Source organism: Arachis hypogaea, chromosome 20 (assembly GCF_003086295.3).
Source record: "Arachis hypogaea cultivar Tifrunner chromosome 20, arahy.Tifrunner.gnm2.J5K5, whole genome shotgun sequence".
Lineage (NCBI taxonomy): Eukaryota > Viridiplantae > Streptophyta > Magnoliopsida > Fabales > Fabaceae > Arachis > Arachis hypogaea.
This window is the reverse complement of record NC_092055.1, coordinates 27,738,169-27,809,638: the sequence shown is the minus strand read 5'-3', so window position 1 is coordinate 27,809,638 and position 71,470 is coordinate 27,738,169. Positions and strand designations below refer to the sequence as shown.

The following is a 71,470-nucleotide window of genomic DNA, read 5'->3' as shown; positions in this document are numbered from 1 at the left end:
AATTCTCTCAAGTGTAGTATAAAGAGGTTGTTATTTTCATTTAGTTAACCCTTACTAAATAAAGAAAAGTCAAGTGATTGAGCTAACTCTTATTCGCAAATTCTAGTCCTCTCCCTTGGGAAGGACTGGCGTTAGTAAATAGAGAATTAGCTAACAACTTCCAGTTTAACTAATCACTTGAGCATTCCAACTCAAGTGTCTCCTTTTAGTCAACCACATGTCAAGTTGGGAGTCTACTTTATCAACATGAATACCATCTTCCTTGTTTTATAAGAGAAGTAAAAAGGGAACATAATAATTAAAATCAATTGGAAGCAATTAAACAAATAATAAAATTTAAATAGAAAAATACCTCTTGCATTAATAAATTATAAAAACAATCCAATTGTAACTCTGAACGAAAATTAAGGATATGGAAGGAAGAGTAAGAGAATAAGAAAACAAACTAAATAAGATAAATGAAAATTAAATGAGTAAGGAAATAGGAAACAAACTAGAATAATAAAGACTTCACGGAGGTAGTAATATCCAACTCAACAGCATAAAACTAGGAATCCTAAATCCTAGAGAGAGGAGAGAGCCTCTCTCTCTAAAAGCTACATCTAAAATCTAAATTGTGAATAATGAGAAGTGTTCCATCATTTTTCCACTCTGCAGCCTCTAATCTGTGTTTTCTGGGTCGAGAACTGGGCCAAAAACAGCCCAGAAATCGCTGGGGCGAATTCTCATGTGCTGATTTGCGTAGATCCACGCGTGCGCGTGGATTCACGCGTGCGCATCACTTATCTTCAGGGAAACTATGGCAAATTATATATCATTTCGAAGCTCTGGATGTTAGCTTTCCAACACAACTAAAACCGCCTCATTTGGACCTCTATAGCTCAAGTTATGGTCAGTTAAGTACGAAGAGGTCAGGCTGGACAGCTTAGCAATTCCTTCAACTTCTTGTATTCCTTCCACTTTTGCATACTTCCTCTCCATCCTCTAAGTCATTCCTGCCCTGTAAACCATGAAATCACTTAACACACATATCATGGCATCGAATAATAATAAGAGAAGATTAAACATAGCAAAATTAAGGCCAAAGAAGCATGTTTTCAATCAAAGCACAGAATTAGGAAGGAAAATGTAAAACCATGCAAATTCAATGAATAAGTGTCAGTTTAGTAGATAAAATCTACTCAATTAAGCATAAAATGTACCATAAAATAGTGGTACATCAAGTCTCCCTGAAGAGGGCCAACAAAATCATGAAGGAAAGGCCTCATACAATTTACTAACACTTTAGTCATCATCTTGTAAAGAACGTTACACAAGCTAATCGATCTGAACTATTTTATGCGGCTAGGATAATCAACCTTTGGAATTAAGAAAACAAGAGTATCAAATAAAGAGTGGTCAATTGGCCTACCAGCAAACGCATTCGCGACCAAATGGCAAATATCATCACCAATAATACTCCAATACTCTTTGTAGAAGAAGGCTTGAAACCTATCCGTACCTAAATATTTAAAAGAGTTCATATCCATAATATCTCTCCCCATCTCTTCCTTATCCACTGGTTTAATCAACTCTTCACAAACTTTTTGTGGCAGTTGGCGCAGATTCTGGTAACCTATAACATCCAGCCTCACATCCTCATCAACACATAACAAAGTCTTAAAAAATATGATGGCTTCATTTTCCATGTCCTTTTATTCAGTAATTCGATATCCATCATCAAGCAAAAGCCCATGCACTTTATTTCTCTTTTTTCGGATCACAGTCTGCATATGGAAGAATCTGGTGTTTCTATCACCAAAGCGAACCCACTGCTCCCTATATTTTTTGAAACAAAAAAATCTCTTCTTGGAGGAGGAGATTTGCATGATCTGCTTGCAGCTCAACCTCTTGTTGTCTCAAAGAAATAGAATCCATCATCTCCATCTTCAATTGAATACTAGATAATTGTTTCTCTAATTCGCTCTTTCATCAGAAAACATTTCCAAACACTTCTTTATTAAACAAAATTGCCTCTTCCTGGACTTTAACCATGCTCTACAATGGATTAAGTTGTCCATCATTCTAAGCCTTATAAACAACACACTTGAAGGAGGGATGTAGGGTCCAATCAGTTTGAAACCTAAAAGGTCTGTTTTCCACGAACTTGTCAAGCTTCTAACAATGCAAAAGAACCGGGCAGTGATTAGACTGTAATCTCATTAAGTTCTCAACATAAGCATAAGGAAACCCCAAGGTCCATGACGTCATAGCTAGAACTCTATCAAGTTTCTTAGCAATATCTCTATTCCCTTGCATATGCCTAAACCATGTATATTTATGCCCTTTAGTTCCAAGATCCAGAAGGCTACAATCTCCAATCATATATGCAAATCTCTAGGCTCTTATCGACACAAAGTTCCCACCCTTCACTTCTGAGCAAAGCAAAACCTCATTAAAATCACCAATAGTAATCCAAGGACTGATATAAGTATGAGCAAAATCTAACAAAAAATCTCAAGCCTCTTTTCTCCTACTAGACACAAGACTAGCATATACCGCTGCACAAGTACAAATAGACGTTTCCTGAGAAATTCCAAAACAAACAACCTGAGAATAAGACTAAAGCACTCTAGAACTGACACCTTGATAAGAAGAAAGAACCCAAATATCCTTGGTCAATATGAATAGGTTCATAACCAAGCCTATGCTAGAAACGAATTCTTTGAAAAGCATAATGAGTTTTCAAAATGACAAAAATAGATGGTTTATTCGACTTAATTAACTACTTAATATTACAAAAATCCCGGGGAGAATTTTTCCAGCAGAAACGAAAATGGGGGACAAAATTCCCTTGCGGGGAACCGAGCGGGGATCTTTGCCCCATCCCTGTTAATCCCTGAATACATAAAATTACTCAAACACACTTAATAGTTTATTTCTCACTTTTGTTTTTTAGTCATTTCATATTCCATATATATAGAAAGTGAGAAATCCTAATTCTCACTCATTACCACTGCGCCTCACCCAGTCACCCCTAAGCCCTCGCCACTCTCCCTTCTCTGTTCCCTCCATCCTTGATTCCTCTTTGTAGCTAGCCAGCCACCCCCTCGCCACTCTCTCTACCCACCGTGTCATCCCCCTCACCACGCTATCACCAGGCACCATGACATTCTCTCTCTCCCCGCAGTGTTCTCTCTCCCCGCGGCATTCTCTTTCCTCGCACCGCGTCGTTCTCTCTCCCGCACTGTGTTGTTCTCTGCCTTGCTGTCATGTCTCCTCAACTTGTCGAAAGAAGTCACCATTGCATCCCCCCAACTCGTCGAAAAAAGTCGCTGTCGCGTCCCCCAACTCGTCGAAAGAAGTTGCCATCGCATCCCCTACTGTAGCCACCAGTTGTCCATCCCCTCCTCCTTGACTTTCACTTGACTTCAGGTTTGATGCTCTTTTTCTCTCTGTAATCTGATTTGCACTTACGGTTTGAACTATTGTATGTTTTACATACAAGTATGTATATTGATTTGTAGATTTATCCATTATAGGTTGAACGATTTGGTGTAGGTGTTATCTGTAGAATGTTATTCGTGCAATAATTATGCCTTAGTTTGGGTTTCACTTGTTATTTTTATTTTTGTATGGGATGGATAGTTACAGCTCTACTCTTATGAAAAATAATGATCGGTCAGAACCAACACAAGGTGATGAGGGTTAAGCAATTGAAGCAAATATTGAAGAAACACAAGAATGAGGACAAGAAGAAACACAAGAGGAATGACAAGAAGTCAGTCAAAGCGTGCAAAGCAGTCCTAATAAAAAAGGATTAACTTCCGATGCTTGGAAGTATTTTAAGAGGGAGCAAATAAATGAAAAGTGAAGGACAATATGTAAATATTGAGAGCAAAAGCTTGGAGGTGACACGAAGCAAGGAACTAAGCATTTGATGATCACATTAGAATTTGTTCGATTCGTATTGTCAAGGGACCAAAGCAATCAATATTAAAAATAGTGCAATAATCATCAAGTTCAACGGGAATGGCAAGGCCAACGAATACACTTTTGGTTGAAAACTTCACATTTAGTCAAGAAACAGTACAATGAGCACTTATAAGATAGGTTATTAGGGACGAGCACCCTATAACATTTGTTGAACAAAGAGTTTTCATGAGTTTATGGCTGAGACTCAACCTTTATTCAAATTTTATATAAGAAATACGTTGAAAAGTGATATCATGAAGATGTATGAAGCTAAAAAGGCAAAGATTAAGAAATTGGTGGAAAAAAATTCAAGCCGCATTGTTATAACTACTAATTAACATGTGAAGTGCTGATTGTCAAAACAAAGGCTATATGTCAATTACAAATCACTTTATTGATGATGATTGGAAATTGTAGAATTGGCTTGTAAGGTATTATTTTAATTTATTCGTGCTTAATTGTTTTAAGTATCTTTGTATATTTGAGTTGCAATATTATGATTGTTTATTGTATTTACATTACTTAGGTTTGCATACGTGCCTACGCCCCATGCTAAGGTTCTTAATGATGCTTTGGTGAATTCTTTGTATGATTGAAAAAATTGTCAACTTTAATGGTTGATAATTGTAGTACAAACGATGCTATGATTGATCTCATACTTGATAAGATTTTACCATATAATTTTATTAAGAAAGGAGAATTTTTCACATACGTTGTTGTACTTACATTGTTAATTTGATTGTGAAAGATGACATAAATGCAATATATATTTCCATTAAAAAATTAGAGAGAGTATTTCTTTTTGGGTTGCAACACAGAAGAGGGAAGAAAAATTTGAAGAGGCTTGTAAGCAATTGAATATTAATTGTAGGAGAAAACTTGCACTTGATTGTAGAACTAGATGGAATTTAATTTATCTAATGCTTGCTTCTGCATTGCCATATAGAGAAGTTTTTTAGCGTTTAAGACAACGTGAATATTTGTATAAATGTGTACCATCTGATTATGAGTGGAAAATGGCGATTAAACTTGTTGAAAAATTGAAAGTCTTTTTTTGTGTGACTGAGTTGTTCTTTAGTACTTTATATCCAACCACAAATTTATATTTTTTCAATGTATGTGAAATGAGATTGACATTGGATGAGTGATTGCTTAATCCTAATGACATGATTCATAGAATGGCAATAAATATGATTAGTAAATTTAAAAAATATTGAGATCAAGTAATGAAATCAAAACTGTGGGAGCTATTTTAGACCTTAGATATAAGATGAAATTGTTGAATTTTTTTTTTTCCTAAAATATATAGATCTCAAAGTGAGAATGAATTGAGCAAGGTCAAGAAAATTATGAAAGAATTAATATGCGAATATCAACAAAAGATTAGGGTTAGAAGATGAACTCCAAATGATGTTGATGGTTCAGCTTCTACTTTAAATATTAGAGATGATGAAGGGCCTTCAAAGAGAGCAAAATTTAGTTCTATCTACTTACAATTTGTAAAAGATACATTTGAAGACTATAACATCTCAATTTTTTTTAATTATGTTTATTATTTAATTAAATAAATTTATAATAATTTGAATTTTAATCTCATAATAAAATATTAAAAGATAATACACTTAAAAAACTAACCTATCTAGTTTAAAATTTGAAAATATGAAAATACTAGTTTTAGTGAATTTCTAACCGACAATAAACAACTTTTTAAGATATAGTCATAATTAATTCTATATTTATTGAATTTGAATGATCTTTAGTCACATGAAAAGATAAGAAAACTAGATTTATTCTTTAAGTTCAGTACAAAATCAAATTCAAATTAAATTAGGTAGATAAATATATTACAAGTTCATAGTAAAAAATCGTGCTCTAATCAACCATTTTGATATACTAACAGTATTTGGTGAATATTTTAAGCCATAATTATCTGATTGACTTCGTTCAAGGTTTGTTTTCAAGCTAACATAATTCTCTATAAATTTTTATCTGATTGCTATTTTCAAATTTCAAACGTAGAAAAATTTATAGCGTTTGCAAAGTGACAATTCAGAATAGAGATTTCACCTAAACGCAAGTTACATTCTCCTAACACAATCTGTACATACCTAAGAGCTATTTGAGTCCTTCTTTTGTCATTCTATTTCCTTTTTTTATACAAAACGTTCTAGGTAATCTATCTTTTCTATCTTCTATTATCTCTATAAATTGTTATTCATATACTTTCTCCACTTCATTATAAGAAAAATCATTATCTCTTCTCACTTTCTTACTCTTACTGTAAACCCTTTGCCAAACTATTCATAAATTTCACTCATATATTGTTCGAAAAGATATCCTCTTTGAACTATGCAAACTACGAAATATGGAGATTTTTTTTCTATCCCTTAGTCAAAGATTCATACCTACATCAAAACATACACAAAGTTTAACCATAGAATAAGTCTCTCTTCGCTAATGAATCGTGTCTATTTGCATTGGACTATATATAGGATTTTTATAAATGTCACTGGAGGTAGAAATTTTATACGACTTTTTTATATGTTATATCTTAAATATTTTTTAATATAGATGTTAGTATTACATGTCTTGATATAATGTCTCTTTATTTCATACACATTAAACATTATAATAACCATTTTATGTGAATTAAAAAACTGAGGGAATGTTTCTTCAGTAAGGGAAGGTGACTCCCAAAGACAAGATATCGAAATGATCATTCAGTAAGAAAAAGTGATCGATCGAGATGATCCTTCGATAAGAGAAGGTGATCGCCAAATTTTTGGGATAAGAATCTTCGGTAAGAGAAGGGAACTCCTACCTTTTTATATCGGTTTGAGCTCAATACCTTCTAAATTCAAAATAGTGTTAAAAGAATGCTTAAAAAAAGTTAAAGTCTATTTCATGCATTGCATAAGAGTTTTTTGGTTAGCCAGGAATTGTTTTCTTTTCATGTAACGAGGAGTCAGGAGAATGTCAAGAGAAACCAAGTCAAGATCCATGTGTTTGCATTATATATGATTTAATGTTATAGGCATTCAGTCATAAGTCACATGTGTCATAACATAAGCAAATAAGAAGCATCTAAAAGTAACACAACTCCGACTATCAAAGAGTTTTGAAAATAATAATTGAAAAATATTGCATCATCATTGTTTTTATTTTAAAAGCTAGGAGTGACTGGGGATAGATACGATAACACCATACAGATAAACTATTGAAAAATTTTTCCTTCTCGCCCTTCTCTTCGTACCATCTTCAAGAACAACGCGGGATAAAATGATACACTGCTCGATTGAGCTGAAAAGACCAGTGCACAATTAAGAGTGAGATATCAAGGGCGTAGATAAGGAACGTTAAGTATTTATCCAAATTCATGTTAAGGAGGAAGAATAGGTGGTTGTTTTAGTCATAGTTATGCAAATTAAGAGAATTAGGATTTCTTGTGTGTCTTGTTTTATCTTTATTGAGTGGCTACAATTGTGGCTATGATGTTTTTTTATGATTATTTGATATGAGTAAAGTTTGTCAGTGTTTTTGCCTTTATAGTTTAGTACGCTCATTTTTCATGTTAGTATCTCTAAATCAACTTATAATTTTCAACTAGTAACAATTCTAATAAAAACTAGCTATCTATTATTTTTTTATATATAAATTATTTTATATAAAGATTTTATTTTTTCAAAAATATCGTAAAGTTTTAATATTAATGACTAATATAATCCAAATGAGACTTAAACCTAGTTTAAAAATATTAGGGTGTTACAAAGACTGTGCTGTAAAAATTGAATTGGATATCTATTTAGAAGAGAGTATTATGGTAGATAAAACAAATTTGAAAAAATTTGATATTTTAGACTACTGAAAAATATTGGAGTGAAGTATCCAACCTTACAAAAAATTTAGAGAGATTATTTAACCATTCTAATTTTTACTATTGTCTCAGAGTCCGCTTTTAGTACTAGTGGTCGAATTATACATCCACATCGTAATAGGCTGTATTATGAACTTGTTGAGGCATTATTGTGCACTCAGCATTGGATACACTCTTCAGGTAAAAGTATTAATAACTCAAGTTTTTATTTGTTATAAAAGTTTAATTTCATGTCAAATTTAACTCTTGTGAATTGTTGATTGATATAATATAGGTAAATTAGGATAAATTTATGATGGATATGGAAGATTTATGGGTTTAGAAAAATTTTTTTATGTCAATTTTTTTATTTAACATAGGATATCTTTATTTATGATGTATGTTAACATATTTATGTCTTGTGTTATTTTAACAGAGAATATGGGGTTGTTTGTCAGAAGTTGTACTTTGGTAAAGAAAAATATTTGATGTTGAAGACTTCATTTTATGGGTTTTTTTCTAAAATAAAATAAAAAAAATATTATTTTTTAAAACTCTATTTTTCAACTTTAATTTCCCAAATACGATTTTTTTTTGTTTCAAAGCAAGTTTGCCGCACTCCTGGCGAACCCTATAATTTTTATAGAGTTCGCCTAACTTCGGCGAACTCCACTTCAAATTTTTAAAAAAATGGCTAACTCAAATTTTTAAGTTTGACAATGGACAATGGCAACCATTATCATCGTCTCTAGAGTACATGGGAATACACAAAAGTACACAGGAATAAGTCATATTTTTATTGGGGAAATAATAATTTTTTATTTATAATGGAAAAAAATTCATGTTAAATATGGATTATTTCCGTGCATCTGTGCATTTCTGGAGACGATGAAAATGGTTGCCATTGTCGCTAGCAATGTTGAAGAAGCCATGCTTGTTGCCTGTGTATTTTTGTGTACTCCTATATACTCCTTTGTACTCTTAGATACGATGATAATGGATTAAAAATCTAAGTTTTGTGGATTTTAGAAAAACTTGAAGTGAAGTTCGTCGGGGTTAGGCGAACTCTATATAAGAAATTAAAGTTGAAAAATGGGATTTTCAAAAATAATAATTTTTTATTTTATTTCAATGAAAAATCCTCATTTTATGTTTTTTTAGATTGGAAGTTACATTTTAAGACTTTGTTTTATATACTACGATTATGGTGTGTTATTTTATATTTTTGTACTTGTAATCTTGGACAAAATATATTTGTGCGTTGTAATAATATTTTGTATTTTTTTTATTTTTTTTAATTTTTCATTAGAATTTTCATATAAAACATAAATATAGGGAGACAAGAAATAGGGCCCCACGGAAAACGCAGAAAATGCGGAGAATGGGAATGGAAGTAAATATTTACCCATGACGAGATCAGAGAGAAAATTTGGATTCGAAAACAGGTAGTAGAGAGGCATTCCCCTCTCTGCCTTGCCCCGTTGCCATCCAGCCAATTCCTACTTCGTATGCATACAAGCTAATTTACTACTAGCTCTTTTTACAATCCAAAAAATAATATTATTTAAATTCATTAAAATACATAATTTGAAATGGAGACCACCTTTGTCATTTATTGTTAACCTCCACATTGATCGTAATTTATTATTAATTGTTATATAGCTCATTTTTTTTTTTTTAGAATTTTGATAACTATTGTATCTAAATATGGAACAACAAAGACAATCTATCCTTCTTCAGAAATTGTCATTTTAGGAGGTTCCTTATCTCTTTGCTTACCTTTAACTTTGACCAAGCGTTCACCTCCTAAAAAAGGATCTTTTGTCACGAATGGATACATGTTTGATCTAAACTTGAATAAAATCACCCTCATCTCTATAACCAGCCTCCTTAACACTTAATGCATCTCTTCTCTCACTCTCTCCCTTATTTCATCCACCGGACTCACCGACCGCCTCACTAGATTTTACCCTAACACACTCGTCTCCGCTCTCACCTCCAGTCTCTCTCATCGCTAATTTTAGCTTTCCCATTACAAAGTTATTGAATGATAAAATTTAAAATGATAATATTTTACTTTTGTTATTATTCAAAATTTACTATTGCAGTTTATACGAATAGAAGGTATATACATATTATTATTATTCTAACAAATTATTCATTTGGATTTTAAACAACCAACTAACAAGCTAATTAAGCTCCCTTAATAGTATCATAAATCAACTGCGTCACAATTACACAATTAAATTAAAATGATTTAATGCTTAAAATAGTTTTTAAATGGTTACAAAAAATTAATTTGGTTTGTAGAAGAATTGACATTTTAGTATAGTATTAGAGATATAATCATTTATGTTATCTTCTCATATCAGTTTAAGTTTTTGAGATGAGTGGTTTCATATGGTATTAGAATACTATGTCCAAAAGATTTAGAATTTGATCCTTGGTTAACCAAAAAAAAAAGCATAAAGCAAAAAACAAAAGGAAAAAAAAAACTATACAAAAATCAAGCAAACCCAAAAGAAGTTCTTGCTTGAGGGAGAGTATTAGAGATATAACTGGTAAAACTGCTAGAACTTGAGAAGGGGCTTGAATCAAGTTGAATTCAGAAGTGAACTTTTTTTACTCTATTTTTTGCAGAAGCTAATTATGCAGGAGAATTTTTTTTTTTGGTCTCTAAAATCAAAAAGAAACAGAGAATGGGAGAAGAGAATGAGGCCAGCATGTATTCTGATTCGGTTTCCTAGTGTCATGAAACCTACATCCAATCTCCACCACAACTATAGTAAAATTTTCACTATAATAAACCAGATTACATACACCAATACCAATGAATTACAATCCTAATTCATCTAGTATCAAATTCTAAGCTTATACCTAAGCCTAGCTACCACCAAGTACTGTCCCAACTTGACAAAGGAGAATCCACTAGTTCAATCAACCACCAAGTGCTATCCCAACTTGGCAAGGAAAACTAAACCTTAGTTAAACAAAACCAAATTACACAGAAACTGTATTGGCTTTTTCATGCATCTCTCTTGCCTCTTCTCTCATGAATTTTTCATATTTTTATACTCACAATAACAAGCATTTTTCTCAATTACAGAAAGATAACATTAGATAACCATAAAACTAAAATTTTGAATGAAACTCAAGGTTGAAGGAAAATGGTTTCTGCTCAAGTGTGAGGAATGATTCTCTAATGGCACTCTCTTTTTCTTGTCTTCAAAGGATGTTGTGCAGACCACTTTATAGGATGATGCTTGCTCTTGAAATTTTCTCAATTCCTCTTCAATCTTCCTCTTGATTCTGCCCATTGAAGTTGTCTCTATCGGTATGCAATATTTTTTCATTTTGCTCCACTATCTTTGTTGTCTGAGGAGCTACTCCACCTCCTCTGCAACTCTTGTATTTGCTGCAATGTCTCTTTACTGTCCTTAAGGTTTCTTCTTTTGCTTTTGCATGTTGCATTTGCTCTTCCACCCTTTAAATTTTTTTTTTTACTGATGTCCTTGGAATAGTAATATTGTCTTTGTGTCTTTGTTGCTTTCTTAGAGCCCTAACTGTCCTATAATAGTGTCAAATGTCCCTTTACCTTTTCTTCTTTTATTCCAAGCATGAATGTTTAGAAATCCTCTCTCTTGACTTGTATTTTCTGAACGGTGCTTATTAGGTATATTGAACTGGAACCTTGAGTTAGTGCATCGAAAATGTGCTGAAGCAACATTGATTTGGGCTGAGAAGTGAAACACTGGATCTGCACTACTAACACACTCTTTAAACCAAATTTGGAATTTTAATCCAAAATAAATGTTTATCATCATATATATGTTCCAAAATCAATCTTTACTCAACATTAATCATTCATATTATCTTTACCTATCAACTTAACTTTTTGAAATGAATAATTTTCATGACATCTGGTCGTTTTAAAATAGAATCACATATATTTATTCTTTTGTTGTCATTTAACTTCTCAATCATTGATACCAAAATCCATGCTAATATGACTGGTTAATATAATTAACACCTAGACTAACATAAAAGATTACTCTAGCTAAATATGTTTAAAAAATAGCTAACTTAAATTAGTCTAGTGATTACCTCACTAATCCATTTAAATAAATATTAAAAGTTTGTACATATAACAATTTATTAAAACAATAAAATAGAACTCCAATCCGGAGCGAATTAATACTTAAGAAATATCATAAAAAAAAAAAAAAAAACATGGATAATTTAATTTTAAATATTTTAAATCACACAGGTATTCATAAAAATTCAACCATCAATTAATCTTGATATATAGATACACATTTATTATATTTAGGGTTAAGGTTGATTATGTATTATGGCATATTTGATTATCATGTTATTATCAAATTTAATTATTTTAATCACCGATTAATTTGTTAGAAAAATTATTATATAATATCTACAAATACATTGTGCTAACTAATTTTTGGTATTTATAAAACATTTAAAAAAATTTTTTATTGAACTAGAACTTAAGACAATAATTAAAAATATACTTCAATAAAGTTTATCATTTTCCTTTCAACGATAACAAACGAGTGAGTAGATGAAGCCGATGAACCATCCATCACGCCAAAGAAGAATAATAAGTTAATAACACTACTAAATATTTCCAATTTGGTATAAGAGATATTTTTTTATCGGCAAGTAGACAAATGTCTTCTATTTATGCTTAATTGGACTTCACGTCTTGGTACAATAATGAGAAAATTTTGGTATAACTCATATTTAATATTCATGTTGATACTAAACATATTTTATATATAAATTAAATATTTGTTATTAGAGAGAGAAATAAACATATATAATTTATAAAAATAAAAATGAACTTATATGCTTAAAAGATAGACATTTATTATCCAAAGAAATAAATATACAAAATTATTAAAAAATAAAACTAATTTTTGTTTATAAATTACTTTTGTTATTATTTTTTTCGCCTGGATGTGTTATTTTTTTTTTAATGTTTACTTTTCCGTATAAAATGTGTTTGCTATTAAAGTGGATCATGTGCATGTAGCAAATGTCTAAACTAATAGGCGGCTACCTCTTAAATTAAATTATTCAATGTTCTTTCTAGTCTAAAAATTCTCAGTTGATTATTGTTCCTACAAGGTTCTTATGATTAAGGAAATTAAATGCTTGTTAAATTGAATTCACGATTCAAAGTTTACCTTTACGTGGTTTTGATAAGTGATTGATAACATTAGCTTGCTAATAATAAGATCATGCATATATGTCAAGATCCTTTCTCTCACATTATCGTCAAAAAATTTTGTATTTTTTAATTGATTGAATTGTAAACTATGAAAGTGAAATTAAATACATATAAAATATTGGTTTATGAAAGATAAAAGTAAATAAAGATAAGATAAGATAAAATAATAAAGACTAAAATAATAACTGAATTTATCTATTTTATTAGGCTGAATTTGTGAGTCACGAGATTTTTTTTATTATTTGTTATGTGCTATGGTGAAAAAGTGGTTTAATAAAAGATAAGAACATATATATCATATCATATATCAATTTGTTGTAAGAATGCATGACAATTTATCTTTTTCTTTTTATAAAGCCGAAATATCGGTGTCTACATACAAAAAAAAAAAAAAAAAACATATCTCATAGTCTTAATTAACTTCGAAACAATAATATATAATTACTTGCTTCATATATAGTTATTTAAATCATTGATTTGTATTTCAATTCAGATTCCTTAATTACCCGAAATAATGATTATTTGAGGTTTCATGCGAGTTAAAACTCACATAGAAATGTGCATGTGAATAATACAAAATCATGGTTAGAATATAACTTTTTTTTAATCTTAATTATTTAATCATGAGTTGGATATAAAACAGATAAAATTAATAAAAATTCGCAAAAATGATAGCTCGCTAACTATGATATCACATAGGACATAGGTTACTCTTAGCTTCCACAAATTCTTACACCAAGACTAACTATATATGCTATATTAACCATTAATAAAAAAGGTAGTTCGAATGCACAAATATTCTATGTTAATGCAAAATCCAAAAAGCATATTAGGAAAATTAAACCAACTACTAAAACATTGGGATTGGACCACAGTAATGGAAGAATGGCAAAAACAAATGTAGAAGAAACCAGATAATTGAACTCCATAACCATATGTACATATATATGCATCTACATCATGATCACCTTCAACCATCTCCATCCAGAAAGAAAAAAAAAATATCCCATTAATAATTCCCAGTACAGGCATGTCTCCTATCTCAGAGATCCATGATCTTAAATTGCAGTTGCGATTTCGCTGATGAGATATCCAAAATAAAAAGGCAAAACATATATAACAATTGTCATTAAAATCAGAATCCGTAGTTTGCGGATCGGTGTTACGCACTGCAATTTAAAACCATGACTTGATCCAAACCCGTGTTAAAAACTTCCTTTCAGTTATCTTTTTGTAAGGTTGATAGTTGAAGAAGGTAATGCCCGTAATACACGTTTTCTTGATACTAAAGAAAATAAGAAATTAGAGAGAGAGAGAGAGAGAGAGAGAGAGAGAGAGAGAGAGAGAGAGAGAGAGAGAGAGAGAGAGAGAGAGAGAGTTAAGGCATGGAGGGTTAAAAAAAAAAAAGAAGTTTGATATCATCATCGTTGTTTTTCAGAAGTACGATTCTCTGTGATCTGAGCGAGAGAATGCAAGTTGCAACGAACGATGGTGTCGACGAACACGCAAGTCTCTTCCTTCGTGTTCCCCGGCGGCACGTCCACCACATACGACTCCACCACCACCGTCCCCTTGCCGCCCTCCACGGCGTGTAGCGTTGTCACCGACCGGTAGTTCCTCAACCGGTGGTCCCCACCCACCACACTGAAACTGATGACGTGGCGCTCGTCGTCCAGTATCTCCAGCCTCTCCGTGCTTGATACCGCCGGCAACCCCGACACCACGCGCACCTCCCTCACTGTGCCCACACGCATCGGAGTCTCGCCTCCGATGACGTGGCAGCTCTTCACGAAGTTCTTGTACCCCTGCGGGTTGTCGAAGCGCCGTACTACCTCCCACACCGTAGACACCGGCGCCTCTATCGCCTGCGTCATCACGGAACAACACTGGTTGGAACCAACCCGGTGCGCGTGGTGATGCAAGGCGACATCAGAGCCGCTGGATAACGGAAGTGGAACCGCCGCTAACGGCTGCCTAGGACAGTTTAAACCGTTAGCAATAATTGCGGTTGCGGTTGTGGTTGCGGTGAAGTTGAATCGATCTAGTTGAAGAGAAGAAGGCATTTTCTCTTTTATTTTTTTTCCGGTTTTTAAATGTTTAATTTTGATATGTAAATGATATATGTATATACTATGTCTGTTTTTGTTGTGAATGTTTTTCAGATTGTGTTGGAATGGTGATAGGATATATATGAGGGTGTTGGAGACGGCAAGGATGGGAAATTAATTAGAGAGAGTATTTTTGAAGTGCAAGTTGCATTAGTTTTGTGTTTGCATTGGAGGAGTGGTTTTTATTGATGAGTAGATAGAAAGAGGGGAGGTTAGAAGGTGGTTGTTATTTGAAAGGAAATTTGATTTGGTTGCATAAGAAAGGGAATTGAAGTGCATGTCATGAGATGCTTACGCTAAGCACAGGGGGGTTGCATTGCAGTTGCAACTTGCAAGTGGATCCTCAACTTGCCCGTACTCTATTTCTCTATTCTGTATTTGGACTCGGTTTTTTCAATGCACAATAGTAACCTGCTGTAACCACCCTTTTCCTTTTTTTTCTTTTAAATATATATTTTCTCATCAAACTTTATGCAATTTGCCTCATTCCATCCATTCTATATTATTATTTGGAAATTATTTAATAAGTAGGAAATTTTGTAGAATGCTTACCAAACTTATATTATGTGGCGAGATATGACTAGGGAAATTTTATTCTAGATTTTAATCATTTATATAGTTTATAATATTTTTTCTAGCTACTCAAACTACGCTACGTATATATGTGACAATTATATTCGGAAATACTAATTCCAAGTGTTAACGATTAAATCGATACTTAAAAAATTTAGAAATTAAAAAAAATATTTTTAAAAATATTTTTTTATACTAAAAATAGTAATCAGAACTATTATTTTTTATCTGATAAAATATTAATTTTTTATTATTGAAAATAACAGATAAAACGGCTGTTTTTACTAGTTACGAAGACTATTTTTATTTATTTTAAAACTGCAATTTTTATAGTTATTTTTATTTAATTGAAATGATAATTTTGATTATTATTTTTATTTAATGTTCCGGCCAGCCCAGTTGGTTCATTGTTCGAATCTGACGTACCGGCCGACCCGATGGGACAACATGACCCGAATCGGGAGGCGACCCGGATGTCACCTCTCCTCTCGCGAGGTATCTGACAGTTGGGGAGGAAGCTTCTTTGAAGGTGAGCCTGCTCCTGTGGGACCCGCCCTAATGTAGACTACATAAGGAAATGACCCTACTTCTCTCCAAAGGTACGTCACCTAACCTTGACCCTAATTGCAGCCTGTGTATGGACACTGACTAGAGCGTCGGAGTCCCTTTATAGGTGGCATCCCCCCACTTCACTCCACATCGCCAACCCGGGAAGACCTCGAACTCCGACCTTCTCCTCTACACACTGGTCTTGGAAATCCAGACGCACGAAGGTGAATCGAACCCAATTTTTCTATTATCTCTGGGCATTTAGCACATCCGACCCATTCGATACACGAACAACCGTACACTTAATTAAAATGATAATTTTATACTATTTTTATTTATTAAAATAATAATTTTTACTTGTTCAAAATAACAATTAAAATTGCTATTTTGACCACATTAAACCAATAATTTTTTTTTAATTTTATAATAATTAAAAGTCATAAACCATAAACAAAACATTAAATAAAACATAATTTTATAATTCATACATGGTATCAAAAATTAAAAGCCATAAGCTATAAATAAAATAATAAATATAACATGATTTTTCAGTAATACATGTTTTAACATATAATTGTTAGACAGAAAGTCTTTATCAAAAAAAGATCATGTTTTTTGTTACTCATTTTAGAAAATCTACTTTTTAATTCTCTTTAAAGTGTAACCTCATTCCCTTCATACAATTTTTATGACAAAAGTATAATAAACATCAAGATTAATTAATAAATATATTAAACAACAAAAGATAATTTTGTTAGTCTTAAAGTAGAAATTTAAATCATAAAAAAAAGAAAAGAAGAAAAAAATATAAAAAAATAAAATTAAAAATTAAAAATTACAATAAGCATAACCACAATAAATAAAAAGTGCAAAGAAGGAAGAACAGAAATAGAAAAATCAAAGTGATGTTACATGGCATTGCTTTTTCCCTTCCAATGGAACCACATTCTACATAATTCTTTCTAACATTCTTATGTTAATCTCAAAATAATCAAATAAATTAATAGAAAAATTAAGACACTTTGGAGCTTCACAAACACTATACACAAAATAGAATTATGTCAAATATAATACGAAATATTTTATCTTAAATTTCTGCTTCACTATACTCGCATTGTTGATTGAATACAAAAAATTCTTGACATCCTTGGCATTGAAATGTGTAGTGTATTGCAAAACAAAGCAAAGCAATACACAAACACAAAATTAAAGACAAATTAGCAGCAACATGTTTATACAAAGAACTGCACCACATCTAAAGAAGGACATAATTATTATCAGAAGTGAACTGTTGAATAGTAAAACAGAACATTTATAATATAAGAATGAAAACAAATCAATAATCATGGATTCACCTTTTTTTTCCTTTCTTAGAAGAATTGAAGCAAATTTGAGATGAATAGACAAGAAAACCAGTGTTCCCAAGCTTTAGTGATGGTCCTTTTATTTCAACTTAAAGAAAGAAATGTTTTCCTTAACTCCTTCCATGGTTGTAATATCTCCAATTTCCTTAATTTTGTAAGATGAATGAGAACATTTTCTTTTGTCATAAATGAACTAAGAAATGACAAATTAAAATGAAAATTGACACTTCACTAACCAGGACTTTCTCCCAAAAATTTTCGGCCAACTTCATGAACAAATAGAACAAATTGTCAAGAATTTAAAGAATGTTTTTTACAATTTATATTTGAAAAGAATTTGATTGTTAACCTACTTTTTTGGGGCTATAATGAGTTGAGCATTTGCTTTAGCATAGGATGACATGTTATTGATTGCTGCATTCACCTTCTTTAGTGTAAATCTACCTCTCATGTGTCTAATATCAGTCACAAAGCGTTAGATAGTGTAAGAATAAAATCTGGATAAATATAAATTCATTACCAAATGCCAAAGCACAAAGGTATCATCAATTAATCAAATAATGAGAAAGGAAAAGAATTTCAAACTTGCTGGATTGCTCTAAGAGATTTTCATTTAAAAATCAGAAACAGTGGAAAAAAATTAAAAGGATTGAAGCTACATGGACTTATAATAACAATGGCAACTAATTTTTTTCTTCTTTATTTGAGCATGCAATTTACAAAAATATTAAGATAAACTCAAATTACTTACGATGACAAAAAATTTAGTTCACTTGAGTAACATGGCGCATGTTGGTGAACTAAGTTATTCAAGGTAAGACCAAATACCATATTTTGAATTAACAAACTAAAATCAAACTCTAGGTAATTATTTATTTCTAGTATGAAGTGTATATACATGCTAAATGAATAGAAAGCAAACTTATATGTAAAAATATTCAAAATCATAATCAAAATAAGCACTCTAGAAGCAAATAATCAAGACAAAAGAAAGGTTGGAGTGAGAAACAGAAATTGACATGACAAAGTGCACCAAAAGCTATATAGAATTAATTTTCTATAAGATCCAATTATATTCTTACGATTATATTAGCAAATGCATATAGAAAGCAAATTAGGCAAGTTTTTAACTTTTAATTACTAAATCAAATATCAAAACATAACATAAGATCTTCTACTTCAGCAAACAAAAATGCTCAGAAGGAATAATACTTTATTTGCCTAATTTTAAATTGAACCAATCTTCTATAATCATAAAATTTAATAATACTTTTAAAATATTTTTAAGCTAATAAGGTATTTTGGTTAGATTTTTGAGTAAAATTTTTTTTAATCTACTTTGACTAAACTAAATCACTATATAATTAGGATGATCTTATACCTTTAGTAATACTAATGTAAATCCTGCGTAATTAGTGAATAATTAGCTAATAAATTAATTATTAATCAAAGAAATTATAAAATTGAATTTTATAGCTTAATAAGGTAGAATTAATTAAAATATAAAATTTGACACTAATTTTAAAGATTTTGGCCCAAAATTGGGCCAAACGAATCGAATCGAGCCCAAACTGGACTCAAGGCCCAACTAACAAAGCCACCTACACTTAATGAATCTCCTTCTTCCTCATTCATTCAGCAAGGAACGCTGAAGAGAGAAAGAAGTTTATGAACCCTAACTCAAATTTACGTTCAATCTTCAATCTTATATATCTTCCAACTCCGAGCTCTGATTGCCGCACCGTTTGCAGCCATACGATCACCGCGTCAAGCTCTAAAAAGACCACTAACTAATTTGATAAGAAAGTCTCAATCTCAATCTCAGTTCTCTCTTCTCTAATTTCAAAATTTTAATAATTTGGGTGTTGAGATTCTTGGTTATTTTGATGTTTAGGGTCAAATTAACTTGAGAAATTAACGGGTTTTTGTTCAATTGAGACACGATCAAGGTAAAAATTCTCAAATCCTAGTGAATTCCTTGATTATTTGTGGTTGAGCATTGAGTTTGTGTGTATGGATGTAATGGAATGAATTAGGTAGTGTATATGTGACATTGGAGCATGATTGAGGAGATTGGAAACTTGATTGAGCTTTAGGTGTTGGAATCCTGGAGGTTGGAAACGTTGGAGACTTGAGTTTTGTGCCAATTTGAGGTGTCTTTGGCTTAGGGAGGAATCGGCTAAGGTATGGTTTTGGTTTCTCATAGATAACATATAATGTTACGTGAAAATATAGGTTAGACGACAGGATAAGATGAATTATGTGTTGGTGCAAATTTAGTGATTTTAATTAATGCAATATGTATTGAGTTGAATATTAGGTGATATGGTTGATGTGGATAGTATGCTGATTTTGATGATTGATGTTGTAGAGAGAAAGATGAACATGAGTTATGATTTGTTGATGCATTGATGGATTATGTTGTTTGTATATGGATTGTTGGGTTGGGATTGATGAAAATGGTGTATCGTGTGTTATGGGATGAATGAGAATGTTGAGATAATAGTTTGAGTTGTTTTGGTGCTGTGTAGAGTTTTGAAATGGTGATAGTGAATTGTGTAATTGGTAAAACTAGAGGTTTATGTTTTTGATGAAAATCTAATTTTTGACCAAACTTCGATGGGTCATAATTCGCCTTTCAGACCCTCTAACTTTTTCAAATTTGTTTCGATTGAAAATTGAGTCTGTGAAGTTTACACCGTTTGAAGAACAGATGAAAAATAATTTTTAACGAAAAAGTTATGCGCGTCGAAAGTTTGGTGTACAAAAGGCAATTCTGAAACACTTAACAGCTTTTTGGCATTTTGAGGGACTCGCGTACGCAAGTGCACACGCGACGTGACCATTTGGTTCTGTCCAGACATGTCCGCGTACACGGAAGTGTGCCACGTACGCAAGAGGTAAAAATTTATATGCGCACATATGCGGGCAAGTACATGCAACGCGAGCAATCTATTCTGTCCAGGGGATCTCGCGTACACAGACAGAGGGTCGCATACGCGAGTAGGAAAAATGATACTCCCGCGTACGCGTAACCCATGCGTATGCGGGGCCCTGTTTTTTAGCAATATTGTGTTTTTCTGATTTTAACATGATTTCAAACTTCTAAACCTCTATTTTTACTTTCTAAGACCCAAAAACTTAGTGGTAATCAGTGGCGGAGCCACATACAAGCCAAGGGGGGCAATGGCCTCCCCCAACTATTAAGTTTTCTTTACAAATTATGTATAAATTTTAATTTAGCCCCCTCTTAAAATTTTTATTTTATTTTTTGTTAGTTATAAAAATTTTTTTAGCCCCTCCCTAAAAGTTAATCTAGCTCCGCCCCTGGTGGTAATCATGGTGAAGGGGTTTGAACTAGGAAGGGATGGTAACTTAGAAGTGAAAAAAGTTTAAAATATGATGAATTATGATTAAGAAGTGCGGAAATGCTATATAATTGATGAATATTGGCCATAATGATATTGAATGAATGAATATGAATGATATATTGGCTTGTGCACTTCTTTATATCTGAGATACGAGTTTTTCTGGGTAGATGTAGTGGCTTGCCACCACTTGTTCCAGGTCGAGACTCGATACTCTGTTGACCCTACGTCGCAAGATGTGGCCGAGTACTTTATCTCCCCGGAAATTCCCCCAATGAGCTGAATTTGATATATATGATTGTGAAAAAGCTATGCATAGACTCTTGGGGATGCGCACATGAAGAACTGTCCAGAGTTAGCTACCGGACATGTCGGGTTGGCTTGATAACCAACAGATGAGACTCATCAGCCATAGGGCAGGCATACATCATATGCATATGTTTTTGTTTGCTTGTGCATTAATTGGGTTTGCCTTTGTGAATCACTATGCTTATTTTCCATACTTTCTATCTGCAGTAATTGTACTCTACTTGTATTTTTCTTTGTCTATTTTGTTTGTTTATGTGGTTCTACCGGAGTTTTAGAGGATTGGAGGAAGGCACAGAATTGAGAGTTTTAGTTAGAGTTTAGTTAAGATTAAGAACCATAGATAACTACCTTGCTTATGGTTTTCTGTTTTAATCTTTAAGTTTTAAATCTGAGTGCCGAAGTTCTAGGATCACCTCTGACTTTTCTGAGACCTTATATATTATTTATGTTGGCACCATTACCTTGCTAAGAACCCCCGGTTCTCATTCCATACATGTGTTATTTTTTTCAGATGCAGGTCGATAACCACCTCATTAGGCGTCTGGACTTACTCTGCAGTGAAGTGGGACTTTCGGATGTTGTATTTTACTATGTTTAGATATATCTATATGTATAGAACTCTCCTTGTATATATGTTTTACTTTTGTGCCTCATGGAGGCTTGATGGAGACATAGGGTTTGTTTTGAGTATTTTGGATCTTTGGATTGTATATACGTATGTAAATATCCTCCAGCTAGCCTTAGCTTCGCAGGTTAAGCCTGGAGATTGAATATTTAAATCCTTGACACTCTGCTCTTATCATATATGTATATCTTTACTTTTCTTCGTATGCAAGTAAATGTTATCTTGAGAGTTGTGCTTTTATCTTCATGTTTTTGCTTAACCAGCCTTTAAGGCTCCTCGAATATTATATTTCTTTCAATTATATTATGTATATATGTTTTTATTTTAGAGGTTGTAATTCCATACCGCCTCTGTTTTACGGCTTAAGCGTAAAGTTTTGTGTGGTAGGGTGTTACAACTGACATTATATATCTAAGAGCAATTATACTGAGAGGTTAATTTGATGTAGGAAAATTTTATCAAAAACCTAGAAACCAAGGAAATTAGATTTTTAATTTGACATTGAGAAAAAACAAACAACTATTGATAGAAAATTAGGAATTTAAAAATCCTAAATTTTAGAAAAAACTGAAAAGAAGAAAGGAAGACCTAATGTGGTGCTGGCGGATGAGGACCTTGGCATGGTGGATTGACTTGGCTATGCCGGACTTGAAGACGAGAGTCTGAAGGCGGCACTTGAGGAAGTTTTCAACGGTGAGAGCAAGGATGTAATTGCAAAAGTGAAGAGAAGGCGGAACCAAATTGCAGAAGATCGCTATAAGCAGTAACAATGTTGCTTGCAGCGGCAAGGTGATAAACAAAGCAGCAAGGAGATGAGAAGCGATGACTAACCTTCAGATTGAAGCCAGAACAAGATCGTGGAAGCTCATTGAAGGAAGTGGTACAGTAAGGAGATGAATGATGGAGCTAAATTAAGCGACAGCAACAAATCTTCAGATCGAAGCCAGATCGTAGAAGCTCACTGAAGGCAGCAACAACAACGTTTCTTGTAGTGGCAAGGAGATGATGGCAATGATATGTGATGAATGACAATGGCGTGAGACAAACGGTTGCAAGAGATTAGGGTTTGTCATTCATATTACATGCACTTTCTCATATGCAGCAACACTCATCACCCAAATTAATAAAAGAGAAGCAGAAAATGGTAATGACAGTTTAAACCGCCAAAATAAACTAAAACCGCTACAAAAACCATGAGAATTTTGGCAAAGACTAAAACCGCTGAAATTAGCGAAAAAAATGGTAGTTCTGTATAACTGCCGTAAAATTAGTGTCTTTTTAATTCTCTTTTTTTGTAGTGATACTTTTAAATATTAATGACTAACCGATAGCCAAAAATAATTAATTTTGATGGCCTTCTAGCATTTTTTTTTTTGTCAATTTATAACTTGAAAATAAAAACCCCAAATCAATGGACTCATGTTTTAAACATTAGTAGTTCAGTTCATAATTGGTATTCTCCCAAATTGCTAGTGTCGAACATGTAACAGAGAGTGTTGCATACAGGAATGGTTTAAGGTCAAACCCATCCTCCTTTGTTGTTGTAAGAACTTGCCGACAACATCATCACCCTCAAACTCTTCCTTCTTTGTTCTCTTTGCTGGAGGGACTGTTTGTTGCTCGAGGAAAAATCGAAGAGGTCGTCTGTAACAGCCCAGATCACCCGCTAGCACGATATTGTCCGCTTTGGCACACAAGGCCTCACGGTTTTGCTTTTGACGATAGGGATGCTAGCCGAAGCCCCCACACTCACTCGTCAAAACGCGTCATGCTAGGGAGAGGTATCCACACCCTTATAAGGCATGCTTCGTTCCCCTCTCCAACCGATGTGGGCCGAGTGAGTGTGGGGGGCTTCGGCTAGCATCCCTATCGTCAAAAGCAAAACCGTGAGGCCTTGTGTGCCAAAGCGGACAATATCGTGCTAGCGGGTGATCTGAGCTGTTACATCGTCGCAGCATCTCCACTACAACATCACCACCGTTGCTAGTTAGCCCTCCTCCTCTCTAGGTGGTCTTCTTTCCTAACTCTTTCTTCTCTCTCTTTTTGAGACTTTGTTGTTGATGGATGGTTTGGCAAGTGTACCAAATTGTTTTAAGTAATACCACAGTGAGTGAGTATTGTTCCCACGAGGACTAAAGGAATGAACAAAACGGTGTTTATTAGTTGAACTTCTAACTAGATCCACGAAACTTTTTGTAAGAAGTAGGTACCGGACATAAAGTAACAACAATGATGTATGCAAAGCATATGAATGAGAGAAACAAATAATGGATGGAGATGTTAAGGTTTCAGAGATGTTTAATTCTTATAAAAAGAAATATTCATATTCATTACCTTGATTTATGCAAATATATTTTCACGACAAATTATATATAATCAAACCTTAATCCTTTGGCAATTCAATTTCTATTTATCTCACGTAATCGCCAATTTCTTGGTCAATTAGTTGGCAAGAAGAGGTTAAGCGCAATTCTGATTTAAAGTCACAATTTTTAAAGCTATTCCTAGTCAATTGAAAAGTTATAAGAATGAATTTCAAGCTAACCCTAATATTAACTTTTCCAAGATAATAAAAGAATTCAAGATAGATTTAGAATATTCTCCAATACTTCTAATCATTGAGAATAAAAACAAAACTCAATTCTTGAAAAAGTATTAATGCATCAATCAATTACCAATCCATAAAACTAAATAGAGCTCCTAACCCTAACAAAAAGAAATTAGTGGCTCATGGCAAATAAACAGAAGATGAAATATGCTAATGAATACTAGATGCTGGATTATTCCAGATGGATCGTCGCTTGCTTATTTATATCCTAAAATCTAACCTAAAGTTCAAATTCAAACCAAATCTACTCTTATCTTTTTTTAGAGGAATAAGATAAACCTGACAATATTTTATCTAGTCAACAAAACCTAATCGTATCTAGTCAACAACTTAAACTAACTACATTCAGATCTTGAATTCTTGGAGTTTGTAGACCGAATCGGATGTCTTTGAATTGTTAGGTTTATAATCGGAGGTGGATCAAAAGGCTCACAAGTTTCTTAATATAGTGTTGCTTCTGATCTACAATAACTGTCTTCGAAGTCCTTAAATCTAGGTCCAAAATTGTTCAAAAAGCTTGTTCTACTTAACATGCTATATGCATATGCTTACCAATTTTTGTCTATATCATGCTCCATGCGCTTCCAAAGGCACGCAGTTTTTCTTTGAACATTTATTGTTTCTTCTATGTAGCTGCTGTATTGAGTTAATAAGTAGCCAATTGTTGTTTTTTGATGCCCGTGTTGATACAAAATACTTGGGCATGGCAAGAAAAAACCGTTCTTCCATTAAGTACCAATATTATCATCTGTTATTAATTTGTGATAATTCGGCTCCAAGAATGTTCTCCATCCATGCAAATTGTATGCAAAGTACAGTAACTCCTTTTCGTATCGTATTGTTAGAATCAACGTTCATAATGTGCGTTCATTTTTCACTTGGTCTCCATTAAGCATTTGGCTATCTAGAAAGTCTAACGAACAATATCAAATGAAACCGTTCGTTGGTGTGTAACTTGTAATGTACTATTATTTTTACTCAACTATTGCTACATATGGTACAGCGATTATAATTAGTAATTACAATTATTAGCCCCACTGTGGCATCCATCTCTTCCAAACCTCTATTTGACTATTTCTCCTCCAATTATGCCATCTAAAAGTATATCTTGTACTCGTGCTAGTCGTTACACTTCCATGCCATCATGGTAAGCTATTGTTAATTCTTAGTTGTTACTGCGAGTATCTACAACAACTAGGCCTTGTTCCACTATGTGGGTTACTATGTGGGTTGGACATATCGGACAACACCATATTTCTTGTCATGTTATTGTAAGTATATATAATCAAGAAACACATGTTCATTTATTGTGATCAACTCAAACTATGATAAAACAGAAATTATGAATCTAGCTAAAAATATTGGTAGCATTTCCGGCAACATACTTTTATTTACACTCAGTTCGCATATAAGGGAAAAAGTTGTAGCCAAGAGTTGTTCTCAAAAAAAGCAGCTCAGTCATCAACTTCAGCTTTGATTTCTTTCATCAACTCGTTCTTGTAATCATCGAATGTTCCAACCGAAGTCCTGACAGTACCATCCTCGACAACCCAGATTTGACTCCTCTCTTCATCCTCACATACACGAGATATCAATCTTGAATCATGACTAACAAGAACAACTCCACCAGTGAACTCGTCTAGTGCATCGGCCAATGCATCAATACTTTGCATGTCTAGATGATTAGTGGGTTCATCCAACAACAAAATATGGGGCCTTGACATGGATATTGAGGTGAATACAACCCTGGCCTTCTGCCCTCCTGATAGTTTGGCAATAGGGGTGAGATGGTTATGACTAGGTAGCCCAAACTTACCGAGTTTTGCGCGGACAGCCTCTTGCTTGCTAAGTCCCTCCTGGTCTGGATGGAGACGAAGAAGATACTGAACAGGGGTTTCGTCCATAGTTAGAAGGTCCACAAAGTGTTGCGAGTATCTTCCTATCCGCAACTTCTGACTCCTCCTAACTTCACCCTCAGTTGGAACCAAATCACCAGCCAGAAGGTTTAGTAGTGTAGATTTTCCAGCTCCATTAGGCCCAACAATGGCAACACGAGTTCCCATATCAATGCCAACATCAACATTTGACAGTCTGAAATCCTCACGATTCGGATAACTGAAGCTCACTTCAATAAGCTGAAGAAGTGGAGGTGTGAGCTCGGTAGGTTCAGGAAAGTGAAACTCAACACTGTAGTCCCTCCACTTCTGTGGAACCTCTGGTGGGGCCTCATCTTCATCAACCTTGCCCTTGCCCTTGCCCTTGGCTTTAGATGCTTCTTTAGCTGCCACAAACTTTGCTCGGTCCTTCACCTTTTCTTGCTGAGCTCGGTTACCACTCCTTTTTGCAGCTTTCAGTTGCTTGTCATAAATCTCATACTTCTTGTTCATCTCTTTACGACGCTGTTCATACCCACTCTCAAAGTCATCAAAGTTTCCACGATAGAAATGGAGTTTCAAGTCATGAAGATGAATAATCTCGGTGCAAACTGTATTGAGGAAATCCCTATCGTGTGAGACAACAACCAAAGTCTTCTTCCAACGGCACAGGTACTCTTCCAACCAGAGAACAGCTCTCAGGTCAAGGTGATTTGTGGGTTCATCAAGCAATAATAAAGTAGGCTGCACAAAAAGTGCTCGAGCCAAAGAAATTCGCATTCTCCATCCACCACTGAAAGATTTTGTTGGTCGGCCCTGCATATCCTTCGTAAAACCCAAACCCGCTAAAATCTTTGATGCTTGAGCTTCAGCAGCATCAGAACCCATCAGTTGTAGTTTCTCGTACAGCTCTGCTAGCTTCTCCCCTGCATCATCTTCCTCATCACTATTATCTTTCTCAACACTTCCTTCCGCAGAAGTTGCATTTTGCAGAGAAGCAACTTCTTGTCGAACTTTAACCAGTTCTTCATTAGCTGAAACAACAGCTTCAAGAGCTGTTTTGTCATCACCAACTACCTCCTGCTCAACTAGAAGGACATCAATATTCTTAGGTACTGGTATCTTCCTCCAAGCAAGAAGCTTCAACAGTGTGGACTTCCCCTTTCCATTGGGTCCAACCAAACCATACCTCTTCCCATGAGATATCTTCACTGATGCATTCTTCAGAAGTTCTTTACCCCGAGCAGACACCGAAAAATTCTCTATTGTTATATCTTTGACATTAGCATCAGCATCATCGTCTCCATCAAGCACTGAAGTCCGACTTCCAATAACCACAGTGAAAGCATCATGATCATCCTTAAGAGCTTCCTTCTTTGCCTGCTCAACAGCGTGAGCTGCTAAAATATCCTTCTTCTCACGCTTCTTCAACTCTTTGTCTGTGGTTGATACTTCAAGTGCCTTCAATTCACTCCTCTGGTGCCGTTTGGAAGCATTCTCTTCCTCCTCCTCCAAGAGAGCTTCATCTTCATCTTCGTCGGATGGAGGAAGATCAATACCATCAGTATATGCAGAGGGTTTTGGAGCAGCTTTTGCTTTGGGCTTAGTGGAAGAGGGCTTTTTGGGTTTATCAGGCTTTTCGTCCATGCTGGCCAGCATGGCAGAGATGGAAATTTTTTCCTTCTTAGGGGCATCTTTGCTATTTGCCTTCGTCTTTGCAGATGGGCCTGCATCCTCTGACTTTTTTCTAACCATTGTTGAAACCTAGCAACACAATTGAAAACCACATTGATTTAGTCACCTCATCACATCTACAGTTTTGTTGTGTTCTTTTCTCATAAAATAAATATTTCACTTATCCTACAAAATAGACAACTCGCATGCTAGAAATGTATCTAAGACATGTAAAGTTGAGCTAATCAATGCTAAATTGAATATGTAAACATAACAAGGTCACAATGCATACTTCACGTAGGATAGAATACATATAAAACACACATAGTTTTCTTAATAAAAGAACAAATATTATTAAAAATAACAGTATTACAATATTACATTGAGATTAGAGAGATGCATCCATCTATACGAAACATGTGCCTTGAGATTTACCTGTGTAATCTACTTGGTGCAAGGCACATGTTTCGTTTAGAGGGATGTATCTCTCTAATCTCTATGTAATATTGTAATACTGTTCCGTTATTGTTAATAATATTTGTTCTTAAAATACCTATATGTATCATATATATTCTATCCTACGTGAGGAATGCATTTTGATATTGCAACATTCCAAAAGTGCACCACAAATTGGAAACTAAACCAAATAAAAAAGAACAATTAAACATAACATAATAAAAATGCCCACTTGCATATCAGCCATTCCAGAAAATTTTGCAAGTAACTAAATATATTCATATCTAAATTTAAAATAAAAAAAACTACACCAAGACCCAGAAATAACCAGAATTCATATCAGAACCAGAACCTATTGATATCTAAATATTAAAAAAAAATTACAGAACCTATTGTTTATTCAGTAGTTTATAAAAGAATTAAACCACACCAGAGAAGAATCATACAAAATTGATGATATCTAAATTTAGGAAAAAAAAAATTAACAAGTCCAGAACCAATCAACCTATTGTCTATTGATATCAGTAGTTTAGAAAAAATAATTAAACCACACCAGAATTTAAACTAAAAAATTCAAAAAGTCCAGACCAGAACCAAAATGGCAGAATTCATACCAAAATTATTGATATTTAAATTTGTTTAAAAAAATTACCTTGTAATGGGAAGCTCAGGCAGAACCAAAGAAGATGAGAGGCAGCTCAGGCAACCGGAACGGCGATCGGAACCCCTTGCCGAAGTGAAGCAGAAGTAGATCGGCGGTGCAGAAGAAAGAGCCGCAGAACAGAGGCGAGGAACGCAGACCAAAGGCGAGGAACAGCGTGAAGAGTCGAGTTCTCCGGCGTGGGGAAGAACGAGGCGGCGAGCGGCGATAAACCACGAGCAGTAGTGAGGAACCTTCAGCCTTCAGCTTAACCGAGGAAGTGAGGAGTGGACATGAACGATGGTGGTGGCGATGTACCAGGAGGAGTAGTTAGGCGAGGGATCCGTCCGGCCTCCGGCGTAGCGGTGCAGACAACGGTGGACGGAAAGGACTGAGGAGAGGGAGGGGGGTGGGGAAGGCGCAGCGCAGCCGAAAATGAAGGGGAAGGGGAAACAGGGTTTGAGTAAATTAGGGTTTGAATAATATGTGTTTATTTATTTATAATTTTTATTTAGATCTGCGGGTGAATTCATAACTTAGGGGAGTAAGGTACCGAACCGAAATTTATAATAATCGAACGAAAATTGAAAATTTGTTTTTTTTTTTTTTAATTAATTCGATTGGTTCGGTTCGATTTTTAACAATATAAATTTGTTGCTGAAAACTTAATTTATAATATATATTATGTTTATGTGTATGTTTATAATTTATATTAATTTTTTTTATTTTGTTTTTATAAAAATTATACCAATTGAAGAAGATGATGATGAATCTGGTGTGGATTCAGATTAAGTATGGTGGCTGTTTTGGTTTTTATTAAGTTTTAAAGCGACTGTTTCGGTCTTTAGTATGTTTTAAAGTGTGTTTGTTTTTGTTGTTTGCTAGATATTTTTAATTGTCTTTGTTTTTATGTTTAATTATTGAGACAAGTTGAAATTGTATTGAATTTGAATGTGATATACTCTTCTTATTTTAGTTTATTAAGGGTTTTAAACTTCATTTTGTGGTGATTTAAATTCTGATTATTAAGTTTTAAAAAACCGAAAAAACTGACCGAACCAAACTGCGGTTGGTTCGGTTCGGTTCGATTGTCCAGCAAACAACAAATCGAACGGTTGCCATTACTTCATAATCAAACAGATCGGTTCGGTTGGTTTTCGATCCAAAATTAAACCAAACTAAACCGATTAAACCCCACAAATTTTGAATTAGATGCAGATAAATAATGCAAATCTTGCATATTAGATCACGATTTGTTCGTTGTTTATTGCCTTTGACCTCAATTAGACAAATAAATCTGTTATAAGTTTATAGTAAAAAATTGGGGTTAAGTATGATTTTGGTCCCTAACGTAGGGCAAAAAATTTATTTCGTCCCTCGCCTTTTTTTCGCAACAAAAAGGTCCCTTAGGTTCCGGTTTGTTTTAAAATCGTCCTTTGTCCCCAAAAATAAATTTTTAATACGAAAATGCCCTTGATGGTTGGTATTACTTCCCACGAGATCAATTTTCCTTTCCCAAGCAACGCTTTGTCTGAGAACAGGACTCCTGAGTGAAACGTTTGTGTGAAACGATTGTGCGAAACCCTTGGAAGGCCTTCCTGCGACGTCCGGCGTTGGTAGCTTGAGAGAGGTTGCCGGAAAACTTCCTGGGTTGTTAACTTAGCTTCGTTCCAACAAAAATCCCTTAGCAAGGTAAGCATTATGTGAATGTAATTTATCGTTTCGTAATGTGGATTGTGCGAAGGTGTGTGGAAGGGTAGGGTTTGAACTGATTGTAGTTGTTGTTGTTCATAGTTGGTTGACTAACTCCATGTGATGATTAATAGGGTTTTTCGGGAAGGAGATGGCGCTCTTCAACATGCGGGTGCACCATGGTGGGTTATTTGGAGTGTGGAGTGTGTTTGAGGCATACGAGGAACTGAGACGGCTTGGATACCTGAAATCCAACATTTCCGCGTTATGGTACAAAGACCCAACTGAGGATGATTATGAGCGTCACTTGAAGCTGTTGGGAGGTGACACAGAGGCAATTGAAATGTGTTCCATAGCAGAGAGGAGAGGCTTTGTTGATCTATTTGTGGTGCATGAGGTTGAGGATGCCGAGGGATTTCCGGAGGTGGGTTTTCTGGATGTAGGGGGAGAAACGGTAGGTGGCCAGAATGAGAAACCCTTAGGTGGTGGTATGGATTTAGTGGTATTCGAAGGCAATGTAGATAACAGTGATGGAGCTAGGGTTGCTGGTCAACAAGAATGCCAGAATAAGGATGGTGGAGTGGAATTAGGCCAAGAGGGACATGAGGCGGTTAGTGATGATGTTAGCAGTGGCGAAGACAGTGATGACCCAACATACTTGCCATCTTATGAAGAGGAAAACAGTGTGGAAGACATCCACTTCACTGATAGTGATGAGATGTACGACTATGAAAGTGGATTCGGTGAAGATAATGCTGTGCCGAAGGACTGTAATGTGGAGAAGGGCAAAAAGGTTGTTACAAGTGATTTGGATGATGAGGATGTAGTTGACAGTGATGAATTGGAGTAGGACCATGTAATAGGGATAGATGCTGATGATGGGGAGGATCATGCTGAGGAGGGGGGCAGAGGTTTCCAGTGCATAAGACACAAAAGGAGATGGGAAAGTACCAATGGAAGGTGGGCACATTGTATGAATCTCGGCAGGAGTTTAAGGACACAGTGGCGGCCTATGCAGTCAACACAGCTAGGAACATTAAGTTCAAGAAGTGTGACTTGGTGAGGGTCCGAGCTGTTTGTCAGAAAGGCTGCCCATTTTGGTTATATGCACACAGGGTCGGTGAGGAGTCCACTTGGCAACTAAGAAGCATGAATCTCCAACATACCTGCATGCAGACACACCGGGTTGGGATTATGCACAGCAAATGGTTGGGTAGCCAATTTAAGAAGAAAGTTGAATCCAACCCAAAGATCAAGGTGAAGGAGCTAGTTGCAAAGGCTCACAAAAAATGGAACCTGACCGTTACCAAGGCAATGGCAGCTAAGACAAAACAGGAGGCTTTGAGTCAGATACAGGGCACCTTTAGGGAGCAGTACAAGCGAATAAACGACTACTGCCATGAACTCCTAAGAACAAACCCAGGTTCTACAGTGATTCTGAAGGTTATTAGATCACCAGATTTTGCTCAAGAGAGACAGAACGCAGAACTGATGAACTATTGTGTTTTCCAAAGAATGTATGTATGCTTTGATGCTTGCAAGAAAAATTTTCAACACTGCAGAAGGTTCATTGGGCTAGACGGTTGCTTCTTGAAAACCCCCCAAGGTGGACAACTGTTGACTGCAATCGAAAGAGACCCAAATGACTAGATTCTTTCAATTGCGTATGCGGTTGTGGAGGCAGAGACTAAGGACTCTTGGGTCTGGTTTCTGCGTCACCTGTCTGATGACTTAGGCCCACACAACCTTGCAAAGTGCACGTTTATGTCTGATCAGCAAAAGGTAACTCACCATATATCAGCAATGCAACTTGTCCTTGTATACATTTATATATGAACTAATAGTTTGAAATCTTACCTTCTGTAAATAGGGCTTATTGCCGGCGTTTGAAGAGGTCATTCCAGGGGTGGATAACAGGTTCTGTGTCAGGCATCTCTACAGCAACTTCAAGAAGAAGTTTCCTGGTTTAGAGCTAAAGAACAAGATGTGGAAGTGTGCTAAAGCAAGTCATTGACAGAGCTGGGAGAAGAAGATGAAAAATTTGCGAGTTCTGAATGAGGGAGCATTTAGACATCTCAATGGCATTCCACCAAGGTTCTGGTCAAGATCTAGGTTTACCTTCCTATCTAAATGTGACAGTCTTGTTAATAACATGAGTGAGAGTTTCAATGCTGTGTTAGTAGAAGCAAGAGAGAAACCAATTGTGAGCATGTTAGAGGATATTAGGGTTTATATGATGACTAGATGGGCTGCAAATAGGGAAAGGGTTCTTAATTATCCAGGAAACATTATGCCAATGATTACCAAGAAATTAGAGAAACGGGCAAGCTTAGCTAGGGACTGGAGGCCTTACTGGTCATCTGCTAGCAACTACGAGGTTATGTGTGGTCTAGATAAGTATGTTGTGGATCTGGCTGCTGGTGAATGTTCTTGCAGGACTTGGCAAATGAATGGGATTCCTTGTCCTCATGCCATCAGCTGCATCACCTTCAAGGGCCTTAATTTGGAGTCATATGTGGCTGACTGCTACAAGAAGGAGGCCTACATCAAGTGCTACCAGGAGGTGATACACCCTGTAAACGGCCCGGAGCTATGGGAGAGGACTCAATATGATGATGTCATCCCACCTCCATACAGGAGGCCAAGCCACAGACCGGCGAAGAAGAGGAAAAGAGGGGCTGCAGATGAAGACAATAGAAGCCAGACTCATCTGTCACGGAGGGGAGAAGTCCAGAGATGCTCCAACTGTGGTGGAGTTGGACACAAGAAGAGCGGCTGCAGCCAGCCTAAGAAGAGGGTAAGAGGGTCTGTGATATGCTATTCTAGGGTTCAACTACCATTATGATTGCCAACTATATAATTTTACTGCTATATGATATGTGTGTAACTTTCTATATGATTTTCATAACTATTGTAGGCCCAAAGTTCAACCAAAAGAGCTAAGAAGAACGCACCTAAGCTGGCACCTGGTCAGACAGCTTGGGGAGAGAGAAAGAGGAATACTACACCATCACCAACCAATCTGCCAGCATCCCATACCAGAAAAACCCCCACAAGGCCCAAGAAACATGAAGCCCGGCCCACCACAGAAGCACCTCAGCCCAAGAAAGCTTCCACCAAGCCAAGAAAGCATCCACTCAGCCCAACATCCTGGCCCAGACCAAGAACAAGGCTGCATCTTCTGCAACCTCCACCAGCAACAAACAGCCTCCTAGCCAGCCATCTGTGAGGAAGAGGCCCTTTTTTGTCATTCAATGCAGTGCACCTCATCTACCCCTGCAGAAGCTGAGGTTGATGGAATGATGGCCAAGTTACCCCCATCTCAGTGGGGAAATCTTTAGCATCTGAGTGTGAAATCTTTTGTGACTCTTGTGTTAATGTTTTGCAAGCAGTGTTTTTAATTTTGGTATTGGCTATTTACATTAAGAACATTACCTTAGTTACATTGGTTTGAGTACTGTATTTTGGTATTGGCTATTTACATTAAGAACATTACCTTAGTTACATTGGTTTGAGTACTGTATTTTGGTATTAAGTGCCTGAGGACACTTGAAGTGTTGCTTCTCTGTTTTTTGGTACTAGGCATGTGGAGGCAAACACAAAATATTTGTGTATGTTTTAACTAGTCATCAAATGAAATATTCCATTACTAATTACTGAAATTTCAGATCTTCTATTGAATGCTTTTCTACTTTTCTCATAAACTACTTTTACATTACAAAATAACATAACTCCACCATTAAAGAAGGTGACAATTTGGGCAACATTAAACAACACTTTTCTTCATTAATTCAAACAGTTTCAAAGATGCTACAAACCTATACCACTGTAACATCACAGAATACCCTCAAACTCTACCCACACAACACAGGAAACCTCATAACATTCCCTACCAAATCATCTATAACCTAAATGCATTCCATTCGGGTGCTTCAAGTTGTAATGATTCTGCAGGAATAAGAACAAAAAGCCCACCCACCCAGCAAAACATAGAGCAGCCACAACCCAAAGCTTCGTCTCCAACTCCTTCAATCTTGCCTTTAATTTCGTTATCTTCCTCCTATTTCTTGCAAATTCAACCTCTTGCTGAACACCTCCAGGTTCCGGATCTGCCCATATGAAGAAATCACACCCATCCTGAACCTAATAGGAGCCACAGAAACATATGAAAAAATCCCAAATTCTCAGACCCACATTAGCAAAATAGGAAGAACACTTTACCTCATAGTATACACAACCCCAAAATCTTCGTCCAGGGTTATCCTTCGTCGATGATGTTCGCAAAATCGGCCTCTCACCATGGCCACAGAGCAACTCCTTTGCATCTGAACAAAAACGTGAGGCTCTTGAGCTCTGGGAAGCCATGGACGCCACTGTCTTCTGAACCCTAGCCGTCGACCTTCAGCAGCAGCTCCCGTCGTTATTCCTCCCTCCCCTGCACTTCACATTCATTCAATTTCTTGATTTAATCCTTCTATTATTATTTATTTATATTAATTAACGTTTCCATATCCGTTAAAACGGTCGTAAATAAACCTAACGACCACAGGGGTAAAATCGTCTGAGGGACGATTTTAAAACAAACTGGAACCTAAGGGACCTTTTTGTTGCGAAAAAAAGGCGAGGGATGAAATAAATTTTTGGCCTCTACGTTGGGGACCAAAATCATACTTAACCCTAAAAAATTGTGTTCTAATAAACTAATCTGATATATTAATAATATTTTATTAATATTTTAAGTTAGAGTTATACTACGTATACACCAAAATCAGCCACCAAAGTCAACCACCAATATAAAATACATGTTAAAATATAAATACACATTGAAAATAAATTAAATGACACATGTATTTATACAAAAATATATTAGTGGTTAATTTTAGTGGCTGATTTTGGTGTACAAGTAGCATTTTTGTTTAGGTTATAGTTATTTATTAATGAATTATACTTCAAATGACATAGTTTTTTTATATTCACTTAATGGTTGCGGGTTCGAGTCTCCCTATCTTTGGAAAAAAAGTTACAGTTGTTCAATTGACTTCGTTCAAAGTTCATTTTAAGTTAGGCCAGGGCGAAGTTAGATGAAATATTAGAGGAGGGCAAAAAATATTTACACAAAAAAATAAAACTAAAATAAAATTATAAGGAGAGCTAAACTGAAATTTACATATAATTTACATATAAAAAAATTAAAATTAGGGGGCCAATAAAACTAAAATAAAATTCTAAGGGAGGCTAAACTGAAATTTACATATAATTTACATGTAAAAAATTAAAATTAAAATTAGGGGCCAATAAAACTAAAATAAAATTCTAAGGGAGGCTAAACTGAAATTTATATATAATTTACATGTAAAAAATTACACAATCTGCACAAACCTAAAAATCATTTGAATCCTTCCTATTTCATTATATTCTCTTTTTCTATACAAAATTTTAGATAACTTATTTTTTCTATCTTCTATTATGTTTATAAATTATCATTCATATACTTTCTCCACTTCATTATAAGAAAAACTATTATCTTTTCTCACTTCCTTACTCTCATTTTAAATCATTCGCTAAACTATTAATAAATTACACTCATATATTGTTCGAAAAGGTATCATCTCTAAACTATGTAAACTACGGAGATCAAGAATACAGAGATTTTCTTTCTATAATAAAGCCAACACGGACTTAAAGATTTGCATAGGATTCATATCTTTCACAAAATATTGAGTTCATCGAAAGAATGAAATCTATCCCTTAGCCAAAAATTCATACCTATATCAAAATACACACAAAGTCTAGCCATGGAACAAGTCTCTCTTCGCTAACGAATCGTATCTATTTACATTGGAATATATATAAGATTTCTACAAATTTCACTGGATGTAAGATTTTATACTACTTTTTATGTGTCATATCTCAAATGTTTTTAATATAGATGCCAGCATTGCATATCATGATATAATGTCTCTTTATTTCATACACATTAAGCATTATAATAACTATCTTATGTGTAACTATATATAAGAGTTAACCAATGTAGTTCTAATGAATGACAAACTTAGAAGAAGATGGATATTGAAGATGTGTGCAAATAACAGAAAACTATTAAAGAAACATGAAGATCAAGATCAAAAGCAAGATGGAATCTTAGATCTAAGTGGAGTGGCCTAATATACGAGTGGTGACCATATATCGTGAGGTATATATCAAGTGCTCGTTGTTATAACGGTTTGTCAAACATTCTAGAAGCTTAGTGATATAGTGAAAATCTCCAACACCTTGGCGGGGAGGACTAGACGTAGGCAAAGAGGTTACGCCGAACCAGAATATTTTATATCCAGTTTGAGCTCAATATCCTCCAAAGTCAAAGTAATGTTAAAGAATGCTTAAGAAAAAGTTAAAGTCAATTTCATGCATTGCATAAGAGTTTATGTCAACAAAATATCGTTTTCTTTTCATGTAAAGAGAAGTAAGGAGAATGTTAAGTGAAATTAAATCAAGATTCATGTGTACATTCTGTATGATTTAACATTATAGGCATTTTAATCATGAGTCATATGTGTCATAACATCAGTAAATGAGAAGCGTCTTAAAGTCACACCACTCCGACTAACAAAGACTTTTTGAAAATAATAATTGGACAATATTGCATCATTTACTATTTTTATTTTAAAGCTCGGAGTGGCTGGGAATGGATACGATGATATCATATAGATAAACTATTGAGAAACTTTTGTTTCTCACCCCTCTCCCCATACCATCTTCAGAAACGACGCAGTACGAAGTAATACACTACTCGATTAAGTTGAAAAGACTAATACACTTGTTCGGTACCTGATGATGTCGGTTATTCGGCGGACCGGGTTGGGGTGGAAAGATAAAAGGGGGTGACCCTGGGGCAACCTAGAACGAATCTTCGGGTTCAGGTGAGAGACTGGCGAAGCCGGTAGTCGGACGGTAAAGGGGGTAGCCACCTGCAAGGACACTCCGACGCTCAAGTCAGTATCCGTACGATAGGGTAGCCAAATTAGGCAAGATGATGTGTACCTCGGGGGGAGTGCTGACCTCTCCCCTTATATACTGTGATGGGCAGGCCCAAAGATGACCTAGCCCACTGGCCAGGACACTGCGAGCCGTCCCTGTCCACGTGGGAAGAGCTGGTCGTCCTAGGCCTTGGGTCGGGGCTTCGGGTGTTGCCCCGAGGAAGCTAACCTGACCGATTCGCTAGGCGGGGCGTGCTGGGTTGCATAGGTGGGGAAACCGGGTGTCGTCCGGGTCGGGTGCTGGGACCGGCCCGTTGGTTTCCTTTGTAAGGGGTAGTTTGGGCCTGGGTTAGAGGTGGTGACCCGACCCGGCGACTAGTTGGACTGGACTTTGTAGTGGTCCGTAACAGTGCCCCAACGCGCCGGCCTCGAGGTTTAGAGCTCATGGCTAGGCGCGTTTGTCTTACTCGCCGGGGGATGTGTCTTTCTTCCTGGGAGTTCGCTAATGGCATTTCGTGTCTCACACGCGTGGTTGTCTCGTTTTTAGCATAGCTTCCTTGGCTTCTGCGCGAGGCATTAAATGCCCCATCATTTCATGATTTGAAATTTGTGTGAAATGACAGGTGTGCCCCTGCCTTTTGGCGCTCCTTCTGACGGTTACATTTTTTGTCCCTTTATATTTTCATAACTCCTTATCTCTCCACTTTCCTTTCCTTCCTTTTCTACTTTCTCGAACTGCCGCTGCTTCTGTTTTCCATCCCGGCTCTTGCTGCTGCTTTGTTCTTTGGATTTCTCCTTCAACTCTCCCAGATTCTGCATTCCCTGGTATGTTGCTATAGTTCTCTTATCTTTTCTTTTCCTTGGTTTCCTTGGTACCTTTATGCGTTTTTGTGCATGCCTGGGTTTCTTTTGCTTCTTCCTTTAGAGGGGGTGCCACTGGGTTTTTCTGGGTTAATCTTAGGTTCTAGGTTAGGATAGGGGAATCTTAGGAGGTGGTTTTGGTTGCAACTTGTTTTATTGCTTTACGGGTTTCCGACCTCCCATTCTGACTAAGTGGTGCCCCCGCTGTAGGTATGGCTGATCGCCTCGTTCTCCCTGACCAGGCTCAGCGGCCGCTAGCCAATTTCGTCGATCATTACGTCTGGGTCTCTTCTGACGTGAGGGACATCCCTTCCAAGGTCACAAAGGAGAGGCTCCAGGATTTGCGCCAGGCTAGGCTCTTATGTGGGGGTGGTCCCGAGGAAGCGCTTTACCAAGTCTACGTTCCTGCTGCTTGGGAGCGTGTTTGCCAGAAGAACTTGGCAGGTCCTCGGGTTGTCAATTGGTTATGGGTTTATGAACCCATGTTCACGACCTTGGGGGTTCGTTTTCCCTTTTCTCCCTTTGTCATGGGCTTGCTGAATCGTTGCGATGTTGCTCCGTCGCAACTGCACCCGAACAGCTGGGCTTCCATCCGGTGCTTCGAGATGGTTTGTGAATACCTAGAGCTTCCGACTTCTGTAAATGTTTTCCTCTACCTCTTTCTTCTTACGAACCTCTCTCGTTAGGGGAAGGCGAAGAAGGGATATATGTCCTTTAGGGCCCAATAAGGTCGAAGGATTTTTGGCCTTTTTAAGGATTCCTTTCATGGTTTCAAGTCTACCTTCTTCAAGGTTAGGCCAATTGAGGATCATCAACCTTTCTGGCTTACTGCCGAGGGGGAAAGGCGGATCCCGACTTATTAGAGCTTTGGGGCAGGGTCTGATTATTTGATAAAAAATATCCTACGATTGGTTGAGTCCGGAAGATCGTAACATCGCCGACATTTTGTTGGCTATTTTTGGCGAGAAAAATCTTAATCCCCGTATGGTTATGGGGGGCCGAGAGGCTGGTCGGTCGTATGTTGGTGAGTTCTTTACTACTTGCTTTTTTAGCGTTTTATTCCTTCTCTCACTCATGTCTTTGCTTTCTCTTTTCCTTTGCTTACAGTTTCCATGGCTGGTGGGAGGAAGACTTTGGCTGATTTGATGAACCTCATTTAAGGGATGGTGAGGGTGGTGAGGACTCCTCGGCGACTCCTTCGGCAAGTCAGGAGCAAGGGGATGCCCAGGAGGGCAGCGGTCAGGTTGACGGGGCCGACCAAGGTCAGTCGGAGAAGGTCGAGGTCCCCCTGAGAACACCTCTGGAATCCGAGTATGGAAGCGGAAGCTCCTTTTGAAGAGGAGGACCTGGGGTTTGGTGACGATGACCTAAATGTCGTTAGCAACCCTAAGAAGAGAAAACGGGATTCTGGGAAGGCGCTCTCGATTATGGAGAAGAATTTCGATGCTGGGGGCTTCATCGAATCCCAGTTGCTCCCAGGCACCGAAGAGTTTTTCCATGAGGCCGACCTTTCTGGGCAGGCAAGGTGGATTTACCGCAGTCTTCTTCGAGCTGCAGCTATTGCGAAGAAGGTCGAGCCTGTCTTGGGTGATTATCACGCTATGGAGGTGAAGCTTCGGGATTCCCAAAAAGATCTAACGGACTCAAGATCTCGGGAGGAGTCTCTGAAGACTAAATTGTATGAGCAGGAGAAGAAGGCTGAGGAGGACGCCAAAGAGATCAACAGGCTGTTGGATCGGGACCTCGCCTTGATGAAGGATCTGAATGCCTCTCGTGGCGAGACTGCTGCTGCTGCTGCTTTTGTAATTTGTTTTTTGTTTCTAGGCCTGTCTAAGGCGCCTTTAAGTTGTAACAAACATTTTGGCATTTCTTATTTATATTAGGTCATTCTGTTTATTGTTTGCTTTCTCGGGCCGTCGTGGCCTTACTTTTATTACTTGTTTTTTGCTTATTCGGGCCGTCGTGGCCTTTTGGTTTACCGTTTTTATTGCTTGTCTTGGGGCCATTTTTTGCTTTGGGTCCCTTTGGTTCCCGGGGTGATCAGTCTCGGGTTTCCGTGAGGTCGACCGTTTTGCTTTTCGCCGTTTTGTCGCTTTGATGTGAATCTTGCAAAAAGACATTATATACACATTATAGTACTTTTGAATAAAAAAGTGATATAATACAAAAGCGAAAGGTAGTAAAAGGGGATGAAAGATAGTAAAAGGGGATGCAAAGGGAATTGTAGTGGGGGGGAGCGAGGACGCCGGCTCGTCAGGTCGTGTGGCTTCTTTTTATGAGTAGAATCTCTTTAAGTTTGCCATGTTCCATGTTCTTGGTATCTCGCTTCCATCCAATTTCTCCAACTTGTAGCCTCCTTTGCCGAGGACCTTTCTTACCCTGTAGGGACCTTCCCAGTTTGTGGCCAGCTTGCCTTCTCCTGGTGTCGGCAGCCCTATGTCGTTGCGTCGCAAGACCAAGTCACCTTCCCCCAGGTTTCTTTTGAGCACTTTGCCATTGTACCTTAGGGCTATCCTTTGCTTGATTGCTGTTTCTGTTAGATGTGCCATTTGTCTTGTTTCGTCGACCAGATCTTTTATGACTGCCTCGCTTCCCCCTCCGAGGAGTAGCCTCAGACTCGGCTCCCCGACTTCGACTTGGATGACTGTGTCGACCCCGTATGTGAGCCGGAAGGGGATTTCACCAGTAGAAGATTGTGGGGAGGTTCTGTAGGACCGTAGGACTGAGGCTAGCTCGTTTGCCCACGAGCCCTTCTTTCCTTCAAGTCGCTTCTTCAGTCCTTTTAAAATGACTTTGTTGGCTGCCTCTACTTGGCCGTTGGTTTGGGGATGTTTGATAAACCCCATTCTTAGGGTTTATCTTGTGTTGGATTTGGAGTATTTTGCTAACCTTTTCTCACATTTAGCCAATGAATTAGCATGATTTTTGTGATCTCTCCCTTATTTGTGCCTAAGTGTAAAAAGCATGTTTTTTGGTCTTTGATTAGATAACTTTAACTTCTCCTTGATTCCATAAGATGCCTTGATGTGTTTGTTAGTAGTCTCAGGTTGAAAAGGCTAGGAATGGATCAAGGGAGCAAGGAAGGAAGCATGCAAGTGGAGAAGATCATGAAAAGCCAAAGAGTTGAACTCGCCCATGGACGTGCGCGCGCACCAGGCGCTTACGCGCACCTTGCGAACTCACCCATGGACGCGTACGCGTGCTGTGAACGTATGCGTCGGTGCTGATATATGATTTTTTAATGAAAACGTGGCTAGCAAATTCTCAAGGCCTATGGGGCCAATCCAAGCCAACTTTGGCGCCAAAACACTCAAAAGGACCAAGGATTGAGGGGGGAAGAGGATCATCCAACACACACACACATTAGGCTAGTTTAGTTTTAGTTTTAGAGAGAGAAGCTCTCACTTCTCTCTAGAATTAGGATTAGGATTAGGTTTAGTTCTTAGATCTAGATTTTAATTCATGCTCTCTTCTACTCATTCTTCTTAATTCCTTGTTGTTACATTCATCATTCTCTATTGTTTGTAGATCTACTTTTGTTCCTTTTATTTTCCTTTAATGCAATTTGAGGTAATTCATGTAGATCTTACCTTCTTTGATTGTTGTTGTTGATTTCTTACATTCAATTATTGTTAGATCCTATTCTTGTTATCAATTTACTATGCTTTTCTTTTGTGCCTCCCAAGTGTTTGATGAAATGCTTGGTTGGGTTTTAATATAGAATTTTATCCCTTTTAGCCTAGGTGGAGTAATTAGTGACGCTTGAGTTATCTAATTCCCTTGTTGATCGATAATTAGAAGTTGCTAATTAATTTAGATACCACTAACGCTAGTCTTTCCCTTGGGAGTTGGCTAGGACTTGTGGAATCAAGTTGATTAATCCACTTGACCTTCCTCCACTATAGAGGTTAACTAAGTGATAGCAATGGACAATTTGTGGTCACAATTGAAGAGGATAGCTAGGATAGGACTTCTAGTTCTCATATCTTGCCAAGAGCTTTGTTAGTTATTAGTTTACTTTCATTGGCATTTACATTTCTTGTCTAAAATCTCAAAAACCCCAAACATACCTCACAACCAATAACAAGACACTTCATTGCAATTCCAAGGGAGAACGACTCGAGGTTCAATACTTCGGTTTATAGATTTTAGGGGTTTGTTACTTGTGACAAACAAATTTTTGTATGAAAGGATTATTGATTGGTTTAGAAACTATACTTGCAACGAGAATTTATTGTGAATTCTAAACCACACAAAAGTCTAATCATCAATGTTCGAGTGAGGAGAATCTTTGCTTGATTCCCAGTCCTGCTAGGAATTCTTTGAACTTCTTATCGGTGAATTGCGTCCCGTTATCCGATATGACGGTTTCTGGGATTCCAAACCTGGTGACCACTTGCTTCCATATGAATTTTTGGCAATTTACTGAAGATATGCTAGCCAGTGATTCTACTTCTACCCATTTGGTGTAGTAGTCTATGGCTACTATCAAGTATTTCACTTGCCCAGGCCCAGGTGGAATGGACCTAAGAGGTCGACCTCCCATTGGGCGAAAGGTCGGGGGGCCATCATCAGGCTAAGTTCTTCTGGTGGGGCTTTGTGGAAGTTGGCATTTTTTTGGCATCTTTTGCATTTTTTGACGAACTCCTAGGCGTCCGACATCATTGTGGGCCAGTAATATCCTACTCGGATGATCTTTCTTGCCAGTGACCTTCCCCCGATGTGGTGACCACAACATTCCTCGTGGACTTCGCTTAGGACATAGTCCGTCTGGTCGGGACGTAGGCATTTGAGCAGGGGTTGGTGGATTCCTCGCTTGTACAGCTGCCCTTGTATGATTACATTTTTGGGGGCTTCCTTCTTGGTGGCTTGTGCTTCCTTCTCGTCTAAGGGGATTTCTCCATTTTCTAGGTATCGGAAGATAGGGTCTATCCAAGATGAGGGGTTTGGCGTTTGGGCTGTGCACATGATGATTGCCGGTTCGGTTGCTAGCCCTTGGATCAAGGATCTGTTTCCCGTCCCGGGTTTGGTGCTTGCTAGCTTGGAAAGGAGGTCGGCTCGGACGTTTCTTTCTTTAGGGACGTGCTGGATTATGACTTCGTTGAAGCTTTTGCATAGCTCCTTTACCTTTTTCAGGTACTTTTGTAGTAGTGCGTCCCTAGCATGGTAGCTGCCGTTTATCTGAGAGGTGACGACCTAGGAGTCGCTGCTGACTTCCACTCTTGATGCTCCGACTTCTTTGGTTAATATCAGTCCTCCTATCAGGGCCTCATATTCTGCCTGGTTGTTGAGGACCGGGAAGTCAAACTTGATTGATTGTTCGTAGGCTACTCCCGCCGAGTTTTCGAGAATGATCCTGGCCCCTGCGAACGTTTGGTTGGATGCTCCGTCAACGTGGAGCTTCCACCGTGTGTTCGGTACGTCGGGGGCCTCCTCTGTGACCTCTACCAGGAAATCTACCATGGCTTGGGCTTTGATTGCCTGCCTGGGTTCGTATTGCAAATCATATTGGGACAGTTCTATTGCCCATGCCATCATTTTTCCCACGAGGTCGAGTTTCTGGAGGACTTGCCGAATGGCCTGGTCGGTTCTCAGGATGATCACATGCCCTTGGAAGTACTGCTTTAGCCTTCTGGACGAGGTCAGTAGGGCGTAGGCCAATTTTTCTAACTTGGTGTACCTCAACTCTTCCCCTTGGAGTACTTTGCTGATGAAGTATATTGGGTGTTGAGTCTTGTCCTCTTTTCGGACCAGGACTGCCGCCATTGCTTGCGTGGTTACAGCTAAGTATAAGTACAAGGGCTCCCCTTCTCTAGGCTTGCTGAGTATGGGAGGCTCCGAGAGTATCTTTTTGAAGTGGCTGAATGCTTCTTCGCACGCCGGAGTCCATTCGAAGGCGATCCCTTTCTTCATTAGGTTGAAAAATGGGATGGCCCTTTCTGCCGTGGCACCGTAGAACCGGGACAGAGCCGTGAGTTTCCCAGTGAGTCGTTGTACATCTTTGACGCACCCAGGGCTTGTCATTTTGAGAACGGCTTCGCATTTTTCTCGGTTGGCTTCTACCCCTCTTTGTGTTATCATGAATCCTAAGAATTTTTCTGCCTCCATGGCAAATGCACATTTGAGTGTGTTGAGCCTCATCTTGAATTTTCTTAACGCTTTGAAGACAGCTTGGAGGTCGTCTAGTAGTCTGTTTGGCTCTGCTATTTTTACCAGGATATCATCGACGTATACTTCTACTGTCTTGCCGACGAGGTCGTGGAAGACTTTGCTCATTAGTCTTTGGTAGGTGGCCCCCGCGTTTTTTAGCCCAAAGGGCATTACTTTGTAGCAATAAGTACCTCCCAGCCTTATGAATGCCATTTTTTCCTCGTCAGGTCGGTGCATCAAGATCTGGTTATAGCCAGATTACGCATCCATGAAGCTGAGGAAACGATACCCTGCCGCCAAGTCTACCAAGGTGTCGATGTTGGGGAGGGAGAAAGAGTCTTTTGGGCATGTGACGAACGGATTTCTGCTAGTAAAGAAATTCACAAATAAATTCTCGTTGTAAGTATAGTTTCTAAACCAACAAAGAATCCTTTCGTACAAAAGTTTGGTTGTCACTAAAGTAAACCCAATAAAATTGATAACCGAAGTATTTAAACATCGGGTCGTCTCTCAAGGAATTACAGGGAAGTATAATTTATTATTGGTTATGGAAAAAGTATATTTTGTTTTGGGTTTTTTTGAAATAAGGAACAAGTAATTTAAATGACGAGAAAAATAAATTAATAATTAGAAAATCTATTGGCAAGGTATGAGAACTGGAAATTCCATCCCAGTTGTTCTTATCAGGTGTGATGAGAATTATTTATTACTCCCACTTAGTTAACCCTTACTAAATAAAGGAAAGTCAAGTGGACTAATCAACTTGATTCCTCAAGTCCTAGTCAACTCATATGGAAAGACTAGCTTTAGAGGGATCCAAACCAATTAGCAAATTTCAATTTTCAATCAACAGCTGAATTTGACAACTCAAGTGTCACCAATTACTCAATCAAAGCAAAGGGGAAAAAATCTAAATTATTTATATCATATCATAACTAGAAGAAAGCAATCATAAATCTGAAATACCTCAAAGTGCATTAAATAAGAAAATCAATCCTAAATGGAGTTCATAAACCAATATTAACAAACTAAAATAATAGAATAAATAAAAGTAGAAGAGAAATTAAAGTAAAGGAATATTGAACCTGAAATGAAGAATATAACCATAAACTAAGAGAAATCCTAATTCTAAAACCTAAGAGAGAGGAGAGAGCCTCTCTCTCTAAAAAACTACATCTAAAACTTAAAATTGTGAATTATGAGTGAATGATGATGAATAAATGGATTCCCCCACTTTATAGCCTATAATATGCGTTTTCTGGGCCAAAAACTGGGTCAGAAACAGCCCAGAAATCGCTAGGGGCGAATTCTGATCCGTACAAGTCGCTGATTTTTCTGCAGAACGACGCGTGCGCGTCATTTTTCTCTATGGCCACTATAGCGAATTACATATTATTTCGAAGCCCCTAATGTTAGCTTTCTAACGCAACTAGAACCGTCTCCTTTGGGCCTCTGCAACTCAAGTTATGACAGTTTGAGTGCGAAGAGGTCAAACTGGACAGCTTAGCAATTTCTTCAACTTCTTGTATTCCTTCAACTTTTGCATGCTTCCTTTCCATCCCCTAAGCCATTCCTACCATATAAACTCTGAAATCACTTAACACACATATCAAGGCATCAAATGGTAATAAGAGAGGATTAAAATTAGCAATTTAAAGGCCCAGGAAACATGTTTTCAATCATAACACAAGAGTAGGAAGGAAAATGTAAAACCATGCAATTAGTATGAATAATTGAGTAAAGAATTGATAAAGACCACTCAATTGAGCACAAGATAAATCATAAAATAGTGGTTTATCAGCCTCCCCACACTTAAATATTAGCATGTCCTCATGCTAAGTTCAAGAGAAGCTATAAAGGAGTGAAGAGGAATGGTAGAACTTATGAAATGCAACCTATCTATATGAATGCAACTACATGCTAAGATGTTTATACCTACTTGGTTAAAAGTAAATAAGCTCTTCAAGACAGACATAAATCAGATTTCACTATTTCAAATTATACAATAAAAGACAAGTAAACTTGTAAGAAGATAGCTCATAAAAGCAGGGAATATAGAATCAAGCATTGAACCATCACTGGTAGTAGGGGTGTGCAAAAAAACTGGTTTGACTGAACTGAACTGAACTGAACTGAAACTATTTTAAATAAACCAATTTTTTTAAATAAAAAACTGAACTGAAACCATAGTTTTTTATAAAAACCAGTTTATTAAAAACCAGTTTTTATGGTTCAGTTTAGTTTTAAACCAAATCAAAACTGGTTTATTCACATCAGTAACTTCAATATACCAAACTCAAAAATTTGAAAATTAAGAAAATGCAAAAACCCTAATCACCGCTTCAATATTCTCTCTCGTCTCTCCCTTTCTGCCGCCGCAACAAACCCACCGCTGCCACCGTCAGAGTCGCCGTCGTCGTCGAACTACTCTCCATCGCTCACTGTCGTCGATTTCTAGCACAGCAACGGCCAACGACATTCCCCTCTCGTCTCTCCTCTTCTGTCGCCGCTACAAACCCACCAAGCCACCACTGCTATCGTGATTGCCGCCATCGTCAAAAAACTCTCCGTAGGGCAGTTCCGCGGTTTTGACGTTGCTCACTGTCGTCAATTTCTACGACTTCAAGTTCTAACACAATATCGTCTCTCCCTTGCTGTCGTCACTACAAGAAAACACGTCTATTGCCACCCTTTTAAAGCGTGGCGAAAAGCTGAAAAAAGCGTGGCGATAGCTTTTCGCCACGCTTTTTGAGCTACCGCCACGCTTTTGAAAGGGTGACCTATACAAGGGTGGCGATTGCTCTATCGCCACGCTTTTTGCAGCCTATTGCCACGCTTTATTTTTTGGCCACGCTTTTGCAAATTGCCCCCGTTTAAAAAGCATGGCCATATGTGAGAGATACGGCCACGCTTTTAAGCGTGGCGATAGCGAGAGATATGGCCACGCTTTAAAAGCGTGGCGATAGCGAGAGACGACCACGCTTTAAAAGCGTGGCGATAGCCTTGACAAATTTTTAAAAAAATCCTTTTTTTTATTTTCAATCCTTTTTTATTACCAAACCTATAAATATAGTATGCATTTTTATTACAAGACAAATCAAACAGTAATTGGTGACAATTTTTTGTATAATTGTTTTATACATTAATCCTCATACAAAACTTTCCAGGTTTTTTCAGTAACAAAAAATCCTTCAACCTCCTATCCAGCCGAAATTCACTAACTAAGCAAAACGCATGTATAATTACAAAAGGAATGCAAAATTAATAGCAAGTCTGGGGTCTCAAGATCACGTCACGGTCCCTCTTTCTGTCTTTTATCCTTTTCTTACAACCTTGTGCCCAACAAGTACATAACCGAGCTCAATATCCCTCTCTCAGAATGATTCCCAGCAATGTTTGGTGGAGCTGAAAAAAATGACACCAACATCAACAAAATGATTTCATTTCCTTTTCACAGAACATAAAAAAAAAAACTCAAAAGCTACATGCAAGATATATATCCAATGCCTAATAATACTTCATAGTCAATTAGGTGTACTCGTCACAATTTAGTCCAGAAATCATCACATGCCGCAGCCCCTTTTTTCTTTTATCAAGCAATATACATAGTCGAATATATTCAAAAGTGTCCTAAGGTTTACTATTATGCAGTATACCATTAATAAAAAAAGAGGGGGTGGAGGTTACCAAATTGATCAACAACTTGGCCATAAGCCCATAACACAAAAAGAAACTTAAGAAAGTCTTCAGTCTTCACCCTTTACTGCTATGTACTTTTACTAGTTTCATGTTAAATTTTGCTTAATTTTATTCTTCTTTGTGTTTTCCAAATAAACATCTCATTGATTCTAAAGCTAGTATAACTTATTTAAATATACTAAAGTTATTGTGAAATTACAACAAATATGCAAAAGTGAGTTGGTGATATGAATAAGCATGCCATGTACTGAAGAAACAAGCAATTCTAACACATCATTGGCATTGCAAAAGGGTACTTTCATACTATTTAAACACAATGCAGCTCAAGCACGAAAAAAATATTAAATACCTTCTATTCTGGTGGACCAACATTAGTTGTCCTTGTATTCAGTATATCTTCAATGCCCTGTGAGTTACTACTTTCATCCATACTTCTTGAATTTTTATACTTCCCACTACTCCATTTGGCTCCTCTATTTGTCCTTGAAAACTTTGAATTGAAAGGTCGCTGAGTTTGGGCAACAGAAGAATGTCGCTTCAAAGCAAACAAAACATCATTCGATGTACTTCAAATTTCAGATCCAAAAACAACAGATCCCATTGTTTCAATCATAAGAGTACCTGTCTCAGACAATAAACAAATCAATTAATGGGTACAAAAGCAAATTGTTAAAAAAATTAAAGAAAAAAGTAGAAAAAATGTTTATATCTTCCAACTATAGCTCTTGTAAGTAATTTTTTCCAGAGCTAAATTTCATACTAGAGATGTACCTCACGATTTGTTTGTTCATCACTAAGAAGCTCAGTAAATGACTTTGGTGCATATTTATCTACCCAAAGTTGCTCATGCACCATTTGTGTTGCAGGAACATCTAGATAGCTTTGGCCCTCCAAACTAGCTTCCATTGTCTTTTAAAAAAGAATAATCATTAGGAAATCTTAAATCTATGACAAACAATTTTGAATTTTCTTCAAGTATACCTATCATAATGTAAAATCCTGAAAATTTTATAAGGTTTAGCCACTTCAATATTAGAAGAGGTGAATTTAAGTCCAAACTTTAGTGAATTTGTCTCGAGTTTGAGTCACTCTAAACTAAATTTTCAAATTTTTTTTATTAAAAATATTGGTTTTTTAACATTTTCATTTAAATAAAAAGATAAAAGAGCAAGAATAAAAACAGAACCATACCTCGTCAAAGACACTGGAGGAACTGTCCTTATAGCTGGCTAGAAAGAAGCCACCCAAAGTGTTTCTGTATCAAGTAATAATCAATTCAACCTCTGATCTGTTTAATTTCAAAGTTTAAAATAATTTACAAGTCCTATCAAAATTCAAAATATCCCTGAGTTCACGTCAGCAACAGTTAGTCTTCTAAACTGACGACATTTCTTGGATTCAATATTTACAAATTGCCTAAAGACTCAAACCCATAAAAGAATTGCTGCATTTATAATCTGAAGAGAGAAAATTACAATATTGGACCTACCCAAAAGCTTCAGCCAATTTGAATTCTCTTGGAATGTATCTTCTAGCTTTCTCTGCCTTCACAAGATGGAGTTAATACAAGGCACTGATAAACAAAGAAACAGAACAGTTAATGAAAGAAACAATTCTCATTTCCCACAAATTAAAGTTGAACATACATAAACAACACTTAGGAAAGATTCATTGTTACAATTTTGCAGACTTAATGAATTACCTTCCTCTAAATACCCATGGAGGCTTACCATAGAACCATACCCAGATGAAGAAGATGATTTTGCTTCTACAGCTTCCATAAACTCTGAATAAAAACAGAATGCAAATAATTATTCATATATAAATGCATGTAATTAGAGAGCAAGAAGAACTTAATTATTGCCTTTAAAGTTGTTTCAGCTGTATCGAAAATCATGACACATCACTGTATCGAAAATCAAAAGCTGTTTCTTTTTCCTTGGCATTTCAATTCCAAAAACTACTTCAGTTAATTCGATTTGAGGAATATTCATAACACATCACTGTATCAACTTAGGTATAAACTTACAAAACTAACCAAACTAACTGAACGCTAGCTTGCTTTAACAGTATTGCTTATTTGTATGATAAGATTCACTCAATCTGATCTAACATAAACCCTAAGATGAGCAGAGAAAACATTATTTCACACTGAATCAGCAATTAATGTTTAAAACAGGAAGAACAAGATCAGAGTATGGTACGGAAATATTACCCCAAGCCACAGTGCATTCCTCGCTAGTTGCACTAGCTTGATTAGCTTGGCACTCGATACCTAAAACCACCAAACAAAAATATTTTAAAAGTGAAAGATCATAAATCGAAGTAGTTGAAGTGAGGGAAGCAACTTACAGAGATCCATGATGTGGTTCCTGCAGATGGCACAGTCATCCACAACAATATTTGCAACCAATAACAGAAGTGCTTGATATTGATAACTTCAAAGTGCGAGATAATCGTACTAAAAAAAAGGAACAAGTTAGGGTTTAAGGAAAACGAACCCCAAGCCCATAGAGCAACAGCGTTCCACTTCTTGATATCGAATCAGACCTTTGGAATCGGAGGGCTTGGAGGAGAAGAGATCGTCGGGGAGATTGACCTTGCCGTCGCCCATGTTTGGTGGAGCTCAAAATTTGTGGAATTCGAAGGTGAACAAAGAGATCAAGAAAGATCGGAAGAAGAACGAGAAAGAGAAGAAGAGTATGAATACGAAGATGAAGATTAAGAAGATTGTGACGAGTGGTTTGGAAGGCAAAGGGCGAAGGGCGAAGGGAATGGGAGGAGCTCTGCCAAGGTAGCCAGGGTGAAAGAGCTGGATTAGAGTTGGGGACCGGGTTGAAAGAGCGTCAATGGCTTGGGGACTGGGTTGGGGGCCGGGTCACTAGGGTTTTTTTTTTAAAAACCTTTTGGCCACGCTTTTAAAGCGTGCCAAAAGAGTACCAGGATATGGCAACATTTTGTAAGCGTGGCCGTAATGAAACCCTCTCGCCACGCTTTTAAAACGTCCCTGCTTTTCTCTATGGCCACGCTTTTGAAGCGTGGCAGAAAAAACCCTTTTGGCCACGCTTTTAAAGCGTGCCAAAAGAGTACCAGGATATGGCCACGCTTACAAAACGTGGCTGTAATGAAACCCTATCGCCACGCTTTTAAAACGTCCCTCTTTCTCTCTATGGCCACGCTTTTGAAGCGTGGCAGAAAAAAACGTGGCCGTTTCTCTAATCAATTGCCACCCTTCCAAAAGCGTGGCCGTTGACCCTTTTCGCCACGTTTTTGAAGCGTGGCAAGAAAAAACGTGGCCAAATCTCTATTCAATCGCCACCCTCACAAAAGCGTGGCCATTGACCACTTTTGGCCACGCTTTCAAAGCGTGGCAAAAAAAAGCGTGGCCATAGGCCTTTTTTCTTGTAGTGCGTCGCTACTATTCCTCTCTCGTCTCTCCCTTGCTGCCGCCGTTACCAACCCACCACCGCCATCATCACCGCCGCTACCAACCCCTGCTGCTGCCATCTAACACAGTAGGTAATCTCTTTTCTCTTATGTTTTACTATGATTGGAAGCAGGGAAGACAATATTTTTTTACATTGCTGCTGCCATTGGTCATCCATTTTTACAGTTACCCATTTCTATTTTAATTTAATTATTGCAGCTTTTTTGTTTTTTTGGATTCTGGCATTTTGATTTTATTTTGGTATGTTTAGGTTCATGGCATTTTAGTATTTTATGATATATATTTATCTCCATTGATTCAAGAATTTTGTGTTTGGGAGTTGGAGGAAATGGAAGCAAAATGGATGGCTTTTAGTAAAAGATTATAGTGAGATTCTGAGCTTGTTCACCAAAACCCAACTCACAAAAGACCAATTTTGACAATATTTTAATTTTGATTTTCCTGTAGTTTTGTTTCAGTTGCTCTAAGTTTTAACGTTATTGTTTGTTTGACTTGTTCTTATTCAGTCATAGTAAGATTATGAGCAATTTTAACAAAATTCTGTATAGAGATATAACTTTTGTGATTTGTATTAATAGTATAAGTTTAAAAAGTTACTAGTAAATAATAATTATAACTGGGGTTAGCTTGATTTCCATTGGATTTAGTTTTAAAAGTGAAACCATTATTCCATATTATATTTGGTTATTTCTAAATGAGTCTAATTTGATTGATTTTAATAGAAATACTATCAGTTAAGTATTTATAATTCAATTGGAACTTTCAGAAGTAGCCAAATTCAAATGAAATAAAGAGAGGTGTACTAAATTCACTAAGAATAGAGTTCACTTCATATTGTAAAACTTTCATTCTAAAGAGATAAAGGTATAAAAATTGAATTAGTTCATGGCATCTTGATGCTTTTGTTCACAAAGGTGTTTGGTACAGCAATACTCACCGGTATTAATTATGAAATGATTCAAACCATTTTCTGCTCCTCCAATAATGCATTTTGTATAGCTATAATGCATTTATGGAGGAAATTTAGCATATCAAATTCCATGACTGATATTTTTCTGTTTATGCCTTTCTTTCTTCTCTTTTTTTCTACTTTCTCCAGCTTTTACTAGACCAAAGAATGCACATGTAGTACCTGCTGCTAATACTTATGTTCAGGTTTTTTCTGTTTCCTCTAATACTTATTCCTCTGTTTTATGTAGTTTCACCAAGTATCTTTTGGTGTTAGATTCGAAGCTTGGCATGGCTTGCTTTACTTTCTGGATGGGTTGCTCAGAGTGCAAGGTGCAAATATGCTATATATTTCTCGTGTGATTCTGAAATGAGTGGTTGTAAATTTTTTTATCAAATCTGTCATACTGCTCGAGTTATGACATCATATTTCATGTCATTTCATGTTCACTGTGGAAACTATCGGCCAATCCTAAAACTTATTGCTTTTATTGATAGAGACGGTTTTAGACTTATATACTTGTTAATCTGAGTTCTGAAGTAAGGGGAATGTCTAATAATTGAGATATTGATTCAACGGAACATTAATTAGGCATAGGTTCAATTTGGATTCCTGAATACTGTAAAATATTTAAGTGTGTTGAACCACATTGGTTACTGACTTACTTTGGATAATTATTGAGTTTAATAGTGACCAATTTACACTTTAATTCATTTACTGCTAGTACTCTTACATTTGCTTATTGTTGATGTTGTTGTAGACTAGATGAGGTGAAAGCTCAGAGAGCTCCAGAATGCCCTTGCATTGTTAACTTGCAAACTGATTCCTGCGGCTTTCAATTTTTAGAGGCATTTCTCTGTTTTCTAAAGATAGCACTGCTGAAAAAAAAGTAAGTTCCAAACATGTCTGCCATATATGTATATGTATTCCTATACTAGTGACTTTACAAACTAGGTTTAAGTAACCCTGTTAGTGTTAGCATGTAATGATGTATTTATTACTTCATAGTTTGTGTCATTTTATTTATTTATTTTCCTTTTTAAAGTGTTGTTAAGTTGTTTGCATTGGTTGAGGATGTACAAGTTTAGAATTAACAAAGTGTATTTTTAAATGAAGTGGCCTTTATGATTGCCATAGAAATTTTTCTCAATAAAAGTGGCTTGATTTCATAATGCATTGAATTTCGGAAAAAATTATGTGCCATTTTCATACAAAAGACTATGAACAAGCATTGAGCAAAGTCGATTTATTGGTTTTGTTTAATTAGTTATTTAATTTACAATTAGGTTTGTTGCTCATATTAAAAATGTCTGAGAGAGAGGAGCATTCAAATCCTGCTGTTCCTCCTGCTCATCCCTCATTACCTCCTCAACCTAGTGGATCTTCTAGGCGTAAGAATCGATCAGAGATATGGGAACATTTCATTCCAATAGAAGGGATAGAGAAGTATGCGAGATGTAAAAACTGCAACGGTCAAATAAAATGTGCGAGGGGAACAAGTGCTATGCAGCAACATTGGAAGTGATGTTTTGACTCGGACAACGAACAGAGCAAGAGACAAAGGATAGAAGGGGGAACAAGTGGTCCTATATCCTCACCGAGTGTTACAAAGTTTGACCAAGCAGTAACTTGAAGTATCCTTACTGAGATGTTTGTGACTGAAGAGCTAGCTTTCCGATTTGTAGAAAGAAATGTGTTTCGAAGGCTCTTGCATATCTTGCAACCTAAGTTTAAAATCCCTCCGCGTACTACATTGGCCCATGATATACTTTCTTTTTATGAAATAGAGAAAATGAAGTTACAAAGTTATCTCTCTCATCATTGTCAAAAAGTGTGCCTTACAACTAACACTTGGACGACATCGAGTCAAAATTTGACTTATATGTCTCTAACGGCACACTTTATTGATAATGATTGGAAGTTGCAAGAGAAGATATTGAATTTTTGTCGGGTTGAGGGTCATTCAGGAGAGGTACTTGGTAGAGCTATTGAAGGTTGTTTGGATGCTTGGAAATTGCATCAAGTTTTTACTGTAACGGTTGATAACGCAACTTCTAATGATGGTGCAATTTTATACTTGAAAAAGAGATTAAATGCATGGAATAGTCTTGTTTTAAAGGGGGACTATCTTCATATGCGTTGTTATGCTCATATCCTAAATTTGATAGTGAAAGATGGCTTGAAAGAGATTGATGATTCAATTACAAGAATTCGCAATGCAGTCAAATATGTCAAGTCATCTCCTATGAGATGTGAAAGCTTCAAAGCGTGCATTGAGCGGGAGAGCATCAATTATAAAGGGCTTGTTTCTTTGGATGTCGAAACTCGGTGGAATTCGACATATTTAATGTTGGAGGCAGCATTGAAGCTTCGAGTAGCGTTTGATTTGCTTGAGTTGCAAGATGATAAATATATTAATGAGATGAGCAAATCTTATGGTGTGCCTACAGATGATGATTGGACTTATGCAGAGTCAATTTTACCATTCTTGAAAATATTCTATGATGCTACATTGCGCATTTCTGGGAGTTTGTATGTCACTAGTAATAAATATATGAAAGAAGTCTTTAGCATCGGAAGAAAAATCCAGTTGCATTGTGAAAATACTGATTTGAGCATAAGATTAATGGCGTCCAAGATGCAAAGGAAATATGATAAGTATTGGGGAACTCCAAATGTCATTAACATGTTGTTGTTAATTGCAATTGTGCTTGATCCATGTCACAAGTTGGATTTTGTAAATTGGATTTTGGATGAGTCATTTGGTGTTGAAAAGGGAGGAGAACTCAAGTCAAAATTGTTTACTTGCTTGAATTCCCTTTATAATCACTACCAAGGCAAAGAAGATGAATCTCAAAGTAATCAAGATGCAATGATCAATGAAGAGGATGAAGATGATATCCGGAATATTTATTTGCAATCAACTGGACGTGATTCAAATGCTAAATCTGAACTTGACAGATATCTGAAAGAAGATTGTGAGCCTAGAAACAAGTCGGCAGAGTTGGATATTTTGGGTTGGTGGAAGGGAAATTCAACCTGATTTCCTATTCTTGCACGTATGGCTCGAGAAGTTTTAGCCATACTGGTTTCTACAGTTGCTTCTGAGAGTGCGTTTAGTATAGGAGGAAGAATTATTGACCCTTATCGGAGCTCCTTGACACCATATATGGTGGAAGCTCTTGTATGCACTCAAGATTGGGTAATAGATGACCCTTTTGGACTAATTGAAAATTTTGAAGAGATTGAAAAAGCTGAACAAGGTAATATACTTTTTTTTTCTTATTGCTTGTTTGTTACTAATTGTTAGTTTTCTATAATTAATGAGATATTTTTTTTCTATGTAGGGAGAAATTCTTCAAGAAATGTCGGCACGCTTGTTTCTCTTGAAGATGATTAGAATATTGTAATGGGCCAAAATTGTGTATTTGTGTTAGATTTGAATTAGTTTATTTTAACTTCATTTAGGTTAGTGTCATATTATATCATATTTTTAATGTTGTCATTGAACAAAAAGTAAGACTATGCTTTAGTTTATTAGTATGTGAATATTTTATGATTCTTTTTCTATGTAGGGAAAAATTTTTCAAGAAATGTTGGCACGCTTGTTTCTCTTGAAGATGATTAGAATATTGTAATGGGCCAAAATTGTGTATTTGTGTTAGATTTGAATTAGTTTATTTTAACTTCATTTAGGTTAGTGTCATATTATATCATATTTTGAATGTTGTCATTGAACAAAAAGTAAGACTATGCTTTAGTTTACTAGTATGTAAATATTTTATGATTCTTTCAACTTTTGATTTAGAGAGAGAAAGAGGGGAGAGAGAGAGAGAAAAAAAAAAGAGAAGGAGGAGAGAGAAAGTAGAAGGGGGAGAGAGAGAGAGAGAGAGGAAAGGGGAAAGGGGAGAGAGAGAGTGTGTGGAAGGAAGGGAGAGAGAGAGAGAGGAAGGGGGGGAGAGAGGGGAAGGGGGTGAGAGATGGGAAGGAGAGAGAGAGAGAGAGAGAGAGAGAGAGAGAGAGAGAGGAGAAGGGAGAGAGTGGGAAAGGGGGGAGAGAGAGAGAGAGAAAGGAAGGGGGAGAGAGAGAGGGGAAGGGGAGAGAAAGAGGAGGGAGAGAGGGGAAGGGGAGAGAGAGAGAGAGAGAGAGAGGAGAGAGAGAGTGGGAAAGGGAGAGGGAGGGAGAGGAGAGAGAGAGAGAGAAGGGAGAGAGAGTAGGAAAGAGGGGAGAGAGAGAAAGGAAGGGGGACAAAGAGAAGGGAGAGAGAGGGGAAGGGGAGAGAAAGAGGAGGGAGAGAGGGGAAGGGGAGAGAGAGAGGAGAGAGAGTGGGAAAGGGGGAGAGAGGGGGAAAGGGAGAGAGAGGAGAGAGAGAGATAGAGGGGGAGGGTAGGGGAGAGAGAGAGGGGAAGGGAGAGAAAATGGGAGAGAGAGTGGAAGGAGAGAGAGAGAAAGAGAGAGAGGAAAGGGAGAGAGGGAGAGAGAGAGGGTGTGAAAACTAGTTTTAGCCTATAAACCAGTTTAAACTAGTTTTTTTGAGGGGGAGAGAGGGTGTGAAAACTAGTTTTAGCCTATAAACCAGTTTAAACTATTTTTTTTAATTAAAACCAGTTTTTTTATGAACTGGTTTAAACTGGTGCACTGTATTATAAACTGGTTTAAAACCAGTTTCTTATGTGACAAAGCAGTTTGGTTCAGTTTCTAAACTATTTAAAATGGTTTAGTGCAGTTTCAGTTCAGTTTAGGGAAAAACTGAACCATGCACACCCCTAACTGGTAGTGTATATGCACTCTAATCTCTCAAGTGTCTAGGGTCAATCACTCTACTCTTCTCTAGTCATGCTTTCTAAAACTTTGTTTTTCATCTAACCAATCAACAAATATCTAGTATATCAATGCAAACATCATGAGGTCTTTTCAAGGTTGTAATGGGGCTAAAGTAAGGGTGAGGATATATGTATGGCCAAGTGAGCTAAAATATGAATCTTTGACTAACCTAAGTTCTCACCTAACATACACATACTCTATGTAATTCTAAATTCATGCCTAGCTACCCATAATTCCCACTTTTGTATCACATGCTCATGTACCAAATTTTTTCTTTAATTTTTTTTATCACATATGCATTGATCTTTTTAACTTAACTTTACATTGGGGTAATTTTGTCCCGTTATTTATTTACTTATTTATTGAATATTTTTGGATTTTTTCTTTTTTTTTTATTTTTTTTTATTTTTTTATTTTTAAATAGAAAAATAAACATAACTTATCAATGTACATGAATTTTTTTTAATTTTTTTGGTTTCACATGAGTAGGTACCCAAATTTCCAATATTTTATCAAAGTAAAAACATAACACATTCCCTTATTAACCCATATTCCCACGGTTCCCCACACTTAATTGTTACACAATCTCTATCTTAAGATAACCAAAGATTCAATTGGGGTATTTAATTGTTTTTCTGCTTATGGCTAACAAGGGTGATTTAAAAGGGTAGGCTTATTTGGGATAAGTGAGCAAAAACAAGTGATGGCCTCAATCATATGCAAGCATGTAAATACACTAAATAGTGAACATATAAATGGAACAAAGCAAAGATTACAATCATAGGGAAGAAAACACACAAGAATAAAAATTTATGGTTAAATAATGTAACCATATAAATAAACTCAAAATCTCACAGGTTGTGTGTTCTTAGCTATAATTCATGTTTCAATTTACAATCTTCAAACAAGTTTAACACAAAAGTTTTAATTTAAATTAGTGAAATTTTATAAAATAAGGTCTTGAAAGGAAACTCATTACTTTAACCAAGCAGTGGTAAATATATGCACAAAATTCAAGAAAAGATGCAATCAAATATGCAGATGCAACAATGAACTAATAAAGAAAATAAGACATTGGTGTTGAGAAGAAAATAACTAACCCATGGAGATCGGTATCGACCTCCCCACACTTAAAGATTGCACCGTCCTCGGTGCATGCTGAGATGTGCAAGTCGATGGGTTGCTATACTGATGCTTTTCTCCAAAGATTGTGCATATGGAACTTGTTTGTTGCCCATGTAAAGGTTTTCCATTTCCCTTCCTCGGTGGTCATCCTGAAAGAAGAGGAAAAAGAAGAAAAGTAACCCAGGAATAAAGAGAAGAAAATAAATAAAGTATGGGTAGGTTAATGCCAAATAATGGGGTCTCAATTACATGGTAGCTACAACATGCAAGTGAGAAAACAATAGAAGCACATGGCATACCAGTGGTGCAAAATTTGCAACAAAGGGGAGGAGTGTGGGTAATGAAAGACAATATAAGTTTATATCAATGCAAGAGGAGTACAAGTATCATAAAAGATTAGCATTGATTTAAATAATACTGCTCAATCAGAATAAAACAAGTCATGAAGCACCAGGATAATTCAAGAGAAGATGCAACAGTTAAATAAGAAAATTTTAACACCAATAGAAAAATAATAAATTTAGAAAAGAAAGTAAAAATATGCACAAAATTAAAATGTAATGAATGAAAGTATGCAAATAAATTAAGTAAAATAGGATGAAAGTGAAGAAGGATGAGAAGTTAAAGAGATGAAGAAGAAGTAAGCAAGAAAGAAAGAAGAAAGAAGAAAAGATAGAAGCAATTAGGATTAGAAAAGAAAAGATAAGATAAGTGGCGGCGCAGGGATCTGGTGGTGTTGCGGGAGTGACGCGCACGCGTACTCCACGCGTACGCGTGGGTTGCGCACATGGGAGACGACGCGTCGGCGTCGGTCACGCGTACGCGTGACCGAGCTTGTGCTACTCGTGCGAAGGCAGCCTTGCGCATGCACAACTCTCTGTTTGCATTGGGTGTGTGCCAAAATAGCATATGACGCGTGCGCGTCATTGATGTGGACGCGTGAGTGTGCAGAATTGGAAAATGACGCGCACATGTCAGGGACGTGTACGCGTGATGCAATTTGTGCCTCGGGCATAGTGCCAGCACCAAGCCAGCCCAGCTTTCGGCCAATACACCTTTTACGTCGAATTCGCAGGGTCACGCGTGCGCATTATTGATGCGTACGCGTGAGGTGCCAAAAATCTCAAATGACGCATACGCGTGAGGGACGCGTACGTGTGGTGATGCTTGTACGATTGGCACACTTTCTGCACAGTTCCCATGCAACTTTCTGTTCAATTTTTTTTTAAATGAAGTATGCAGAATGCAAAATGCAGATGCGGATGCAGACATTATGAATGAACACTAAAAAAAATAGAATAAAATAAAACTAAGAATAAAATAAAGCAAAATAAAACTAACACTGAAAAAGAACGATCATACCATGGTGGGTTGTCTTCCACCTAGCACTTTTAGTTAAAGTCCTTAAGTTGGACATTTGGTGAGCTCCTTGTCATGGTAGCTTGTGTTTGAACTCATCCTGAAACTTCCACCAATGCTTGGACTTCAAACAATCTCTATCAATTCCAGATACATTCCCCAAGCTTTGATGGAGTTTTTCACAAGCTTTGAGCTCCCAAAGTCGATCCTCATGTATGCCTGGATCCCAAATCTTGTTTCTGCACCCGTCTTCAAGTGGAACATGATGATTCCATCCGGGTGGTAAGCAATCCGAATTCTCACTAAGGCATCCAAACAGCTTTCTAGACCTATTCATTCGAGCTCTACACCAACCCTTGCATTTAGACTTTGAGCTCCCAACCACAACGAATCTAGGATTGTGTTGCCAACCACTAACAATCTCCCTCTTACTCTTAAAGCCACAAAGAGCTCTAAACTGACCATCTGTCTCAAGTAAACCATATTCAAGTGGGAAAGTAAAGGTCAAGGATAAGAATTTTACCTACTTGAATGTTGTATTGGATGGTAATGGCTTTGGGGGAGAGGTCTCCAGCAACTTTGGCAAGGTGATCTCCAGCTCCATTCCCTTGGGCTCTTCTTTGACAACTTCCACCTCTTTGCAAGCTTCTTCAATATCAACCTCTTCCTCTTGGTAGCTTTCTTTCAATTCTCTCTCTTCTTCATTATTCACCAGGGGCATGGAAGGTTTTGCTTCTTCTTCTTTAATCTCCATGTCAAGTCCAATGGGAGAGGATTCAAATGTAGATAAGAATTCATCAATGATTGAATCCATCTCTTGATCATCCCCTTCAAAGTCTTCAACCATGATATGCCTTGGAGGTTGTACACCCTCCTCAACATCAAATTCAAACTCCTTAGAAGGGGGCTCTATGACTGGGCTTTCCCGTGGACGTTTCGCATCTCCTAAGTCTTCGACCACTTCTTCTTCTTCAACGATTACGACTTCCTCCAATTGTTCCAATACAAAGTCATGCTGCTCACTGTCCACCGGAGTTTCTAGTGTCTCCTTCATGCTATGTTCTTCATTAGATTCTCCACATAGATCCGTGGGAGTTCTTTGAGTGTCCGAACGTTGGGAAGCTAATTGATTTATCGCTTGCTCTAGTTGATGAAGAGTTGCATGAAGTCGATCCGTTGTTTCCTTGAGACGATCCTTTGATTCTTGTTGCGCTCGGCTATCATAAGTAGGATCATAGTGCTCTTGGATTGATGGATATGGAGATGGTGTATATTGAGGTGGTGGTTCTAAGTATGGCTCATAAGGTGGTTGGTATGGTGGATATGGGTTATGGTCATATGGAGGTGTTTGGTTGTAGGGGGCTTGTGAGTATGGTGGTTCAAAGGTATGTTGGGGAGGCGGTTCGTAAGCATATGGTGGGCCTTGTTGGTAACTACAAGGGGGTCCACCATATTCATCATCTTGGTACGCTCCCTGGAATGGCTCTTGACCATAGTAATTTGGTAGAGGTTGGTTGTCACGAAAGGGTCCACCATAACTATTGTCTTGGTATGCATCATAGAATGGTTGTTGGTTATAGCACATTGGAGGGGGTTGTTGCCAAGAGGGTCGATCAAATCCTTGTGGCTCCTCCCATCTTTGATTCTTCCAACCTTGATGCCTATTTTCATTATAGTTTCCATTCCTTACAACAACATTGGAACCAAACTTAAAACCAGAGGAGTGAGAATTCATATTAGTCAGGGAAATAAAAATTAATAAAAATTAAAGAAAATAAACTCTTAAAACTAGAAATACTAACAAAGAAACGAAAAAGCAAAAATAAAAACAAAAATAAAAACAAATAAACAAGCAAAAAGCAAATATTTACAATAACCAATAAGGCACACGTTTGCAATTCTCCGGTAACGGCGCCATTTTGACGAACGGATTTCTGCTAGTAAAGAAATTCACAAATAAATTCTCGTTATAAGTATAGTTTCTAAACCAACAAAGAATCCTTTCGTACAAAAATTTGGTTGTCACTAAAGCAAACCCAATAAAATTGATAACCAAAGTATTTAAACATCGGGTCGTCTCTCAAGGAATTGCAGGGAAGTATGTTTTATTATTGGTTATGGAAAAAGTATATTTTGTTTTGGGTTTTTTTTAAATAAGGAACATGTAATTTAAATGACGAGAAAAATAAAATAATAATTAGAAAATCTCTTGGCAAGGTATGAGAACTGGAAATTCCATCCCAGTTGTCCTTTTATCAGGTGTGATGAGAATTGTTTATTGCTCCCACTTAGTTAACCCTTACTAAATAAAGGAAAGTCAAGTGGACTAATCAACTTGATTCCTTAAGTCCTAGTCAACTCATATGGAAAGACTAGCTTTAGAGGGATCCAAATCAATCAGCAAATTCCAATTTTCAATCAACAGCTGAGTTTGACAACTCAAGTGTCACCAATTACTCAACTAAACAAAGGAGGAAAAATCTAAATTATTTATATCATATCATAAATAGAAGAAAGCAATCATAAATCTGAAATACCTCAAAGTGCATTAAATAAGAAAATCAATCTTAACATGGAGTTCATAAACCAATATTAAAAAACTGAAATAAGTAGAAGAGAAATTAAAGTAAAGGAACATTGAACCTGGAATGAAGAATATAACCATAAACTAAGAGAAATCCTAATTCTAAAACCTAAGAGAGAGGAGAGAGCCTCTCTATCTAAAAAACTACATCTAAAACCTAAAATTATGAATTATGAGTGAATGATGATGAATGAATGGATTCCTCCACTTTATAGCCTCTAATCTGTGTTTTTTGGGCCAAAAACTGGGTCAGAAACAGCCCAGAAATCGCTGGGAGCGAATTCTGATTCGTACAAGTCGCTGATTTTTCTGCAGAACGACGCATGCGCGTGATTCACGTGTGCGTGTCCTTTTTCTGTATGGACACTATAGCGAATTATATATCATTTTGAAACCCCGGATGTTATCTTTCCAACGCAACTAGAACCGCCTCATTTGGATCTCTGTAGCTCAAGTTATGACCGTTTGAGTGCAAAGAGGTCAGGCTGGACAACTTAGCAATTTCTTCAACTTCTTGTATTCCTTCCACTTTTGCATGCTTCCTTTCCATCCTCTAAGCCATTCCTGTCCTATAAACTCTGAAATCACTTAACACATATATCAAGGCATCGAATGGTAATAAGAGAGGATTAAAATTAGCAATTTAAAGGCCCAGGAAATATGTTTTCAATCATAGCACAAGAGTAGGAAGGAAAATGTAAAACCATGCAATTAGTATAAATAAGTGAGTAAAGAATTGATAAAGACCACTCAATTGAGCATAAGATAAACCATAAAATAGTGGTTTATCAGCATGTTTTGTTTAGGTCGGAATAATTGACGCACATCCTCCACCTCCCGCTGGCTTTTTTGACTAGGACAACGTTGGACAACCACGTTAAGTACTCGAGTTCTTTGATGAACCCTGCTTCTAGTAGCCCGGCTGTTTGTTTGGCGACCTCGTCGGCCCTTTCCTGAGACATCTTTTTTCGCCGCTGGGCTACTGGTTTGACATCGGGTTTTACGGCTAGTCGGTGGGACATGACCTCGGGATCTAGTCCTGGCATGTCTAATGGTGTCCATGCGAAGAGGTCGCCGTTTGCTCTTACAACCTCCATGAGGGGGCCCTTGAGTTCATGGGGCAGATTCCTATTTACGAAGGTAAACTGATCTGCCAACTTCCCTATCTAAAACTTTTCCATGTCCCCCTCTGGTTCTGGTCTCGGCTTGTCTTCCATCCTGACGTCCAGGTCTGCCAAGAACACGCCAGCTGCCCTCTTAGATTCTTTTCTTAAAGAGAGACTGGCGTTGTCGCAAGCGACTTCTGTTTCTAGGTCTCCCTTTATAGAGCCAACTGTTCTCTTGACCGTTATGAACTTCATTATCAAGAACTTAGTGCATATTATAGCTGAGAATTCATTGATGGTGTTTCTCCCCAGGATGATATTGTAGGCTGTGGAGTCTCTGAGGACTACAAAGTCTGCCATAACCGATTTCCTGGCGTCGCCGGTTCCCAGGCAGATTGGGAGGGAGATCGTCCCGTCAGGTTTAATGTAGTTATCGCCTAGTCCCATGACTCCGTGCTGGTGATTCTTGAGGTCAGACACCTTGAGGCCCATGGCGTCAAACACGTTTCTGAATAGGATGTTAGAATCAGCTCCCGTGTCGACGAGGATTCATCTGACTAACCCTGTTCCGACCATTGTTGTAACTACCATGGGGGGTTCTCAGGGAGATCGTGAAACCATTTATCCTCTGGGCCAAAGGATATTGTGGGAGATCTTTTGCTGGCGATGGGGCCTTCTGTCGAGATGGAGAGTATCCGGGTATCCTTCTTTGCTGCCGATTTGGATTTGGGGGGGCTGTCGCGCCCGACCACGATGTTGACCACAAAGGTTGGGGGGTTATTGGCATCCTCCATGGGTTCTTGCCTTGACTTGACAGTTCGGCTACGATCTTCCTCAGAGTGCTCTCGTTCTCGTCTTCTCGGTTCTCTGATGAGCCGGGAGAATTCGCTCAGCTTTCCTTCTCTGATGGCCTTCTCTGAGGCATCTTTGAGATCGAAGCAGTCCTGGGTTTTGTGACCAAACCCCTTGTGATAATCGCAATAAAGGCTTTTGTTGCCTCCCGTTCTTTCTTTCAATGGTCTGGGTCTGGATAGGATTCCTTTGTCTACAATTTGCTGGTAAACCTCTACTATGGACGCCGTGAATGGCGTGTAATTTGTGAACCTTCCTACTCGTGGGGGTTGCTTGGGTTGCTTGGCTAGGGTGCCGTCCCTGGGAGCCTCTTTATGTCTTTCGAACTGAGGGGCCTGCCGAACTGAGGGGTTTGGGAGCTGCCGCTTGTTGGCTGCTACAACCTGACTCACTTCCTCATCATTGATGTATTCCTTGGCCACGCTTTGGATTTCTTGCATGAACCAGACAGGCTTAGTGGTGAGGTGCTTCCTAAAGTCCTCGTTTAGCAGGCCATTCGTCAGGCAGAGACTGGCGACTGAGTCTGTAAGGCCGTCGATCTCCAAGCACTCATCGTTGAATTTGTCCAGGAACTTCCTGGTCGGTTCCCCGGGCTTTTGGGTAACCCCTAATAAGTTGATTGGGTGTTTTGCCTTGGCTATGCGTGTCGTGAACCGAGCCAGGAAGCTCTGGGATATGTCTACGAAAACTGTGATGGAACCTTGTGGGAGGGCGTTGAACCATCGAATCGCTAGGCCGGCTAGCGTCACATGGAATGCCCGGCATCTGACCGTGTCGCCTACCCCTTCCAAGTTCATCCTTGCTTCAAAGGCTGTGATATGCTCCTGGGGGTCCTTAGTCCCATCGTACATCATGTCCGTCGGCTTGTCAAAGTTTCTCGGGAGTCGGACCTTGAGGATCGAGGGGTGGAAAGGAGTGGCTCCCATGATAATGGGATCCTGTTGTTTCCTGGCTTTCCCTCTCTGGGATTCCTAGTGGCTCTCTGACCTGCTTTGGGTAGGCCGGGAGGTCGCTTGTGTGTGCGCCTCGTCGCGCCTTGTTAGGCTCCTTTCTTGGCTGTCGTGTGCTCGGGAGGGGGAGCGAGTGCGGGCGTGGGATCGGCTGACGCCGCCGTGGGAGTGGCTGACGTCTCCGTGGGGTCGGCCCCTCGCCGCCAGCTCTTGCTCAAGGTTTTGTACTCTATGCCTGAGTTCTTGCGTGATCTTGGCGCTGTCGGCCCCGTCCCCCCGAAAGGACGTCTTTCGAGGGTCTTGGTGTGCATTTGTTGGTTCGGCTGAATGGAGGATCTCGGCTGTTCGCCGACACAAGCTGTCGAACTTGCCCTGCTCAGGCGGGTCCAACCTCCTTCGCGGAGCTCCTCCGAATTGAGGGGTCGCTCCATGTCTGCTCTGGGGTCCCCACAGACGGCGCCAATGTTCGATACCTGATGATGTCGGTTATTCGGCGGACCGGGTTGTGGTGGAAAGATAAAAGGGGGTGACCGTGGGGCGACCTGGAACGAATCTTCGAGTTCAGGTGAGAGACTGGCGAAGCCGGCGGTTGGACAGTAAAGGGGGGTGGCCACTTGCAATGACACTCTGACGCTCAAGTCAGTATCTGTACGATAGGGTAGCCAAATTAGGCAAGATGATGTGTACCTCGGGGGGAATGCTTACCTCTCCCCTTATATACTGTGATGGGCGGGCCCAAAGATGACCTAGCCCATTGGCCAGGACACTGTGAGCCGTCCCTGTCCACGTGGGAAGAGCTGGTCATCCCGGGCCTTGGGTCGGGGCTTCGGGTGTTGCCCCGAGGAAGCTGACCCGACCGATTCACTAGGCGGGGCGTGCTGGGTTGCACAGGTGGGGAAACCGGGTGTCGTCCGGGTCGGGTGCTGGGACCGGCCCGTTGGTTTCCTTTGTAAGGGGTAGTTTGGGCCTGGGTCAAAGGTGGTGACTCGACTCGGCGACTAGTTGGGCTGGACTTTGTAGTGGTCCGTAACAACACTATAAGATGATTTGGAGTGGGATATTAAGGATATAGATATGGAACAACACTTGTTGAAATTCAAATTAATAAGGATGGAGGTAAGTGATTGTTTTAGACATATTTATGCAAATTAAGAGAATTACGATTCCCTGTGTATTGTTTTATTTTTATTAAGTGACTACAATTGTGGCTATGATGTTTGTTCTTTTATTTATATGATTATTTGATATGAGTAAAGTTTGCCATTATTTTTATCTTTATAGTTTATTACCCCCATTTTTCGTGTTAGTATCACTAAGTCCACTTATATTTCCCAATTAGTAACGATTCTAATAAAAATCAGTTATCCACTATTTTTTTATAAATTATTTTATGAGATTTTATGTCAAAAATTTTGTAAAATTTGAGTATCAACAACTAATATGATCCAAATAAGGCTTATGCCTAGATTGGAAATATTAGGGTGTTACAGTTGTTGCATGCACAAGACAGGATTCAAACTCCCGACAGTTGCTTAAGCAGACTAATGAGCTAACAACTATATTATATTATGGACATGGATTCGTTACTCCCACTTTTGTGTAAGAGTAACATTAACCACCATAAAAATATTTATAAAGAGAATCCTATTTTTTTGTGTTTGGAAAAATCAATAATTAGACGTTTACCTCTTTGTTTATTCTTTTACACATTCCTCTTTTTTCTTTTAATTAGGCATTTGCCTCTGCTGGGGTTTTTGCCACTTTCTTTCATCGTTGCTCGTTTTCTATTCCTCTCCTTTCGTGCTTGCTCGTTCTATGATCCATCATCATGAGTCGTAGCTGGTTCTCCGCTTTTTACTGTGCGTTATCGCTATTATTCTGTTTCTAGTCGTCATTGCTGGGTGGTGTTGCTGCTGTGTCTACTCAAAATGGAATTCATACCCTACAACATGGCTTCCATTACTCACCTAGTCCTTTGCCTCGAATGTCTATAAAATATGGATTTTCACAATTATTATCTTGTAAATATACATTATGTCATTATTTCATTCTATATTCACATTATTGTTGCTTCAATTTCTAAAAACAAATAGTCTCTTCCTAAGGACCGGAAAGCATTCTATAACAGGTGACATTTTTTGTCTAATTTCTACAATATTGCCTTGGTTGCAGGCTTGCAGTGTAACCATCCATACGCATAGGTAATTAGATAATTACCGCTATAGTTAATTTTATTTTCTCGAATTAGCCACATCTCATTAATTCATTAAATGATAAATTAGTAAAGGGACAAGCCTAGATGCATCATCAATTATCAAACCGGTTTTTCCTCTATTATAAAGCCACGGTTTTCCTTTCCTTTTGCACGGTTCAACCAAACCATATTTCCTTTAACTAAACCCAACAAAAGGAAACCCTGATTAAACTCATTCCCTCTTCTTCTCTCACAACCATGGTTCTGAAAACCGGACCGGACCGGCCGATTCAACCGGAATAACCGGAAACCGGTGGCCTAGCCGGTCCGGGTGACAGAGAAAACCATCTGGCAAAAACAGGTGAAAAAACCGGTTGAACCGGCAGTTAACCGGCGAACCGGAAGAACCGTCCGGTTTTTTGGCGGTTTAGTGGTTTGCAACTTCAATGCCAAAACGACGTCGTTTTGGCTTAAAAAAAAAAAAGAAGAAAAGGCAAACGCGTAGCGCCGAAACCTAACCCACTACCATTAACCCTAATCTCAATCTGAGCTCAGCTCCCCTTTCCCCTAACCTAATCTGCGCCAGCCTCCATTCACCCAGCAAGGCCACCATTCGCCACTGACAGCAGCCGCGACCACCACCGGCCGAGCCCGCCTCCTCGTCGCCGAACGTCACTTAGCCCGCCCCTCATTCGCCACCCACAACCATCGACAGCAGCCGCGACCACCACCGGATGAGTCCGCCTCCTCGTCGCCGAACGTCACCTAGCCCGACCCTCATTCGCCACCCACAACCATCCACAGCAGCCGCGACCACCACCGGCTGAGCCCGCATCCTTCTGAATTCGGTAAGACTATGTTCTATGCTCCTTCTTGATTTTGGATTTTGATTTTCTGAGGTTCTGTGAGCTCGCCTGTTCTATGCTGCCTTCTTGATTTATGATTTTGATTTTCATCATTGCTGTTGTTGATTTTAAATAATGAATATGTTTTGCTGCTTCTGTTTGTTGCTTAATGATGAAAATTTTTTGCTGCTTCTGGATATGCTTGCTGTTTCATTATATTCATGGTTTTCTGAATCATTGCTGTTGTTGATTTTGAATATGTTTTGCTGCTTCTGGTTGTTGCTTAATGATGAAAATTTTTTGCTGCTTCTGAATATGCTTGCTGTTTCATTATATTCAGAATGATGAAAATTTTTTGCTACTTCTGAATATGCTTGCTGTTTCATTATATTCATGGTTTTCTGAATCATTGCTGTTATTGATTTTGAATATGTTTTGCTGCTTCTGTTTGTTGCTTAATGATGAAAATTTTTTGCTGCTTCTGAATATGCTTGCTGCTTCATTCGGTTTCTCTGTTTTTCTTTCTAGATCTGTTTCCTCTGATTCAATTTTGTGTATATATGTATACATTTTTGTGTAAATTGTGTTATTTTGAATTTGATTTGTTTTGTTTGAATGGTGCAGTACTGAAATTGATCTGGTTTTGAAACTTTAATTAAAATAAAAAAAGAAACTGATGATCCTCTTCTGAGCTCACTGTCACCACCGTCATTCCTCCCTTGCCGTGTCTCCAGTAAGCCGCTGCTTCTTTAGTTTTGATTTCTAAGATTCTGGCTTCTGAGTTGATTTTTTTGTACTAGATTCTGAATTGTGATTGTGTTCTAAGTTGGATTGTTCCTTAATGTGAGTCTGAATTTAATTTGAATTATTTCACTTAGTTTTTCTGTTTCTGGATTTGGAGGTTGAGTTGTCTGTAACTCTGTATTCTGAGTTTTTGTTGTTGAAAAGCATTGAATTTGTTGAATCTAGTTAGGGTTTGGTTAGTTATAAGAGGCTTGTTGCACAATAAGAAATTTCATCAATGTGTTATTCAATTGAATTGTATATTGGCAACCCAAAAAGGGATAATTGAATTGTATAAGAGAATTGATGTTGAATAATTAGCCTTGGCTTGACAATGTTGCCTGCAAGATCTTTAATTTTTTGCAGCTTGAGTGAAGATTCTGCCTCAGTTAGTTGTTTTAAAGTTATCAATAAATTTAACTCAATCTGAATATTATCAATGAACTTTTCATCTTCAATTTTTTTTATATCTTAAATTCTATTAAAATTTTTTTACTTAAAAATTCATGAATTTTAATGAATTTAAATATATAAAATTATATATTAAATTTTTAATAATTTTATTTAATATTTAATTAAACCGGTTGAACCCCGGTCGAACCACTAAACCAGTGAACCAGTCGCCTCACCGGTTCATTGACCGGTCCGGTTCTCGCAACCTTGCTCACAACCGAACGGCATTCCAAGGGAACCAGTGTCACCTTTTCAATCATTCAATGCTGTGATGTGGTGTTGCAAGAAGGAGGAGGGCACGAAGCTTTCTGCACCCAACTCACCTCTTCTCCACCTCCTATATGTATATATAGATGAAACAAGCTTCTCATTCTTCTGGAAACAACAGAAACGCACGACAAGAAGAGAAGAAAGGAAGCAAGAGTGGCGGCTAAGGAGAAGAAGAAGGAAAACCCAGGCAGAATCATCATCATCTCCGTGCATCACCATCAATGAAGAAGAGAAAGACAACCATGGGAGTTGCTACCCGAAGCCAGAAGAGGAGCCCTATCCCTTTTCCTTTCCGATTTCTTTAGTGTTCTTGTTGGGTAAGAACTAGTAATTTCTGTTTTCTTTTGTTTTTCCCCAATTCAAAGGTTCTATCCTTATTGAGCTTCAATCTCTTTAATTAGTGACCAAACCAATCAAGCTCAGTCCATTGCAAGAGTAAGAATCCTTCTCTTGCTCCATATGAAGTTCGGCCATTTGGTCCTGTAAATTAACAAATTTCTTTAATTATGTTTGTTAGGGTTTCTGATTTAAGATAAGCAAAGGACGGAATTTGATTTGTAGATTCTCAAAGAAAGGTAAGGGATATGATAGATAGAATGTTGCTTTGGTTGTGATGAGGTATTTTGATGAGAAACGAATCTCTCACAAAACATCACAAAACTAACCGGCAAGTGTACCGGGTCGTATCAAGTAATAAAAACTCACGGGAGTGAGGTCGATCCCACAGGGATTGAAGGATTGAGCAATTTTAGTTTAGTGGTTGATTTAGTCAAGCGAATCAAGATTTGGTTGATGGTTTTGTGACTTGCAGAATTAAATTGCATTGAAGTAAAGAGAACAAGAAATAAATTGCTGAAACTTAAAGAACAAGAAATTAAATGGCCGAAACTTAAAGTGCAAGAAATGTAAATTGCGGAATCTTAAAGTGCAAGAAATGTAAATTGCTTGAAATGTAAAGGGGATTGGGATGTGGATTTGCAGAAATTAAACAAGGAAAAATTAAATTGCATCAAACAGAAGAAGGAAAAGGAATTGGGATTGGATCGGATCTTATAACAGAAAAGTAAATAAACATGGAAAGCAAGAAACAGGGAATTGAAATGAGAAATTCAGATCTCAGGACCCAGAGACTAGAAAACT

The 71,470-nt window shown here is 37.5% G+C and overlaps 6 protein-coding genes across 10 annotated transcripts; 1 reads left to right on the top strand and 5 right to left on the bottom strand.

Annotated features, from left to right (window-relative positions):
* Positions 1-13,962: 13,962 nt before the first annotated feature.
* LOC112784867 (abscisic acid receptor PYL4) lies at positions 13,963-15,662 on the bottom strand. Its single transcript, XM_025828202.3, has one exon. The coding sequence runs from the start codon at positions 15,122-15,124 to the stop codon at positions 14,483-14,485; it is 642 nt and encodes a 213-aa protein (XP_025683987.1). The 5' UTR covers positions 15,125-15,662; the 3' UTR covers positions 13,963-14,482.
* A 10,157-nt stretch (positions 15,663-25,819) lies between these two features.
* On the bottom strand, positions 25,820-29,854 carry LOC112784412 (ABC transporter F family member 4). Its single transcript, XM_025827600.2, has 2 exons — positions 29,222-29,854; positions 25,820-28,203 (listed from the first exon to the last, which is right to left on the bottom strand). The coding sequence occupies exon 2, from the start codon at positions 28,192-28,194 to the stop codon at positions 26,020-26,022; it is 2,175 nt and encodes a 724-aa protein (XP_025683385.1). The 5' UTR covers positions 28,195-28,203; positions 29,222-29,854; the 3' UTR covers positions 25,820-26,019.
* Positions 29,855-31,840: 1,986 nt separating this feature from the next.
* Positions 31,841-32,915, top strand: LOC112785679 (uncharacterized). The gene is made up of 3 exons (XM_025829123.1): positions 31,841-32,422; positions 32,552-32,683; positions 32,772-32,915. The coding sequence occupies exons 1-3, from the start codon at positions 31,841-31,843 to the stop codon at positions 32,913-32,915; spliced, it is 858 nt and encodes a 285-aa protein (XP_025684908.1).
* An 8,097-nt stretch (positions 32,916-41,012) lies between these two features.
* Positions 41,013-41,585, bottom strand: LOC140183014 (uncharacterized). The gene has a single exon (XM_072231009.1). The coding sequence runs from the start codon at positions 41,583-41,585 to the stop codon at positions 41,013-41,015; it is 573 nt and encodes a 190-aa protein (XP_072087110.1).
* A 6,372-nt stretch (positions 41,586-47,957) lies between these two features.
* LOC112784986 (uncharacterized) lies at positions 47,958-51,459 on the bottom strand. 5 transcript variants are annotated; one of them, XM_072230038.1, is made up of 9 exons: positions 51,090-51,439; positions 50,941-50,960; positions 50,804-50,863; positions 50,319-50,374; positions 50,078-50,161; positions 49,780-49,843; positions 49,360-49,497; positions 48,938-49,209; positions 47,958-48,294 (listed from the first exon to the last, which is right to left on the bottom strand). In XM_072230038.1, exons 1-5 carry the CDS (start codon positions 51,200-51,202, stop codon positions 50,120-50,122), a joined length of 291 nt encoding a protein of 96 aa, XP_072086139.1. In that variant the 5' UTR covers positions 51,203-51,439; the 3' UTR covers positions 47,958-48,294; positions 48,938-49,209; positions 49,360-49,497; positions 49,780-49,843; positions 50,078-50,119. The 5 variants fall into 5 exon arrangements, 2 of the variants coding, with proteins under 2 accessions (XP_072086139.1, XP_072086138.1); XM_072230037.1 differs by having other exon boundaries at positions 47,989-48,294; positions 50,291-50,374; XR_011878819.1 differs by lacking the exon at positions 50,941-50,960 and having other exon boundaries at positions 47,989-48,294; positions 50,291-50,374; positions 51,090-51,459.
* Positions 51,460-64,567: 13,108 nt separating this feature from the next.
* LOC112785677 (uncharacterized) lies at positions 64,568-65,761 on the bottom strand. Its single transcript, XM_025829120.1, has one exon. It carries the CDS (start codon positions 65,759-65,761, stop codon positions 64,568-64,570), a length of 1,194 nt encoding a protein of 397 aa, XP_025684905.1.
* Between the last annotated feature and the right edge of the window lie 5,709 nt (positions 65,762-71,470).

What these genes read in the sequence shown, in the direction of transcription:
- LOC140183014 (XM_072231009.1), bottom strand. Translation starts at nt 41,585, where the DNA reads ATGGGGTTTATCAAACATCCCCAAACCAACGGCCAAGTAGAGGCAGCC.
- LOC112784986 (XM_072230037.1), bottom strand. Translation starts at nt 51,202, where the DNA reads ATGGGCGACGGCAAGGTCAATCTCCCCGACGATCTCTTCTCCTCCAAG. An exon ending in TGTTGCTCTATGGGCTTGGG is followed by an intron (nt 50,961 to 51,089) that starts GTTCGTTTTCCT and finishes TGCCATCTGCAG; the next exon opens with GAACCACATCATGGATCTCT. An exon ending in GGAATGCACTGTGGCTTGGG is followed by an intron (nt 50,375 to 50,803) that starts GTAATATTTCCG and finishes GTTTTTATTCAG; the next exon opens with AGTTTATGGAAGCTGTAGAA.
- LOC112785677 (XM_025829120.1), bottom strand. Translation starts at nt 65,761, where the DNA reads ATGGGAGCCACTCCTTTCCACCCCTCGATCCTCAAGGTCCGACTCCCG.
- LOC112785679 (XM_025829123.1), top strand. Translation starts at nt 31,841, where the DNA reads ATGGGAAAGTACCAATGGAAGGTGGGCACATTGTATGAATCTCGGCAG. An exon ending in GTGTTTTCCAAAGAATGTAT is followed by an intron (nt 32,423 to 32,551) that starts GTATGCTTTGAT and finishes CCAAATGACTAG; the next exon opens with ATTCTTTCAATTGCGTATGC. An exon ending in TTATGTCTGATCAGCAAAAG is followed by an intron (nt 32,684 to 32,771) that starts GTAACTCACCAT and finishes TTCTGTAAATAG; the next exon opens with GGCTTATTGCCGGCGTTTGA.
- LOC112784412 (XM_025827600.2), bottom strand. Translation starts at nt 28,194, where the DNA reads ATGGTTAGAAAAAAGTCAGAGGATGCAGGCCCATCTGCAAAGACGAAG.
- LOC112784867 (XM_025828202.3), bottom strand. Translation starts at nt 15,124, where the DNA reads ATGCCTTCTTCTCTTCAACTAGATCGATTCAACTTCACCGCAACCACA.